Source organism: Lissotriton helveticus, chromosome 9, assembly GCF_964261635.1.
Source record: "Lissotriton helveticus chromosome 9, aLisHel1.1, whole genome shotgun sequence".
NCBI classification, from domain to species: Eukaryota; Metazoa; Chordata; class Amphibia; order Caudata; family Salamandridae; genus Lissotriton; species Lissotriton helveticus.
The window spans coordinates 564178967-564251055 of record NC_136070.1 but is presented as its reverse complement, the minus strand read 5'-3'; positions in this window follow the sequence as shown (position 1 = coordinate 564251055).

Here is a 72089-nt window from a genome sequence, read left to right as displayed (position 1 = left end):
ACCGATGCCCATGGTATGGACACACATGGGATGGAGCATGACATGTGTAGCCACGCAATCACGCACACAACCGTGAGCAGGCAGCTGCAGACAATGGTACAAGGTGCATCATCGGCTAAGATGCAAACATTGACCACGCCATGGCGGTGCACTGCATCCGCTGTTTACGTCTGGGCATACGCGGGCCGCCTTCGACATTCACATTGTCTGCACGTGCACAGACCGTCACGCCCACACACCGGCAAGTGCATGTGCAAGGTTCCGGGACGGATGGTCGATTTGCAACAATGTTGTATCACTGGCGCCTCCATGGCGGTGCACGTACACAGCGGGGGAGGTGCAGGCCTATACACCCTGTAGATGTACTCAATGGACATGCCAGTTCATGACCCCCCTTACAGTCACCTTGCATCATCCACCGTACACCGGCCGGAGCGGCCGGCCCATGAACAACCGCCGTGCCAGGCCCTGCCCAGGACCGCCGTGCCGGCCATGGCAACAACCGCCATTGCACGGCCCTTCCACTACCGCCGTGCCAGGCCCTGCCCAGGACCGCCGTGCCGGCCATGGCAACAACCGCCATTGCACGGCCCTTCCACTACCGCCGTGCCAGGCCCTGCCCAGGACCGCCGTGCCGGCCATGGCAACAACCGCCATTGCACGGACCGCCAGGGAACGCCGGTAGTGGAAGGGCCGTGCAATGGCGGTTGTTGCCATGGCCGGCACGGCGGTCCTGGGCAGGGCCTGGCACGGCGGTTGTTCATGGGCCGGCCGCTCCGGCCGGTGTACGGTGGATGATGCAAGGTGACTGTAAGGGGGGTCATGAACTGGCATGTCCATTGAGTACATCTACAGGGTGTATAGGCCTGCACCTCCCCCGCTGTGTACGTGCACCGCCATGGAGGCGCCAGTGATAGTACATTGTTGCAACTGAAGCATCCGTGCCTGAGGCTTGCACGTGCGGTTGCCGATGTGTGCCCGTGACGGTCCCTGCACATGCAGCCAATGGGAAGAGGGACGCTGGCCGCATACGGCCAATCGCAAGTAGCGGAAGCTGTGCACCGCAACAACAGGGCCAGTCATTGGCCCATTTCACGATCACGCTTCCAGGGCTGACCAATTGCTGGCGACGTATGCCACTGACACGTGCTGAGGGCCCTATATATGTGTGTTGGCCAAAATGAAACTTCCTACCCTGGGGACCATTGCTGCCTGTGACCATCACCTCGACCTGCTGCTGCTGCTGAGCTGACCACCGACTGCTGCCTGTGACCATCACCTCGACCTGCTGCTGCTGCTGAGCTGACCACCGACTGCTGCCTGTGACCATCACCTCGACCTGCTGCTGCTGCTGAGCTGACCACCGACTGCTGCTCTAGTGCCATACTCCGTGATCTTGCCATGTCGAGAGGCAAAGAGATCCGGTCTCGACCCTTCACCGCCGCGGAGCTTGATGTCCTCGTGGACGGTGTACTCCGCAACTATGGACGCCTCTACGGCGCACCGGGACGGGTGGTAAGTGCAGTGTGGGACATGTTGGTGTGCATGAGGGGGCCAAATGATCAGGCCTATTTCTATCTTAGCTGTGTAGTGTGGGCTAGACATATGTTCCTGATTGTGCATGGCTGCTGACAGTAACGTCTTGCCCCTATGTGTGTGACAGGCCACCTGTCCACTGACTTACACCCTTTTGTCTCCCATCATGGTAGGTCAAGCTGCACCTTCGCAAGGACCTGTGGAGGAGCATAGCACGGGAAGTACGGGCATTGGGGGTGTGCAACAGACGACATACACACTGCCACAAACGCTGGGACGACATTTCCAGGCTGAGCAAGAATGTAGCGGAAGTAACACTGGGCCTGATTCCAAGGACGCCCCGTCTGTCCCGACGCTCCATGACCCCTCTCATGCACCGTATCATTGCAGTGACGCATCCTGAACTGGCCGAACGTCTGAGTGCCGATCAACAGCAAACTAGCGGTGAGCATACTGTCTGTGTAGGAAACTTGTGAGTGCTATGCATGTATTGGTGCACAGACACACTATTGAGTTCCGTGTTGCGTATGTATGCCTGTGATGCCATTTTGGTCCCATTGGGTGGTACTCATTTGACATCCAGGTCCGCCATGTTGACACGCCACTTGCTTAGTAGTTGAGTGTAAAAGCACATCCCCTAGTGGTCCATGGCCCCATGGCAGAAAATGTGAGGATGACTGGTAGGGGTGGGCCATGTGCAGGATGAGGGCTCCTAAACCTTTGTCTGCTATGTGATTTGGCTATCCTGTTCCTTCTGTACGTGAGTGTGCCCATGACTCACACATCTTTTCTGTGCATTTCAGCTTTGACAGAGGACACTCAGCCACAGACGGTGGAGAGTAGCCGAGGAAATGAGTCCGGCTCAGACTTCGCACACACGCAGACTGACACGGAGGAGGCCAGCGCCGGAGAGGGGGACAGGACCGTCCCTGAGGACTCGCATGTGGAGACACCATCGTCCTCCTCGTCGGACACTCTTGGTGAGCCTGCACTGTTGTCACAGACTGGGAGTGGGCACTCATCACCTTCTGTCGTAAGACAGCACACAGGGCCCACACTTCCACCAACTGCACCATGTACTGTTCGTGGCCGGAGGAGTAGGGGGGAGCAGAGTGGCGTTCGGTGCAGGCACCGCTGCCCCTGCCACGGTGAGCCAAAATACACTGTGTGCTGAGGCCGTTGATCTGCTGCGACAGCTGTGTGTGGGGCCGACCAATATGACAAATGCTTTCCAGGACCATGATAGGAAGTTGGGGCAGGTGGTGGCATTCATGGAAGGGATGCATGGCGATCTTGCAGGTCTACACAGGACAGTGCAGTCATTGGCAAGCAGTGTGTCGTCTGCAATAGTACAGTCGAACGAACAGGGTGCTACTTCTGTTTCACCATCTACACCGCTGGATGTCTCAGGGGGTAGTGATTATTCTGAGCAGGACTCAAATACAGGTTATTGCACTAGAAGCAGCGTCAGACAGCACGTCAGGGCACGCAGGGCACAGACCCCATCCCCTAGATCAGCTAAATCTGTTCACGTAGACGACGTCAGATGCACTGGAGTACACACACAGGATCCACAAGTGTTGTTGGGGGACATGCCTTCCGGAGCTACACAGGCATTCAACACGAAAGGTACTCCCAAGGCAAGGGATACTCACATGTCCATGGACTGTTCCTTGGACAAGGCCAGTCAGAAGACAAAGGCACCTACTAGGAGCAGGGAGACTCCCAAGGGCAGGCCCACAGCAGAGGTAAGGGACACTCCCAAGGACAGTGAGGAGACTAAGGCACCTACTGAGAGCAGGGAGACTCCCAAGAGCAGGCCCACAGCAGAGGTAAGGGACACTCCCAAGGACAGTGAGAAGACTAAGGCACCTACTAAGAGCAGGGAGACTCCCAAGAGCAGGCCCACAGCAGAGGTAAGGGACACTCCCAAGGACAGTGAGAAGACTAAGGCACCTACTAAGAGCAGGGAGACTCCCAAGAGCAGGCCCACAGCAGAGGTAAGGGACACTCCCAAGGACAGTGAGAAGACTAAGGCACCTACTAAGAGCAGGGAGACTCCCAAGAGCAGGCCCACAGCAGAGGTAAGGGACACTCCCAAGGACAGTGAGAAGACTAAGGCACCTACTAAGAGCAGGGAGACTCCCAAGAGCAGGCCCACAGCAGAGGTAAGGGACACTCCCAAGGACAGTGAGAAGACTAAGGCACCTACTAAGAGCAGGGAGACTCCCAAGAGCAGGCCCACAGCAGTGGATAGGACCACTCCCAAGGGCAGGGACACACACAGAGAGCAGGTGTCTGCTGGAGACAGGTGCACCACAGACGACAAGTCTGCTGGCAGGAACAGGGCGGCGAGCAGGGCACAGGCTACATCCAGAGACAACACTCCACCTAAGGATAAGGCACATCCTACGGACAAGGCATCTAGCATGGACAATGGCGCTATCAAGGACAGGCATACTTCACCCCTGGCTGCACTGAGGCTGATGTTTTCTACTAAACGCCAAACTGATGTCTCCGCGGCGGAGTCCCCCCATACCTCCACTCCCATCCAGGCCAGTCAGAAGCAGAGGAGGGTGTCCCCTGTTGTTGCATCCCCCATTACACATCATTCCGAGTCCAGGCGGCAGGCACAGAGCAAACGACAAGCAGGCTCCAGCACGTCCCCCGAAACCAGATCCCCGGCAGCAGTTGCTCCACCTATGCTGGGTGGTGATTCTTTGGAGTCCCCACCACTTGGCAGTCCTGTCCTGTCCAGGGTGCACTCACACCTCCCTAAGAAACGCAGACACACACCATTGACACCTGCCAACCCCGATTTGGCTCTAGGTGAGCTATCCCCAGCTCCCAGGCCCACCCTGCCTCCTGGCCCATACAGCCCTGTGGCTCATCATTTCAGTTGTCCCAGTGGCGCTGGTGCAGTTGACTCTCATGTATCAGATGGTGGCACAGTGTCAGTTGTGCCCTCTCCTGTTGCAGATCCTGGCAGGGTATGTGGGTCTATGGCTCACGTGTCAGTTAGGAGATCTGTGGCTGTGTTGCACACTCCTGTTTCTGGTGCTGGCAGTCTGTCTGGGTCAGTGGCTCACGTGTCAGTGACTACATCTGTGGCTGTGTCTCACACTCCTGTTGCTGGTGCTGCCAGTGTGTCTGGGTCCGTGGCCCATGTGTGTGTCACTCGGGCTGTGGCTGTGTCTCACACTCCTGTTGCTGGTGCTGCCAGTGTGTCTGGGTCCGTGGCCCATGTGTGTGTCACTCGGGCTGTGGCTGTGTCTCACACTCCTGTTGCTGGTGCTGCCTGTGTGTCTGGGTCCGTGGCCCATGTGTGTGTCACTCGGGCTGTGGCTGTGTCTCACACTCCTGTTGCTGGTGCTGCCAGTGTGTCCGAGGCAGGTAGTTCACGCAGTCCCCCTGATTCTGTGATGTGAGGTGCTGTACACTTCACTCAAATGTTAGTTCACATGGTGTGTCCGTTGAGAACTGCGTGGCACTCTTGTGGTCCCTGTGATGGTTTGGTAGGGACACGTAGTTGTGCTGCCTCTGATGTACCTGCTCTGTACTGCACAATGCCCTGTTGATGCTCTGATACTGCATTCTGCCCTCTCGTTTACTGCCTATGATGTACCTGCTCTGTACTGCACAATGCCCTGTTGATGCTCTGATACTGCATTCTGCCCTCTCGTTTACTGCCTATGATGTACCTGCTCTGTACTGCACAATGCCCTGTTGATGCTCTGATACTGCATACTGCCCCTCTCACGTGCTGCCTCTGATGGGCCTGTTCTGTGCAATGGACTGTTGATGCACTTTGCCCCTCTCACGTGCTGCCTCTGATGGGCCTGTTCTGTGCAATGGACTGTTGATGCACTTTGCCCCTCTCACGTGCTGCCTCTGATGGGCCTGTTCTGTGCAATGGACTGTTGATGCACTTTGCCCCTCTCACGTGCTGCCTCTGATGGGCCTGTTCTGTGCAATGGACTGTTGATGCACTTTGCCCCTCTCACGTGCTGCCTCTGATGGACCTGCTCTGTGCAATGGACTGTTGATGCACTCAGCCCCTCTCCCGTGCTGCCTCTGATGGACCTGTTCTGTACTGCACAATGCCCTGTTGATGCTCTGATACTGCATGCTGCCCTCTCGTTACCTGCTCTGATGTACCTGTTCTGTACTGCACAATGCCCTGTTGATGCTCTGATACTGCATTCTGCCCTATCGTTTACTGCCTCTGATGTACCTGCTCTGTACTGCACAATGCCCTGTTGATGCTCTGATACTGCATTCTGCCCTCTCGTTTACTGCCTATGATGTACCTGCTCTGTACTCCACAATGCCCTGTTGATGCTCTGATACTGCATTCTGCCCTATCGTTTACTGCCTATGATGTACCTGCTCTGTACTGCACAATGCCCTGTTGATGCTCTGATACTGCATTCTGCCCTCTCGTTTACTGCCTATGATGTACCTGCTCTGTACTGCACAATGCCCTGTTGATGCTCTGATACTGCATACTGCCCCTCTCACGTGCTGCCTCTGATGGGCCTGTTCTGTGCAATGGACTGTTGATGCACTTTGCCCCTCTCACGTGCTGCCTCTGATGGGCCTGTTCTGTGCAATGGACTGTTGATGCACTTTGCCCCTCTCACGTGCTGCCTCTGATGGGCCTGTTCTGTGCAATGGACTGTTGATGCACTTTGCCCCTCTCACGTGCTGCCTCTGATGGGCCTGTTCTGTGCAATGGACTGTTGATGCACTTTGCCCCTCTCACGTGCTGCCTCTGATGGACCTGCTCTGTGCAATGGACTGTTGATGCACTTAGCCCCTCTCACGTGCTGCCTCTGATGGACCTGTTCTGTACTGCACAATGCCCTGTTGATGCTCTGATACTGCATGCTGCCCTCTCGTTACCTGCTCTGATGTACCTGTTCTGTACTGCACAATGCCCTGTTGATGCTCTGATACTGCATTCTGCCCTATCGTTTACTGCCTATGATGTACCTGCTCTGTACTGCACAATGCCCTGTTGATGCTCTGATACTGCATTCTGCCCTCTCGTTTACTGCCAATGATGTAGCTGCTGTGGTGCCCACTTTGCCCATGCTCACGCATACACTGTGATTTAACCCCTATTTTGTACAATAAAGGTAGTCTATCAGGTATCGTGGTCTGTCGTTGTCATTCCTGCTTGCGTACTACTAATGTGTATTTGTATTTGCTTCTCATCATGGTTTCGGTAACATGACACTCCCCCTCCCTACGTCACGTCCCTTACTGGTATTCCACTGCAGACAGCCAATGGTTTGTGCCTTACCTGCGTCGTCGTCCATGGTGGGCCATGACTAGGACGTGGTGGATCGCGAAGAGCATCGGGAAAGCGTGTAGCGCTGGGTCCATGGTGTTGGTCAGCTTGCGGTGGGTATCTCTGCTATGTCACCTGTCTTCGCAGTGGGGATTCCGCCGTGTTCAGACAGGTTGTTTTTCCGCTGCGGTTTTATGTGTATTTTCCGCCATCTTGATTTGGGGGACGGTCTTCGACGTCAGTACGTACGGCGGGGCCTCCGGATGTGTTCCGTCCGCCACGGTCTCGTGTGTAGTTCGGCGGCGGAGCGTGCTTTTCCGTCGCGGACGGAAATTTGACACGTTTTCCTATCCTGATATGGCGGACGGAGTATCCGCGGCAGGCGGACACGGAAAAGGCTTTTTCCGCCTACTCCAGGGCCGCGGTGGCTCTTCCGTCCGCCATCCTAATGAGCCCCTAAGTTTTCCTTTTGTTAATAAACGCTTGCAAACAGCTGGCGCATGCGCAGAGCGGGGGCAAGCAAGGGAAGGAGTGGACACAGGAGGGAGCCGGAGAGAGAGAAGAAAGGAACCTGGAAGTTATGTCACGTTGGCTGCTTATTATACGACAGTAAAGTTGCCCTACATTTATAGTGCAACTTAGTACTTTAAGGAAACAGTAAAGGTGAGGAGAAACAAGTGGAAGGAGAAAAGGAATTAGAGAGAGGGAACAGGAAAACCCGATGTAATATGTCAGCAGTTTGCATAGATAGTGCTTATGCCACATGCAGATAGGGTCAAAGCGCTGCATCTGAAGGGGAAAGGTACACAGAAGTGGCGAGGGGAGGATGTCACTTTATGTAATGTATTGGCTTGTATAGTGCTTATTGCGTTTAAGACGTTTAAAGCGCTGCAACACAATTGAAGAGGGAATGACAGGGCATGGGGGGGGAATACTTTAGGGAATTGGAGTGAGGGAAAGAGGGAACATGATGCTACGTCACACTGCTTGCTTGGATGATGTTTAACCCTAAACTGCTCCAGAGCTGCAAGGAGGGGACTCTAAAGAAAGGAAAGCAAAGAAGGAAAATATGTAAAGCGCTCTGATACCTGATTCCGTTCGGGTCTAGTTCGCGCTATATAAAACTCGGCAAAAAAAAAACCTCAGTTTACCGCCAAGGCAGATAGAGTCAAAGCGCTGCATCTGAAGGGGAAAGGTACACAGAAGTGGCGAGGGGAGGATGTCACTTTATGTAATGTATTGGCTTGTATAGTGCTTATTGCGTTTAAGACGTTTAAAGCGCTGCAACACAATTGAAGAGGGAATGACAGGGCATGGGGGGGGAATACTTTAGGGAATTGGAGTGAGGGAAAGAGGGAACATGATGCTACGTCACACTGCTTGCTTGGATGATGTTTAACCCTAAACTGGTCCAGAGCTGCAAGGAGGGGACTCTAAAGAAAGGAAAGCAAAGAAGGAAAATATGTAAAGCGCTCTGATACCTGATTCCGTTCGGGTCTAGTTCGCGCTATATAAAACTCGGCAAAAAAAAAACCTCAGTTTACCGCCAAGGCAGATAGAGTCAAAGCGCTGCATCTGAAGGGGAAAGGTACACAGAAGTGGCGAGGGGAGGATGTCACTTTATGTAATGTATTGGCTTGTATAGTGCTTATTGCGTTTAAGACGTTTAAAGCGCTGCAACACAATTGAAGAGGGAATGACAGGGCATGGGGGGGGAATACTTTAGGGAATTGGAGTGAGGGAAAGAGGGAACATGATGCTACGTCACACTGCTTGCTTGGATGATGTTTAACCCTAAACTGCTCCAGAGCTGCAAGGAGGGGACTCTAAAGAAAGGAAAGCAAAGAAGGAAAATATGTAAAGCGCTCTGATACCTGATTCCGTTCGGGTCTAGTTCGCGCTATATAAAACTCGGCAAAAAAAAAAACCTCAGTTTACCGCCGGCTTGGCTTGTAAAAAAAAAAAAAATGCGTGCGCCGGGAAAGGAAGGCAGAAGGCAGAGAAGGGGAGGGGGGAGGAGAGATGCGACACGGCGGGCAGGGGAGCGGCGAAAATGACTAATTAGGGGAGGAGAAGCCGAGAAGCCGCAGAGCGCACGCTGGGCAAAGCCCTTTGATGTGCTCTGCGGCAAATGGAGGGAGGCTGATGCGCGTTCATGTTTGAACACGTGGTTCACATGAACTGCATGAAAACGCCATGAAAACGCCAGCAAAAAGCTGGTGGTTTCATGATGTTTTTGCCGCTTGAATTCTCGCTCCGCTCGATAGGTCGCGAGACCTAAAAACTTCCACTTACCTTTCTGTATCCAGTGATTTTTTTAACATCTCCCTTCCAAGATTTCAGACCCGACTGAAAGCTAAGACACAGAAACAGCAACTATGGAGCTCTGTGCTTAACTCACCCATCTTCTGCTTCACACTCTCATTATTATAGGCTTTTACAATTTCTTAAGATAATTTAGTAGTTATATTTATTAGGCGTCTGATCTTCTTGGAACCCTATATATTTTAGCTTTACATTAAGTGAAAAGTCATGTGTTGGTGACAATAGCTTGGTGGTTTTCTCTTTATGGCGAAGGAGCCAGGAGAACTCCATGCTGTTGGTGTATGGTGGAGTGTGTAGGCATATAGAAAAACACGCAACCTGATTGTCTTTCGGTTCTTCATGTGAGGATAAGTGGTAGTATGATGGTTACAAGCAGTGTGTTATACTTTATTTTATTAAAGTGAGATGGTTTGCTCCTTGGCGTATGTTGACCAGAAGCACATTCTCTAGCTTTGGGCCAGAAGAGGGAAGCACTACCCACCTTTGGAACATGGTCTGGGAATGTGAAGTATGTTGTTGCTGACAAATTGAATGTGCTGTTTCATCCCTCACTTTGAGACCATTTTCCCAGATTTTGAGGAAAAGGGATTGCACATGTTGAGGTGACTTTACAGGTCTCACCTTTAGCTTCTGCTGATAAACATTCCTGTTGCATCCAATAAAGACGTATAGAGGGCTTTGAGTCTACCCCTTGCTCATGATTCAATTATGTTATTGTCCACACTGCTGCTGATTCAATGGCTATACTCCCTATGCTTGTGTTTGTCCCACCCAAAGAGATTTAGGGTCTCACTGGGTTTCGACTGGATGACTTGTATCATTTTACTGTTGATGTCAGATCTTCTGTTGCATTGCATGAGACATTCTCTCCCTCTCTCAGTTTCTTATGCTCGCCGACTCATTTCCCGCCAGCTCTCTCATTAAACATGATTTTTCTAACTCTTCAGAAAGGAAGAGAAACTCTGCTTACGGAGATTCCATTTGAGATCACACAAGGCTGTGCTCTGTCATTCTTTGCTCGGAGTCAAGATCCTCGGAATATTGAATATGGACAGTATTGTCAGATATTACCCGGGTTTCTGTGGGTTAATGCGGATTGAGAGTGGCGACACTATGGTTAAGCATCATAGAAGTGAGATTTGAAAAAGTTATAACTGGGGAATACCGTTCGGGTGACTCGTAATAAAGGCCAAGGTGGTTGGAGTAGAAAACCATTTAATATAACAATAACTTCCATTTTACCTCTTCAAGATCTTATTATAACTAAGCACCAGAATGCTAGAAGGTGGTGTTGGCCTTGCTGTAATTCAAACTTGTGAGCTGAAGATTATGGCAGATCTCATGTGTGAGCGTTCAAGTCACAGCACACTGTTAGCAGGATGCCAGCAGGGTGGATGTGAGGGGCATGGGGTGGAAAGTGAGCACAGGGGAAGATAAGCATGTACATAGTGTCCACAGTGGGTCATAGCGTTTCATTTCATTCCACGCTTCTCTTTAAATTAAGCTCCTAGTCTCTACAAAAGTCATAGATTTGCTTTATCTAAGCCACTAGCCCTATACAGCACCCCTGGGTGAGCCTTCTCTGCCTGCTGTCATTACCACTGGTGAGTCAAGTGTCATAATGAGTAACTTGACTATTTATATTTTTTTACGGACTTTTACATAGCACAAACTTGACCCGAAGGTATCGGGTATCAGCGCTTTACACGAGCAACAGTTGCATTACATGAAGACACATTCATTTTCGTTAGGCACGGGGAGATTAACAGCCTGATTCATCAAGCTGATTTGCACTTGCAAAGGGCCAGATTCTGAGAATCTGGCCCTTTGTGAGTGCGATTTTTGCATTTGGGATTCATCATCCCAAATGCAAAAATCGCTATTACCGAAATCGCATATTTGCGAGGAATTGGATTTAAGGAATCTCTAATAGAGATTCCTTAAATGCAATTCATCAACCAATTAGAAATTGCGAAATCGCAATATTTGGGTGCAATTTACCACCAAGTCTGACTTGGTGGTAAATTGCGAAAAACGAGTAAAAAGCACTTTAGTGCATTTGTTTCTTTTGCATGTTACACACACACATGTCCTTTGGACATGTGTGTGCGCAACACCTGTTCAAATGTGCATTTAAGGGGTGCTACAGGGTGTCCTTTGGACACCCCTGGCACCCTTCAAATCGCTATCTTATTTGCGATTAGCAAATTGCTAATCGCAAATAAGGAATACTCCCCATTCATTCCTATGGGCCTGTTGGCCCATAGGAATGAATGGGGAGTTTTTCCTTATTTGCGATTAGCAATTTGCTAATCGCAAATAAGGAATGTGTAGGAATCGCATTTTATTTTGCGATTCCTACATGAATACCGTTTTGCGAGTCTCTAATAGCGATTCCTTATGAATCTCTATTAGAGACTCGCAAAACGGTTCCTTGATGAATCAGGCTGTAAGTGATTTGCTCAGAATCACAGGATGTTGCGCGTCCTTGCCAAGATTCAAACCCGGTTCCCCATATTCGAGGTCAACCGCCCTAGCCATTAGGCAACACCTCTCCCCAAATTATTGAGTGGGAATGAAATAGAATCTTAGGCCTCACAATCTACTTGTGCATTTTAGTCTGTTATTTGGAAAAATAAGGAGTGCTTGGAAGCAGGGATCAAACCTGGGATCACTATCTGCTTCTCTACTTGACCAAATTGTGTGATCCTAGGCAATTGTTTCATTTCACTTTTCTTAGTTTTTCTTCGTTGTCACATATGAGAGCACCCTGAAATATGAGTTCAGGATGTGTGCTGTCCAAAACCGCTTGTGTTTGATTTAATAAACTAGTACATTCCATGCATAATAATAATGTAGGCCACATCAAGGTTGCACATGAGTACTGACTTGCCTCTTGGCTTTTTGTCAGGGTGGGAAAATCATGAATGTCTCCAGGTACATGTTTGAAAACTATCACTTTAAAGAAAATGCTGTAAGATGCATTGATACACGTCTTTTTTGAAGAACCTTTTTTTCATGTTTATATGTTTGTTACACAATGTCTTTAAAATGAAGGTGTTTCTAAAGATAAGTGGGGCAGGCCACCTTCTTTGCTTCTTTTCCTTTTAATCCAGTTAACGTGTAAAAAACTTCTTACCGGTTAAAGATTTTCTGTCTGTCACTGCTAGGTCAAATAAACAGCAGCCCATGGGGCTGCACGTAAAGGGCAGGAGGGTTCCTGCAGCCCCGGGCCTTCCTTTGAGTATCCCGGGTGTAAACAAGTCATCAAAAAGCCCCGCCCTTGTTTTTTCTTTTTTCGGCTACTGATTTCCGCAGATTCCACTCACCGGTACAATGGCCCCGACGGGATCGAAGCAGTTAATCGCTTTGTCCACAATGGTCAAAGCGTAACATAATCACACAAACGCTGATTGTCCAATCAGCATAAGTCAACTCCAAACTGAAAAGAAATCACTTAGCAAAGATATCTGTTCAATTGTTTTAATAATGTTCCTGTCTCTACATGGGCAGCGAAGTCTTGCCACAAAAAAACTTACAACAAAGGTATTCCGACTTGTAGGAAATTTTTTACTGCGAGAACGTTATTCGTTTGGAAAATTAAGTCAACTGTGTTTGTTGTAAATACTTAATTTTCAGGCTCTCATAGAGTTTGGCGTAAGTTCCGCGCAGAATATTGTTATACGGTGTTCTGGGTGCCTTAGTATCCCAAAAAATGTAAAAATTACTTAAGAGGAAGTCCTAAAAAATGTGGTAAAACATGCAAGTTAGCACCGGTTCAGTGGTAAATTGCATTGACATCTAATAGTAACCATGGTAACATGCCATTGGGGTTCGGGCCTGGCTACATAACAGCATTTTATGGTGGATTGGTAGTGATTTCTGACGAAATGCTAACTTGCAATATTGGTACAGGCATATTGTAATATATGGGAAAAAAGTACTGCATGCCTTACAGTATACGGATATTGCAAGTCACCGATGAGTTCTGTGACAGTATAGAAGACCCAGGCCGAAGGCCGAGTTCCTTTATAAGGCCATGGAACTCGGAGATGATTTACAATAACCTTTTATTATACAATAGAGGGTATTTTATTCCTCATAATACATGATCCCACTATTACTATTACCATTCACATAAACCACATAACTCCTTGATCTCTAATTATGAGCTGCAAGGTAGGGTGATCCTAATGTACAGTAAATGCAATGCAAATGTACCTTTTGCATGCAGTAAAATTGCCACAGTACCGTGCAGTTACAGGTAAAACCCCATGGAATGGGGAGTTATCATGTAGCGCTAACTTTAATGGCTGTGGAATTACACACAATCCCTATTCCGGGCAGTTTGCTACATGCATTTACCACTTTCTCCGAGCAGGTGATAAATATGTGCGGGCAGTGCATGGGGTGTGGCTGGGAGGGAAGGGAAAAAACATTTTTTTAGCAAGTGGAAGCATTGTATGCTTCTTTTTGGCAGAAAAAAAGTGGCATGGGACTTGGCTGTTTCTTCTGCCAAAATCTCAAGTTTTTTTTCTGAGTGGGGTTCTCACACACCCAGTAAATCTGGGTGCGGAAAAACAACCACTGATAATCAGGCAGAGCAAAATTAAAGCATGCAAGCATGCATTATTATCGTTCTTGTAAACAGGTTGTTGATGTTTTGCTATGTAATATGAAAGTGCTGATATTGCAACATAAACTAAGATTATGTCGTGTGACATTAAACACACTATAAATCAATTAATTTGTTGCAAATATATATTAAATTCATTCTGATGTAAATCAGACTTTCAAAAGATGGTGTAGCTCAGAATGTGTAGAAACATGCTGCGTGATTCTACCTCTCCTGTAATGACCCACAGAGTGCAAAAAATAAATATGTTGCTATCAATATTTTCTCTCTGATCACCACTTTCTTTTTTGAAAAACTTATCCTAAAAAGGAAAAGCCAGATCTCCTTTTTGATGTTTAAACAGTAAATTTAATTATGCTCTGTGACCAGTCTTTCCCCTTGGCTGCAGGTTCAGGTGGCAGGCATTATTACATCACAACTCAACTGTCATAACTTTTTACAGTTGAGAAACTATGCTATTAATTTTTTTCCAAGTGTCATATAGCATTACAGCCTGCTGCTAAGGTCTGTATTGGTTTTTAGAGGCGCTCAACGAGGGAGAGAGTCTTTGAAAACCAACATAGCCTGAAGTAGAAGGGCTATAACATGATAACAACATCCCGACTACTGAGGGTAGTATGTCTAAATAAGAAATGGGAGAAACAGAAAGACAAACATCAGAACATTGGAGTAGTGAGCCTATGGCAGACAATATTGGCAGGGACACTTTGTTTTCAGTGGATCTCTCAACATTCCAATGTTGTAATAAATGACCGTGTGCAAATACAAAAATACCACTATTTGACAGTGCAAAAATGTGTGTATTTCCTGAATGACAGGTTATAACATATAGGGTAACCAAACATCTTAGGCTATGCAGTAATATATACACTTTAAAATACTGTGATGTAGTAATTGTGAGTGGTAATTTTGATTCTGCTGAATCATCAATGTGTGCTAATCAAAGATTGAACATATATATAGTATTGCTTAACACATAATCTCCCAAAGATACTCTCCCAATAGAAAATATTTTGTCAAAGAACTCTGGAATCATAAGCACCTACTTCTAAAATCCCCTCACAATATATGCTAACCTGTTAATGACATATTCAGATACTCCCTACAGCTTCAGTGAGCTATCAGGATTTGTAAAGTACGACTATTCATCCAATACAGTATCCAGGCGCTTGCAAGCCTCAGAGGCTTATTCAGACAGCCAGGTCTTGAGAGCTATTCAGAATTCCGGAAGTGAGGTGATGGTCCGAATGTGCATGGGGAGGATGTTCCAGGTCTTTGCTGCCATGTTGTAGAAGGAGCATTCTCGATTTCTGCTTAGGTAGATGCGGGGAGTATGGGCAAGTGAAAGGGAGGCGGAGCGTAATCTTCTCGGTGGTTGGTGGAAGCTCAGATGGTGGTTAATTTAGGCGGGTCTTTGGTTGTGTAGAGCCTTGTGTGCATGGGTCACAGCTTGAATTGGCATCTCTTCTGTATGGGGGAGCCAGTGGAGTTTCCTGAGGTGGGGTGTGATATGGGTTTGTCAGGGAAGGCCATGGATGAGTCTGGCTGCGGTGTTCTGAATGATCTGAAGTCTGTAGAAGGTGTGCGGCGATTCCTACATTGCCGTAGTCCAGTCAGCTGATGAGGAGGGCTTGTGTCACCGTGTGTAGTGTAGGGGTAGCCACTTGAAGATCGTATGTCGCATGCACAGAGTAAGGAGGCAGGTGGACGATACGGCACTGATCTGTGATTTCATGGCAGCAGGAGTCGTTCCTTCTGTTGCTGCTGTTGCCAAAGGTCAGTGCTTCCATCTTGTCTGTGTTCAGTTTCAGGCAGTTGTTCTTCATCCAGTCCGTGACGTTTGTCATGCGTCTGTGGAAGTTGGATCAAGTGGTGGTGGTGATGTGGTCAGTGAGTGAGAGGATGGGTTGAGTGTCATCTGCATAGGATAGTATGTTGAGACTGTGGGATCTGACGATGTTGGCCAGCGGGGTCATATATGCTTTGAAGAGCGTGGGGCTGACGGATGAGCCCTTTGGGGCACCGCAGATGATCTGTTAGACTTGGCATCCTTGGCCTGGGTTCCCCTAACTTTTTGCCGCTACCTCTTGTATTTTTGATGCTGTGCTGGTTTTCGCCTTTGCTGGCTAGGATGCTTTGGGCACTTTGCCACTGATGATCAGTGTCAAAGTGCAAGTGTTCCCTGTGTAAATTCCCTGTGTAAATTGTTATCATAATTAGTTATCCATGATTGCCATATATGATTTACTGATAAGCCCCTAGTAAAGTACTGAGTGTGCCTAAGGCTTGCAAATCAAATGCTACTGGTAGTCCTGCAGCACTGATTGTGTCACGTACACAATAAGCCTTCCAAATGTAACGCAGACCTGCCACTGCAGTGTCTGCGTGCGCAGTTTTTAACTGCCATGTCGACTAGGCAAGTGCCCCCACTTGCCAGGCCCTAACCTTCCCTTTTCTTACACGTAAGCCACCCCTTAGGTAGGCCCAAGGTACCCCCATGGGCAGGGTGCAGTGTCTGTGACGGGTAGGGCCTGTACTGGTGTGTGTGACATGTCCTGATAATGAAACACTGTGTATTTCGTTTTTCATTATTGAAAGGCTATTGGTCCCATAGACTGACATGCAAGTTACTTTGTCACATCTTACAAGTAAACTTTCCATTGGGACAAGATAGGGAAATTGAGTTTAGGCTCTCTGAACTCAGAATTTAATAACACATCTATCTAGGGAGATGGTTTTTGAATAGTGTGTTTGAAAATGCCACTTTTAGAAAGTAGGCATTTTCTTATTTAACCATTCTGTGTGCCTCTGCTGGTTTGTGTATTGCCTGTCTAGTTTTGGACTGACAGGGCCTTGGGATGTGGATTTATTGTAGACAGCCACCAGTGTGGGGGGAGGGTTGAGGTGTGTTCTGCCTTTCCTGGGTGACTGAGAGCTGAGCTGAAAAGACCTTGGCTGCATTTAGAGTGGTCGAATGAGTTCCACTTACAGCTGAGTAGGCAGCGTTTCCTCTGCACACTGCTGTCTCCACCTCCTGTAGTAATGATGCACTAGAAAGGACTGATCTGGTTTGGACAGGGCTCAGAGACCCTTGCCACAAAGAGAACAAAGACAAAATGGGGTATAAGTAGTGGACCTTATACCCCAAAGAATTAGATTACATCTGGACTCAAGAGGAACCTTTTGCAAAGGAGAAGGGCTGGAGAGCTGTAAGGAGGAGTACTGCCCCTCTGCTGTGTGCTTTGCTGGGTTGGCCTGTAGTTGCTGTTTCTACCGAGGAAGAGGACATAGACTGGAACTTTGCTGAGAACCTGCTTGAAGAAGAATCTTAAAGTGCTTGTGTGAGCTGGCCTTCTGTTCTGAAGTGTCAGGGAACACCAACTTCACCACCAGCTCCCCTGAACCCCTCTGCTGGGAGTTCTGACCTGCCAGGAGGTGCCTGTTCCAGTTCTGGGCCTCTGGAGGTTGTTTTTGCTGTTGGGAGCTGGAAGAAACTTGAAGGAAAGCAAGAAAAACAACTCCAACGCTAACAGCGCCGCCACCAGTGACGCCGTGATCTGCACGAAATTCAGAGGCACTGTTCGTGAAGTGCACAACACACTGCCCCACCTGCACCGCAGCTCCGACGCCTGCCGATGCCTGCAGTTGTTGGCCTTCCCAAACCCAGTGCTCGCACCAGTGCTGTCACTGCCAGCGCCAGCATCCCATTATCACAAAGCCGATAACTGACAATGGTGACTTCACAAACTCTCCGACTTCACATCGCATCGCCTCACCGGAACTGGTGCCTCATCGCTGCCGTCTTCCACTGTTCTGGACTCAACACATCGCCTACTTGCGGCCACGATGCCTCTCCTCCCCCGTGACAACCAAAAAATCGGCCTCGAACTCTGCAATAACACCACACCTCCATGACCCCGTACACCGTCCATAGATTTTGTTCCCAAGTCTAGAGCTGTATGTCTGGCAGACACATCATTTAATGAAAGCATTTATTGTATATGAAGGATATATTAAAAAGCTTGTGTCTTTATTACCTTTTTGATTCCTGAGTGTTTTCCCTGAGTTCCTTGTTACTGTGTTCTATATTTTCAAAATGCCTCGGATGTTACGCACATAATTGAATTCCCTGCCCTAGGATTTGAATTAATCTTTGCTCAGGGGGCCCTTGTTTTTCTCATATCGTGTTACCCACAGCTTGTCTATGCAGGGTTTGCTGTTTACATTAAGTGAATTTCCTTATATCTTGTGAATCTGAGTATTCTTGTGTATTTTATCCCCAACCATTGGGTTTATTAACCAGTTTCTTTATCTTGTCCCAGGTGTTCATGGCCCATTTAAAGACCTTTGGGTTCACGGATGAAGAGTTCGCTCTTCTGGTAGGTACCACTACATCATTTAGTAATGGTGGTCCAAATAATCATAATAGTGATGATAGTAGGAAGCTATTAGAACTTAAGAAAAAACTTAAACGCATGGAGGCGCATGGTGAATTCATGCTAGCCTACTTAAAATCTGGAATTATCCCCATAGGATTACGGGTACGGAACATACCAGGTTTATTCGTAAACCATAGACCCTTCCTTGAAAGATGGAGTTTAATAGCAAACAGATGCTCCCGTGACTTAATGATTTTAATTGTAGAAACCACGAAAGAGCTAGCGGCTACTATTAAGTCTGAGGTAGACGAACTAGAAGAAAAAATCAAACAGATAAATGGAGTAGAAGAAGCTATTAAAAAAATAGAGGAGTGCAATAAGGAACTTGAATCCTTTAGCAACTATCTGAGCAAGCGTAAAAAGGACAAGCTGACCAAAGATAAACGTTTCTACTCTGTTGAGAATACGTATCCTTACTTAAAGCAGGATTTTTATAAATTGAACCACTATGTGGATGAAACTGGGATTGCACCCCAAAGAGTCAACAATTTTACGGACACTTCTGATTCTGAGGGGGAAGGCCCTAATAATTATTACGAATCTGAAGGTCCTTTCAATTCATACTCTGGACCTCGCCCACAACAACCTTTTTTATCCAACCGCGGGCCTCGCAGAGGATGCCCACGAGTGAGATTCCAGAGCCAGAACAGGGGGAATTTCCAATCCAATCATCATCAACCCCAGCACCAGGAACCCCAATTTATCAGAGAAACTCGGAATCGACAATATTGGAGACAGGGGATGTAATCCCCATATTCAATTTATCCTCTTCTGATTTAGGTACAAACAGTGAAACACTACTTTCCAAAGGATTGTCATATGTACCTCAATCACACATGAACGTGTTTGAATTACATCAAGTTATTATTTCTTTTTTTCGTAAGATTTGTTTAAAGAAATTTTACCAGTCAAACGAAGAGTCAGATTCTCAAAATATTACACCTAAACAGTTAGCACTTCCATCTACTTTCAGTGCATCTATAGATCAGGTCGGGCCTGAAGTGGCAGCGTTTGAATTAGTCGTCCTCCAAAAACTAGAAAGAAATCTTTGCTTTATACCTCAACCTCAATACAATCTTAACAAAAGTGAAGCACAGGCATTAAAAACACTATCTGATAACAGGAATCTTGTGATCAAAGGATGTGATAAGGGCGGTGGGATTGTTGTCATTGACGTTGATAAATATGAATCTAAAATGAACTCTATGTTGAACGACAGTTCAACTTACTCTAGAATCATGACTGACCCCTCTAAACTTACCCTGAAGAGAATTCGATACCTGACAAAAGAGGCTCTGATCAGTGGAGATATCTCTCAGAAAGAACATGAGTTTTTTAAATGCGAATAAAGGCAAGACTGCCTGTATCTACGGCTTGCCGAAGATACACAAAACTTTAGCTGATCCCCCCTATAGACCTATTGTATCTACTATCGGGAGCATCACTGAACCACTGTCGAAATTTGTCGACTTTCATTTAAGGCCACATATACCTAAAATTAGATCTTACATTAAAGATACATGTGAGATGATTAATAAAGTTGAAAACCTTCCGTTCAACCCTAATAGGGATATACTAGTGACGATGGACATTGAGTCCCTCTATAGTAATATCCCTCTAAAAGAAGCAATTTTGGCCACTGCCCAGTTCATTGATGAGCATAGGATAGCTTGCCCTAAATCATTTTTAATTGATTGTCTGTACATTGTTCTTACTGAGAATATTTTTTAATTTGGTGACACCCTTTATCGCCAAATAAAGGGAGTTAGTATGGGCGCGTCAGTCGCACCGTCCATAGCTAACATATGTATGTCTGTTTTTGAGAATAGGTTCATCTATAACGAGATTGCCCCCTTTTAAGAGTCCGTTTCCCACTGGTCCAGGTACATTGATGACATCTTTTTTGTCTGGACTGGTGGGGAAGACACATTAGGGGAGTTCTTGGAATGGATCAACATGGTGGACACCAATCTCAAATTCACTGCCCAGCATGATATCAACAAAGTGGAATTTCTTGATCTGTTCATAAAAAATCATAACAACAAGTTGGAGGTTGACCTTTTCGTGAAGCCGACAGCACGCAACACGCTACTCCATTTTAATAGCTTTCACCCGAGGAGTTGATGGAGCGGGATAGAAAATAGAAATCTGTTTAAACCCGTGAAGTCACACTTCCATAAATAAATTAATAATGCTAACAATTTGTGCTGTGTGTGCTAATTCAACCTAGTTTAAAATTACATTACATTACAAAAGACACGTGGGAAACTAATATGTGTGCTCATAAATGTGCATTATGTTGCATTCTTATGTATGTGGAAAATAATAAATTAATCTTGTCTATTGTCATGTCATAACTAATAGCAGCTGTTTTTAAAATAAAGGCATGTGCTTATTTTGCTTCCCTTGTCTATGTGATGTCATTTCTACTATTCTAGGTGCACATAAGGCTTTATGGATTTATGAAGACTGGTAAATATAAAATGCTGCTTTATTTGTGCTTTACTGCTAGGTAATTTAGACTAATGGGTTAATTATTAGCAATGATGGGAGGCAACAGAACAAACTGTATTTCTTTCATTAATTATTCTTTGTGTTTGTTTATATAACAGTTTTACAAGTGAAGCTTAGAGATGGCTGCAGAAAAATAGTACCCTTTTAAAAGTGACGCAGGGACGGTGGCGCAGAAAATTGACGCTTTCTGAAAGAGGCCTAATGATGAAAATGGCTCAAGTGAAAATAATTCTGAAAGGATGGAAAAGGCCTCTGAGCTTTTATTTTGAAAGGTTTTGGATTGAACTGCTAAAAAGATGACTTTTTGGAGAAATTTGCTAACGTTTGCTAACGTGCCACGGGAGTTCAGAGCTGACTAAGCTCAAGGTTAAAAAGGAAGCTGTCGCTACAAAATGTAGCAGCCTAAGGAAGAACTGCCAAGACTTCTAAATGAACAATGGACTAGTGAATTTGCCCGGGCATGTAAGAAGGAGGTGTCACAGTTTACTGTGGTACGAGGTGGCTCAGCCAATGGAGAACTAGAATTCGTCTGCTGGTATGTGAAAAATAGTTAGCTCAGCTAAAATTAGGGTATAAGAATAGGTTCAGAGAACACATAGTTGGCTTACGCTCGAGAATTCTGGAGGACGATGTTATGCTGATGGACTTTACACGTGAGGACAGGAGTTTTTATTAATTACTTTATTACTAGGTGATGAGGGTAGAGACAGAGATATAGTTAGGATTTTGGAAAATGCTTAATTTTACTTATTCTTGCTAATGAATAATAATTCTTGATTTATGCTCTTTTTATTAATACTGAATAAATCTTTCTTTATGACATTTTCTAATGCTTGTTTAATAAAATACCAAAACCTAAGTTTTTATAGATGTGTTAAAATAAACTTTCTAAAATGACAAGCTGGTCTTGATTATTGCAGATGGTTTAAACAACTATATTTAGATCTTATCGCCTCATGATTCAAGCGCTCTATTGTTGTTATGGGCCTAGTGTTGTAGTGTAAGTTTTGTGGTAGTAGATAGTGTCATTTGTGCAATATTTTGGTGAGAGCGCTGGATCAATTTCTGGTAGCAGAGGATGGTTTAAGTGTGTAAGTGAAAAATAAGTACTTTTAAAACACATGTGATTATATATTGGTATTGTTATAAATAAATATTTTGCGTTGCTACTGTTTTTGCAAATTGATAATTTTTCTTTACAGGTTAATTATAATTAGTGATACAGGTAAATTAGGAGAAATATTAAATTGACCAAATTATAAGGTTTTCTACACCTGATAGTGTTAAAATTAAATTAATTAATTAATTGATCAACAAACGCTGCAAGGCAAATTTAGAGAGTACAATTACCAAATTATTTTAAGAAAATGTCTTCCTTGTATAAGAAAATGAAAAAGGTTGTTGCCAAATGCGAGAGTAAATTAAAAATTCCCAAATTAGCGAAAATAAATAATAAAGGTGTCAGAGTAGAAAATATAGAGCAGTATAAAATTGATGTTGTAAATATGGATCAGAACAGAAATTCACGAAGACCCCCAGAACAGATTAATGCAACGCCAAAAGTGTCAGATCAGATTGATAAAGTGCCAGTTCAGAATTTTACTAAAATTAATGCAATTGGAAAACATGATGAAATGTCTGATACATCTGGAATTAATATTCCTGATTATGTAAATTCATCAAATGATTTGAAGGAGTCCATGAAAATTATGGAAACAGAGATAGTTCCTGTACTTAGGAAAGATGAAATTAATTCCGCAATTTTAAAAGTCCCATTAACTGAAAAGGTTTATTCTATTGTACTTGAGATTGAACTAGTAGGGATTACAACTCCGCAAGAAACAAAGATGACTTCAGTTCTGGTAAGTGAGAAGTCTGACATTGACCTAATTGAATTAACACAGCCTGATGAGTCAAAATTCTGGTCAATTAAAAGGGAAACTGAGATAAATGAGCTGAATGAACAGTTACAAATACAGCGACAGGTAATGACTCAAGAGATTGAGATGGCTTCATTGCCATTACAAATTTTTGTTAATGAACAGATAGACAATGCAGATACAGGATTAAATAAAGATCAAGAAAAGAGTCCAAAAAGAACAAATGCACTTCCAGAATATTGGTATGAAAATGATGTTCTTTTGAGTGAAGACATCAAAGTAAAGGACACAATTGATCAACAGATTGAAACATTGACTTCTGCAGGTTTACTTAACAGAAATGCAAATTTAATTAAAAGATTGATTGATGATATTCAATTGGCAGAAAGGTTTGCTGTCGTGATATGTGCAGCATACAAAATGAATGATGAACATGCTTTGAGTTCACTAATACTAACATCTGTAGTTGAAACATGGCAGGTAGTCAAAGACTTACGAGATGATGCAACTCATGAGGAGAAAAACACATGGTTGAGAAACACATGGTTAAGAGCAAATTTTAGACAGCGAGATGAGGATGAGATTTGGATATACAAAGATGACAGAGTAGTTTTGCTAAATAGCATGATTACTGATATGGACAGAATGTACCATAAAATTGCAAAATTTCTTTACCAGAGGTGTCTGATTTGTCAACAAGTGAACACAATTAAGAGAACAATTGTGAGATTGGGAACAGAATTACAGGAGAGTGGTTCATTGACCAAATTACAAATGGATTTTTGTGAGATAGCACTGCATGACAAACTGTGCTACATTTTTGTGATTTACTGTTTGATTACAAAATGGGTTGAAACATTTCAAATGCGACATAATGATGAAATTACTGTTGCAAAGTTATCAGATGGCAGAAAACATATCGAAAACAGATTGCTCCAATGTACAGATAGAACAGAAATTTCAGATGTTGAGGAGCAAGAGAACACTACTATAAAAGACAGAGATGCAGAAATGTGCCTAGCTGCAGGTACAAAGTGGACAGATGTTCTTCCACTTGTTTTGATGTTTCTGAGAAACACTACTGATAAAAAGACAGATTTAAGTCCACGTGAGATTATGATGGACAAGGTCATGAGACAGACATTTATACCAGAGAAAAGAATGATGCCTATCAATGATAGCATCAATTTGGAGAACTGCAGGAATTTATCAGATGAAATGATTTCTGTGTTTGATGAAGATGAAACTGAAGTACAAACAAGAGAAAAAGAGCAAGTACTTGATCAGTTACCAGGTAAAAGGATCAGGAAAAAGGTTCGTCTAAAAAGAAATTCTCTAGTGCCAAGGTGGCAGAAAAGGAGGTCAGTCAGTCTTGTCACAACAAATGCAGAGAAGTGCAAAAGACTGAAGAGGTGGATTGACACTGGCCATACTTTTCGTGTAACTACACCTGAAAATCCTGATGAGGATAGTGTCACAACTGCTGATTCAGATTCTGAAGAAGAGCCTGAAGAGAATCCAGATCTTGAAGATCGACAAGCTGGTCGACATCTGGAGAACATAAATAGAAAACAAGCCTTGATTGAAGAAGACTTGAAAGTTGTGACTAAAGACTCAGAAAATGATGGAAATCTGCCAGAAAAAGAAGCAGAAGAAGAATGTGATCAGATTGTGATTCAAGACCAGGAGAGTATTGAAAAGCAGAAGAGTAGCTCTGAAAGCAGGAACAGGAATTCTGAAACTGGGAAGTTGAAGGTAATTGAAAATGAAGAAGATGAATTGCCAAGTACCAGCTACAAAGATGACGTTCCTAACGGAGTGAAGCTGCCGAGTAAAGAAGTACCTGAGTCTGAAGTTGAAATTTCTGACACTGAAAATAATGAGAATGATGAAGATTCTCAAATAAGAAAATTCAGAAAAGGAGCTTGGAGAACAGAATGTAAAGTGACCAAGCAAAAGAAGAAATTACTAAGAAAAAGTGATGAATGGCCAGGAGAAAATGAAGGCCTAAAATTCAAATTGAGACACAGATCAAAGGAACAGATTGATGAGATATCAAGTGAAAAAGATTCTAAAAAGAAAAGTGAGGCAGGAAAGAAAATAGAAGTGATACCTGTAATGGAGGTAAATAGTCACAGTCAGGAAAAGATTGAAAAGAATAGTGACAATGATTGAAGTACATACCTGTTAAATTTTTTAGGTATTCTGTTTTTGGCATAAGGCTGAAGAAATCTTGTTAGGTGACACAAGGTCGAAGAAATACTGTTAGCTGAAAAATTAATTTGTGACATTAGGTCGAAGAAAAACTGTTAGTAGGTTTAAGGAGTATAAAAAAAAAAAAAAAAAAAAAATTGAAAAAGGGGGGTGTTAGAAATTTTTAGAAAATTTAGGTAAAATTTTTAAAATTTTTGTTTTATTTTTCTTTGCAAGCTTAATGAAAATATAATTCTGCTTTGGTTAATTTAGGTTGTTATTGTTCTTTGAGAAATTAATAAGGAGAAGTTTTAGGTTAATATGACAAGCAAGATACTGACATTTTATTAGTTATAGTTTTTGCATCACTTTTATTGAAGCTTAGTTGTATGATACACAAGAGAAAGAAATAGAACTAGAGGGGTTTCTTAAAACTCAATATGAGAGTTGTAGATAAACTGATGAGATAAGTCTTTAGAAATACTAACACAGGTGAAATTGAATCATGTTCATCTTAGATAAAATCTTTGCTAAAATTTTGGGTGCTGGTGTGGTGATTTGTTAATCACCAGATGAGGGAGTTGATGGAGCGGGATAGAAAATAGAAATCTGTTTAAACCCGTGAAGTCACACTTCCATAAATAAATTAATAATGCTAACAATTTGTGCTGTGTGTGCTAATTCAACCTAGTTTAAAATTACATTACATTACAAAAGACACGTGGGAAACTAATATGTGTGCTCATAAATGTGCATTATGTTGCATTCTTATGTATGTGGAAAATAATAAATTAATCTTGTCTATTGTCATGTCATAACTAATAGCAGCTGTTTTTAAAATAAAGGCATGTGCTTATTTTGCTTCCCTTGTCTATGTGATGTCATTTCTACTATTCTAGGTGCACATAAGGCTTTATGGATTTATGAAGACTGGTAAATATAAAATGCTGCTTTATTTGTGCTTTACTGCTAGGTAATTTAGACTAATGGGTTAATTATTAGCAATGATGGGAGGCAACAGAACAAACTGTATTTCTTTCATTAATTATTCTTTGTGTTTGTTTATATAACAGTTTTACAAGTGAAGCTTAGAGATGGCTGCAGAAAAATAGTACCCTTTTAAAAGTGACGCAGGGACGGTGGCGCAGAAAATTGACGCTTTCTGAAAGAGGCCTAATGATGAAAATGGCTCAAGTGAAAATAATTCTGAAAGGATGGAAAAGGCCTCTGAGCTTTTATTTTGAAAGGTTTTGGATTGAACTGCTAAAAAGATGACTTTTTGGAGAAATTTGCTAACGTTTGCTAACGTGCCACGGGAGTTCAGAGCTGACTAAGCTCAAGGTTAAAAAGGAAGCTGTCGCTACAAAATGTAGCAGCCTAAGGAAGAACTGCCAAGACTTCTAAATGAACAATGGACTAGTGAATTTGCCCGGGCATGTAAGAAGGAGGTGTCACAGTTTACTGTGGTACGAGGTGGCTCAGCCAATGGAGAACTAGAATTCGTCTGCTGGTATGTGAAAAATAGTTAGCTCAGCTAAAATTAGGGTATAAGAATAGGTTCAGAGAACACATAGTTGGCTTACGCTCGAGAATTCTGGAGGACGATGTTATGCTGATGGACTTTACACGTGAGGACAGGAGTTTTTATTAATTACTTTATTACTAGGTGATGAGGGTAGAGACAGAGATATAGTTAGGATTTTGGAAAATGCTTAATTTTACTTATTCTTGCTAATGAATAATAATTCTTGATTTATGCTCTTTTTATTAATACTGAATAAATCTTTCTTTATGACATTTTCTAATGCTTGTTTAATAAAATACCAAAACCTAAGTTTTTATAGATGTGTTAAAATAAACTTTCTAAAATGACAAGCTGGTCTTGATTATTGCAGATGGTTTAAACAACTATATTTAGATCTTATCGCCTCATGATTCAAGCGCTCTATTGTTGTTATGGGCCTAGTGTTGTAGTGTAAGTTTTGTGGTAGTAGATAGTGTCATTTGTGCAATATTTTGGTGAGAGCGCTGGATCAGAGTCAGCGTCAAAGCATTCCCTTCTCCCAATTCCTTAGAGTAAGAAGGAACTGCACAAATTTGATAGATTTTGATAAACAAGCTGCAGTAATGAGGAAAAAGTTCATGGATAGAGGTTTTCCGCACAGATTGGTAAGAGATTCCTACAAGAGGGCACGATTTTTCGATCGTGATGCCCTGTTAAGACCTAACATGACGAAAGATAATGACCGACTGGTCTGTATCACAAGACATTCTACTCTTGACAGTCAGGTGAAACAGATCATCAATGCCAATTGGCATATTCTTAATTGCAACCCCACCCAAACTAAGAAATTGGCGAAACCTTTGTTCGCCCATAAAAGGAACAAGAACATAAAGGATCTAGTTGTTCACTCTAGATTCAATAAAAAAACTAACCCTCTAAAATTGAGTCAACGATCCTTACTGAATAATTTGCCTACGAGGGGTACAGTCAAGTGCTCCTCCTGTAAATCTTGCAACAATATCATAGGAGGCGAATCTTTCAGCCATAATGGTATCAGTGTTAAAGCTTATGACTTACGGAACTGTAAAACAGCCAACACTGTTTACTTCATTTCATGCCCCTGTAATTTGGGGTATGTGGGGGAAACCTCGCACCCCATCCAAACTCGCCTGACAGAGCACAGGTCAGCCATAAGAACTGGCAAGACATCGGCACCTTTGGTGAAACATTTTGAGGAAAAGAATCATAAGCCAGATGATATGAAATGGCGTATCTTAGAAAAAATTAGGACACCAGATAGCCAAGGAGGATGTGCAATTCGTAAAAAAAGAGAGGTATATTGGATTTTCATGTTGGGCACATTTAAAAATGGGCTCAACTGTGAAATTCCTTGGGAGAACGCAATATTCTGAATGTTCATTAGTTGGCTCTATTTACCACTTCTTCTTGTTAATTGAACTCCTTTCTTAATAGATCCATTTTTGATTTGTATATATACCATCTTTTATGCTGATTGCTAGACTATATTTTGAATTGCTCTTGGATCAGTTATGCACTAACGATTTTTATATATACCATGTTCCACGCGGAATGTGATATTCTATTAGAACTACATTTGGATTAGGCTACATTTGGATTAGGTATGCGCCATCGATAGGCTTGTATATCTATATATGCTAGTTAGCTGTCCTCTCTCTATGTTTATACATAAGTTCTCTATCCTTGTTAGTCACGAGAGGAAAATAGTTAGTCCTTTTTTTAGTTTTAATTAAAATTTTTCTTTTATTCGGGTTACTGATAATCTCCTTTTGTTGTCATCTACATCAGAATAATCCGTTACCTCGAACTCTATAAATGACCATTTAGATCCGTTCGCAATTAATTTTAATTGTGTCTCGAATAATTCACTACGATTATAATCTCGGAGCCGAGTCACATGATCATTGTCACATGACCAGCCTCATGTTTATTTTAACCTTCATCCAGGGTCAACAAGTTGATACCTTGTATAACGGACAAGGGACGCCGATATCTCGATTCGCTGCGTCCCTTCTATCTGGCATATTCAGCCGTCTAATAATCGGTAAGTGACCTATATTCGCGTTTGTCGTATTATTTAGAGATTACCGTTTCTCTAATTTTCTAAAACGGGATCTATTTTAATACTGCCTTCCCGTCTCTTCGTTGTTTTTTTATATTGTATCTAGATCTGTCATTCACCGTATCCTGTATTGATATTATTGTTTATCAGTTTGGATAGAAGACGTTGTAATTCAAACATACACATCTCGTATGACTCGTCTGACTATAATTTAACAAGGTGAGCGGGCGCTATTATATATTAATTTGGCTTATGGGACAGACTTAGCTAGCTAATTTGCAGTCCTCTAAACGGGTTGTTATTTTAATACTACTTTCCCGTTTTTCCCTTTCGTACGATATCTAGATTCGCTTATTTCTGTACCCTGTACCGCTGTGACTATTTAGTATCCCGGATAGAAGTACTCATAATTCGACCGTACGCATCTCCGTACTGTTCATTCCAACAGGATCAACATGGCGAGTGAATGCATGGCTTTTTACATCGTGCTCTATCTTTATCATGCAGGAACTCAGAATTTCTTATCTGGAAGTTTGACATCTAACTGCAAAAAAAGGTTCCAAATTATACGATCGTCGTCCAAACCAAAGATACTATATATGAAATACACTTTAAGAGTGTTTTTCAGCTTATCTGCCCGACATACGGTGAGTTCTTCTGTGTGACCCACTGGGGATTTACTTTTAGGTGAAAGATGCCTTAGCATCGATCTAGGTCGTTATATTCTTGTCCTAACAGCCAGTTATGACCCTCTTTATAAGAGAAATCTAGCAAAGTAACTTAAAGGATTGCTATAACATCGGAATGTGAATAGTGTATTTGGTGTATATATTGACCCCATATATACAACACCAATTAATGGCTATGACTGAACACATGCAGGTTTTATTTTAGTCAAACCCTTTGATACAGAATTGTAAGGTCAAGTCCATGTTCTATTATATTTTAGATGACGACTAAATATACCCAAAGCATCTTAAGCATAGGACATGTTCATATATCATACGAATAAATTGAAAATGAACGTTTTATAATGGCTATTTTTAATATCAACCCTAACAGGTGATTGTCCATTGCTAGTTCTATTGGGAAATAGGACTCTACATTACAAAAATCGTTTGTACAACACTGCTTATATTGCCCGTTCCCAGTAAGTTATTTCCTCTTTAAATATGTTGACAATGCTTGCCTATTTGAAGCTTCTATTCGTTACTCTTTATTCATACCTCATATCTTAAACAGTATCTAAAAAGAGGTATTATTAGCTGTATCATACCATAGGGGACCCTCCATTATTATTGGGGATGTGCCCGTCATGCTGATAACATCTCCATAATAAATAGAATTTTTTAATTTTCAATTAGATACTCGCCATTACTACGTCTTTGAATGCACATGAATACTCAGATAATTTTTTAGTTTGTACTCTGAGGAATATACCAGATAGGAACTTGGGAACTTCATAGGGAAATACGAATGAATGATATGTAATAAAATGTTTATGATTAAATATATTGTTTGATAATGAATTTTGTTTTAATGAATTTAATACAGTGAACTGTTGATTTACTTGGGTTTTCTCATATGTTTCAGAAACGAATAAAATTTGTGGCTCCTGAAGAAGGCGTCCTGTGTACGCCGAAACGCGCGTCGAGTACATTAATGCCACCAATTGACTAATTTTTATTATATTAATTGTGCATTGTGGTTGTTTTTTTAAACAACGGTTTTAATTTTTATTTGAATTGATGTCTATAATGTGTCTTTTTTAATGAAAGAATGTATTGTATATGAAGGATATATTAAAAAGCTTGTGTCTTTATTACCTTTTTGATTCCTGAGTATTTTCCCTGAGTTCCTTGTTACTGTGTTCTATATTTTCAAAATGCCTAGGATGTTACGCACATAAATAAATGGCAGACCCATAATGACATTGATTCATATCTGAACCTTAATCCTGAAGACAAGTGGACAGACGCCAAAGCAATAGTCCAAGAAGTCGAGATTTCATCAGTTGCGGTTATCAACATGGCCATGGTCAGGTTTTTATCAGACAGCAAGGAAGAATAAAGAGCATCTCTTTCTGCCCAGACGTTTATGGGTATATTCTAATTGATGATGAGACCCTAGACAAGCTGCTTGATGGAGAGATCGTATTTGGGAAACATACAAATGGTAAGCTACAAGAGTGACCCCTACCTTAGCTTTCCATGGTACGAGGGTAAGATTTCAGTAGTTATGTCAAGGCACTCTCCCTAGTCAGCTCTAGTAACAATCCTATCACCAACCATATTCTCAGCAACAGTCCTTGTTGCAGAAGTCCCGACAAAGATAATCCTACAGCCTCCAACCCCAACAGGATGATTATTATTATTATTATTATTAATCGGGTTTTGTAAAGCGCAAACAACCCGGAGGCCTCGTAGCGCTAAGTACCGTCATACTGAAAAGGAAAGAGATCAAATGAACAGATGCGTTTTCAGAGCCTTCCGGAATTTTAGAAGGCTAGGTTCACTGCGAATGGAGGTGGGCAGGGAGTTCCATTCCTTCGCGGCATTCCAGGAGAAGGAGCGTCCGCCCCATCTTGTCCGTCTGACTTTACTAACCGTAGCCAGAAAAGCAGTGCTGGATCTTAGGGATCTGTGAGGAAGATAGGGTTTTGCCAAGGAACAGATCATAGTAGGGGCATTCTTCCACATAGCTTTGTGCATAAAGCAAAGAGATTTAAATAGCACTCTAGCCTTGACAGGGAGCCAGTGCAGTTTCCTCAGGGCGGTGGTGGCTGACTCTCGTTTGTTGAGGCCCAGCAGGAGGCGAGCTGCAGCATTCTGGATCACCTGTAATTTTTTGATTGTGAGTGCGGGGGCACCCAGATATAGCGAGTTCCCGTAATCCAGACGGGACAGGATAATGGCTTGAACCATTATTCTGCGGGCTTCAAAAGGAAGAAGAGGCAGCACTTTTCTCAACATGCGCATTAGCCCAAAGCATGTGGCAGAAAGAATGGTAGCCTGCTGCATAAAGCTAAGGTTGGAGTCCAGCCAAATGCCTAAGCTCTTTATGTGGCATTTCGGTTGGGGTGTGGGCCCCATGCAAGGTGGCCAATCTGACAGAGGGCTGGGAATGGTTGGGTTACCCAGCACCATGAGCTCAGTTTTCTCACCATTTAATTTCAAATGTGAGGTGGCCATCCATTGAGCTACCGCTACCAAACAGTTACTTAGGTTGGACGGGGAAGGGTCTGCTTGATTCATGGATACAACTAACTGTGTATCATCGGCGTAGGTTATTATATCTATGCCGAAAGAGAGCACTATGTCGGCTAGTGGCTGCATGTAAATATTAAAAAGGGTAGGGCTCAATGAAGAGCCCTGAGGTACGCCTTGATCCAGGGGCCAAACTTTGGAATGAGTAGTACCCTCAACTACCCTAAAAGATCGATTCTCCAGGAATGACTGGAGCCACTGCATGGCCTTCCCAGAAATTCCGATCTGATTGAGGCGGTGAAGAAGAATATTGGTGTTAACAGTATCGAAGGCGGCACTGAGGTCAAGCAACATAATTGCAGCAGTGCCGCCTTGATCCATTTGCTTCCTGGCTAGCTCAGTTACCGCCAGGAGGGCCGCCTCAGTTCCCAATTTTGGGCGAAAGCCCGCTTGGGAATCATGGAGAAGATGATGGTTCTCTAGAAATTGAGTAATGGATGAATTGACATGTTTTTCTAGGAGTTTGCTGATCCACGGAAGGAGGGAAATAGGCCGATAATTGGCCATATTCCCTGGATCTAGAGTGGATTTCTTCAGCAAAGCCCTAACCTGAGCACATTTCCATGCAGTAGGTACTGAACCTGTGGAAATAGATGAGTTTAATATATTGAGAATGACAGGTTTGATAATGTTCTCGATTTTTACTAACTGATAGGGAGGGGCAGGGTCTGTAGGAGATCCGGATTTTATTTTCATCATAATGGTTGCAAGTGAGTTCTCGTCCAGCAATGGAAACTCATCTAGTTTTGGAGTCATGATGTTAGATAAGCTGGTTCCAGTATCTTGGGATAAATTAGGTGAGCTAAATGCAGAGGCAATTTTTTGTATTTTGCTGTGGAAGTATTCGGCTTGGCTTTCACAGCGGGCCTGAGCTGTGCTCGGATCAGCAAGAACCAAGGGGATATCAACCAGGAATTTTGCTATTTGGAAGATTTCTCTAGAAGAGTTGGATGCAGTTAGAATTTTTTCCTCGAAGTATAAGGTTTTGGTTCGTCTGATTTCTAATTTATATTTTTTAATGGCTTCAAGGTGTGTGGTTTTGTCTTCCTTACTACGGGAAATCCTCCAATTTCTTTCGGATCTTCTGCATACCCTTTTTAGTTCCTTAAGTTCAGAAGTGTACCAAGGTGAATCCTTGGACTTAGTTTTTTCCTTAAGAACTTTGATTGGCGCGATAGAGTCCAAAGCTGTGCACAGCCATTTGATGTAGTTCTCGTATTGTACTGCAGGGTCTGTTGCCCTTTGGGGGGGAGCAGCCGAGAGTAAATTGGCCCATTGGACTGGGGAGACTTTGGACCAGTCTCTTCCAAGAAGGGTTGTACGAGGAGAGGACTGAGTTGGCGTAGCTGTAGTCCACTGAATAGGTATTAGACAGTGGTCTGTCCAGGTAAGAGGTAGTGGGGTCCCTACTTCTAGTCTGTTATCATTGCTAAAAACACCGTCAAGAAGGTGGCCCTTTTCGTGCGTAGGCACAAAGCCTTTCTGTGTAATCTGGAGGGCTGCCATACTGTCCAGAAGTGCTTTAGCCATGGGGTTGCAAGGATCATCTAAATGAATATTTATATCTCCTAGTACCGAGAAATTAGATCTACTAACCACGGAGTTAGCTATTTTTAACTGGAGTGATTCAATGAAATCCCCTATTTGATTGGGGGGGCGATAGATAAGTACACCAGAGAATGAATCTGTGGGTGAAAGTTCAAGGGTGAATAGCATGCTCTCGCAGTTGGAGATATCGGCCGATGAGGTTCTACAGAGGTATTGATTTTTGTGAAGGATGCCTAGGCCTCCTCCTCTACCTTCTGATCTGTCCAATCTCTGTAAGGTATATCCCATTGACAGAATAGAGGTGATATCCATATCAGTAGCGTCTCTTAACCAGGTCTCCGTCAGAAAAATTGCATCTGGTTCATTTTCCTCCAGCAGGAGTGACATTTGTGTGGCATGTTTAGTCAGTGACCGGCAGTTTAGAAGAAACATTTTATAGATTTTGCTAGAAGGGGAGTTATCTAAGTAGCTGGTCAGTGAAAAATTACAGTGTAGACATATCCCGGGTGAGGAGTCCGGGAGGATAGAGTGCTGACAGATGTGATTGGTCGGAGGCATTAAGTTTTTTAACGTGATAGCGTCATACCTCATCGATCTGCCCCGCTCTGTATCACCTCGCACAGGGGGTATGGCCCCTGGTCCCGTCCGGTCGCCGACGGGCGCAGACGGGCTTGCCTTTGGCGCGCCTTCGGCGCGCCGCCGGCGCGCCCGCTGCGCCCGCCCGCTGCGCGGACGGGGGATTTTGACGTTTATATCCAGTGTGAGGGGCGTGAAGAGGGTGGGATCGCCGATCAACTAGACCGCGATCCTACCCCTACCCAAGATGGCGCCCAAAATGCTTTCAGCGCCGAGCGCCCGAACTAGCGAGGCTTCCCAGCTGAGGAGGGGGTGTGAGGCCGCCCTGGGCAATATAATGCTTGCACCAAGGTAAGGCCAACAGGACCTCTAAAATCGGCCTGGTTAAAATATTTACAGTTTTTTAAAAAATAAAGCTTGGATCAATCAGTCCTGTTCGTTTCCGAATTGAAAGGAGCAAGAGTGCTCAAGGGCCCCCGGCTTCCGCCTCAGGGGAGAAAAGGAGTATAACAATACCCCGAGTGAAAGAAAAGGGACTCCTTTTATATCCTGGGAGGGCGGGATCGCCGATCAACTAGACCGCGATCCTACCCCTACCCAAGATGGCGCCCAAAATGCTTTCAGCGCCGAGCGCCCGAACTAGCGAGGCTTCCCAGCTGAGGAGGGGGTGTGAGGCCGCCCTGGGCAATATAATGCTTGCACCAAGGTAAGGCCAACAGGACCTCTAAAATCGGCCTGGTTAAAATATTTACAGTTTTTAAAAAAATAAAGCTTGGATCAATCAGTCCTGTTCGTTTCCGAATTGAAAGGAGCAAGAGTGCTCAAGGGCCCCCGGCTTCCGCCTCAGGGGAGAAAAGGAGTATAACAATACCCCGAGTGAAAGAAAAGGGACTCCTTTTATATCCTGGGAGGGCGGGATCGCCGATCAACTAGACCGCGATCCTACCCCTACCCAAGATGGCGCCCAAAATGCTTTCAGCGCCGAGCGCCCGAACTAGCGAGGCTTCCCAGCTGAGGAGGGGGTGTGAGGCCGCCCTGGGCAATATAATGCTTGCACCAAGGTAAGGCCAACAGGACCTCTAAAATCGGCCTGGTTAAAATATTTACAGTTTTTAAAAAATAAAGCTTGGATCAATCAGTCCTGTTCGTTTCCGAATTGAAAGGAGCAAGAGTGCTCAAGGGCCCCCGGCTTCCGCCTCAGGGGAGAAAAGGAGTATAACAATACCCCGAGTGAAAGAAAAGGGACTCCTTTTATATCCTGGGAGGGCGGGATCGCCGATCAACTAGACCGCGAGTGTCACAACAGCCAAAACTCAAGAACCAGCTCAGAAGGCCTGATGTTCCACTGATGGCAGCAATTTCCACCCCTCAGTGACCAACAAGTGGAACTATTTTGAGCTGTATTGGAGATTGAGAGAGCATCACTACATTAATCAAGGTTATTACAGTCAGTTTGCATCAATCATATGATATAGTTCTTCAGAAGATGCTCTGCTGATCCTTTAAAAACAAAACACATCAACAACTCAGGGAGTGGCAACACTAAGTCCTTTCTATGCTGCTCACGGGTGAAAAGAACAATGGGTTCTACAACAGGTTTTTCCTGTTATAAAAGAAAAACAGGGGCTTGAAACACACGCAGGATCTCAGACAACACAACAAGATTCTGAAGAGGCAATCTTTCTGGATGGGACAATTGCTAGACGAGATCACTCTCCTGAAGGAGGGATCAATTCCTCATGTGTTAGACTTTCAAGTGCCAGAATTTCGCATACCCATCTTAACCTAGCACCAATGATATCTTTGACTGTCTTTGGTCAGACAGCATTATCGATTTGAGCCCAGAATCTTTGCGAGTTGTCTTACTTGTGGAGCGGTGCATTTCAGAAGACAAGTTCATTAAGTATTCCTTCTCCTAGATGACTGATTATTAAAGGGGAGAACAGCCCTGCTGCCATTATGCCAACATCTGAGGCACACCCTTGACAAGCACAAATATGTCAGGTCCCCTATTAAATGCCTGCTGCCTCTGTGAGCAGTCCTAAACACAACTCAGTCAAAAGCTCTCATCTCAGGATTGAGTCAGAAAACTGCTCTACAGGGCCATACACTTTTGCAGACATCAAAGAAGTGCGAGTCGCCTCTGCTAGTCCATGCTGGGGATCATGTCCTCCTCTGTTCCACTAGTACCATTCTAACACTTTAACAAACCCCTGTTCAACAGGAAGTAAATGGTCAATGGCTAGAGATAACATAGGATAACATAGTCATGGACGACGTGGCATCATAACACCTCCCTGTGGACCTTCCAGTAAGGAGACCCGCCCCAGAGATCCTCCTGATGACGATGCTTCCTGGGAGGGTTGGGTTGCCCACCTAATGCTCTTGCGTTCCTAGGGTCTGGGTGATGAAAAAAGACAAGCGCTGGCACAAACAGAAGAGACCTGGGAAATTTGCCTGAGGCACTAGTCCTTTTTGTCCCCATTCAAGGAGCAGAAGGGCTAGTGAAGACAAACCACACAACATGATAGTTTTATGCAATTGAACAAGAAGGAATGAAATCCCTCTCTTGTCCAAAGAGGCACAGACATTTCTCACGAATAGGCGATTTGCCTTGGGGTACCAGAATATTAAGCCAAAAACCGGGACATTTCACAAAAATAGAAGGACTCCAATTTTGCACCAACCGAGTGCCCAGAATGACAGCGCTCCTCCTCAGCAGGGAAATTCAGAAGAGGCACTAAGAACATAAATAAAATGTAATTTTTAAACCCAATAGCATACCGGTTAATTAAATTGCTTTCTTATAACAGCTGCTAACTATCCCTGCTTTGGGAAACATAAAAACGCACCCACCACCATTTTCAGGCGACCCTCTCTAAAAACCAGGACATGAGCTAAATTTCCCGAAATCTGCCGGGACAACTGGTGAAAATCCGGGACACCTGGTCACCCTAGATTTGTCACAACATCCCCTTGTCAGCTGTGCAGTGCTCTGTACAGTGGTAACCAAAACTCGGCAGATGCTCTAACTAGACTCAAAAGCCACTTTCACGAGTGGGAATTCGATCCCACTCAGATGCAAATGGTTTTTCAATCCTTCTCTACTAGATCTGCTTGCTACTGTTTTTTAGCAGTCAAAAAATAAAAATAGGGATAATTATTATTAAGAAAGGAAGCAAATAGATATCGATAAATACCAACAGAAATATCAAATTAAGAAACAGCATATAGCCGGGATCGTTTATTATGTTCCAGGTTTAAGCGCAATGGAACATCTTTTGAGTGTTCGTTATAAGAAATAAAGACAGAGTGCAGGTTGGGACTAGCAGACCACTGGTCTGGTTGGCTGGTCAGCAGGAATGCATTTAGATATTTAATTGAATGCTTGTAAAATGCCTGGTTTAATGGATAACCAACAAGGCAGCGTTTTGAGATAGAACTGTGGTTGCCTAGCGATCACCAGCCTAGATATTTTCGCTGAAGGGATGGGGGGATGGGGAGGCAGTGCTTAATTTGTGCATGTGATTGGAGGCGGTGGGCCCAAGTCACTCATTTCTGTAGACTGGGACATATGTTTTCATTGTCAAACTTTGACCGAGAGGAGGGAAAACAAAGACAAATGAAGGAGAAAGCAGGAGGAAAAAAGGAAGGTAGCAAAACAGAGACAAAGGGGGGAAGCAGGGATGAAAAAGAACATATTCGGAAACCTCGCCATTCCACAGTGCTCACTCATGAGAGAAACCTTTGGCTTCTGTATTTATTTCTCTACAGATTAGGAAGCAAGCAAGGCTCACAGCCAATGGGAACTCAGTCAGAGCTGGATGAATACCCAACACTGACCCCAAAGTAGAAAAGGCCTGTTTGTGTGAACCAATAATCCACAATTTAATGAGGCGGATTCAGTGGTGCCCATTGCCTTAGGGCGGAAGAAAGTGCAGGCAGTGAGAAGGAGAGGCAAAAAGAACCATAGGCAACAGTAAACTATACTGTTTCCCATGCCATAATCTGTCCCTTCTATCTCTCCCCCCCCTACCAAAAACCTGTCGGTTCCTGCCTCCCGACCTTTCCTTGCCCCCTTGTTTCCTGACCCTTCAGACATATATCCTCATTTCCAGGAGCGTGTTTGAATGGGAATATTTATTTGAATTGCCAGAGGTTCAAGTTTTCGCTTTTTACATGTTTTTGTTGCATGAACCCACCAGGCTGTATCACATGGAGTAATGCTGCCTCTGCCATTTTTCACACTGTATTATTTATTTATTTATTTATTTAATTTCTTGTATAGCGCAGGAATAGACCCCTTCCGGGGTATCTCCGCGCTTTGCTCGTTAGATGTAGTCTTGAAGAGGTTGTAACAGATGAGCTGTGATCTGGTAAGCAGAACGATCCAATTATTCTTCTAGGAACAGTATAGTTTTTAACTTTTTCCTGAAGGCGAGAGGGTTAGAAATTTGCCTTATGCTGAAGGGCAGATTATTCCAGAGGGTAGGCCCTACCAGAGAAAAGGCACGGCCACCCTGTCTGGTCTTTTTTACAAGAGGGGTTTTTATCAGCAGTTGGTTGCTTGAACGTAGGGATCTATCTGGTTTGTAAGGGTGTAGTTTTTGACTCAGATATTTGGGGCCGTTCCCAAACAGGCACTTGTGGACGGTGCAGCAGATTTTAAATTTGACACGCTGCCGTATTGGGAGCCAGTGAAGTTCTCTTAGTAAAGGCTTGGAGGGGGTTCTTGGAGGGGCATTCAAAATCAATCTTGCCGCCGTATTCTGTACCACCTGTAAATGGTTTATGGCATCCTCGTTAGCTTGTATCAGGAGCCCGTTACAGTAGTCAAGGCGACTTATTACCATGGTCTGAACAAGGGTCTTTCTGTAGTTGTCTGGGAGATAGGGGAAGACTCGTCTCAGTGGTCCAATGGTGTGAAAACATGCCCCAGCGATCGCGTTCACATGTTCTTTTAAAGTCAGATTTTGATCTAACTTCACCCCCAAATTCTTTACTGTCAATTTAGGGGAAGGTACAGGACCTAGGTCCAGGGGCCACGAATCAGGGGACCATAGTATAGATGCTTTTCCAAAAAGCATTACTTCCGTCTTCCCAACGTTACATTGGAGACGGTTGGAAGCCATCCAATTGGAGATAGCCCTCATTCCTTCGGCGAAATTTTCCCTGACATTAGCGCTGAGAGAGTGGAAAGGGTAGAGGAGTTGGGCGTCGTCAGCGTAAGACACCGGCGTGAATCCATATTTCCTCACAGTCTCAGCAAGGGGGGCCACATACACATTAAACAATGTGGGGCTTAGGCATGAGCCCTGTGGCACCCCCTTCGTGAGCACCCTAGAGGAGGAACGATAGGGTCCCAAGCTGACGGATTGTGAGCGCCCGGACAAGAAACTCTCCAACCAAGAAAGGGCCTGTCCTCCAATGCCCACTCCCTTTAGACGGCTCATGAGAATCTTATGAGACACAGTATCAAAAGCGGCCGACAGGTCTAACAGGTCTATTAGTGTAAGTGAAATACAATACTCCATGTAAAGAGGATGATCATGAGATATAAAGTGATTATACCTGGCAGAATTACCTCAAAATGATTCCTCCACCCTAGAGCCCGTGGTAAACACCCACTTTCTACTCTGACATGAACAGAAGTCCAACTAAAGAAACAAATACGAGAACAATGTATCACAATTTTGAAAGTCAAATCTGGAACATCAATTTAACTAATAAATTATACACACCCTATTAATTTGATGGGAGCATGTGCTTAAAATACACACGCTTTACCATGGCACACACCTGCGCTCCCAATCTTGACCCTGAATAGCTTGCTTTCAGACCCACTATCAGATCATTCAGAGACCCCCAATACTCCATTTCCTGTTAAAATAATTTTACTTTATCGCATCGGTCCAAGTCATTGGCACTGCCATAAGGTGAAGCCGCACTCCGAGTTGCAACAATTGCTTTGCTTGCATCAGGTGTACCCTGTAGCAGCACAGTGCAACAACGCATGCTGAAACCTGAATTCCGTTGCTGCGGAGTGACAACGGCCTCATCTGTGAGTATTAGAGAAGAGCTCCTTATCACTCGGCATCAAGACGAAGTCTATGTAGTTAATTTGTTGGACCTCTCAATGATGGTCAACACCATTGATCATAGTCCCCAGCTGGACGGCCTGTCCTCAATTGCTGGCTTGCAAATGACTGCCTGGATCAGTTCCTCACTGTCCACCTACATCAAGCAGGTTACTTTGTGTGCCTTCCTGTCAACACACACTTTAATTAGCTCAGCTGTGTTGTCCTATAAGGATTGACTCCATCCACTACCCTTTTCAAAATCTACCTGGGCTGCCTCCCACCAGCCAACATCCAGGACCCAACTAAGGAAGTCTTCAATTGTATGTAGACGAGACTCCGATCATTCTCAAGTCGAATTAAGGATCTGAGTGGCTACTTTAAAGATGGCCAAATTTGGAGGCAGTGCAGTGGGCTGGGGAGTGCTCATCTCTTTCCTTCTCCGAGCCAGACTCATTGGTGCCTCCAGCTACTCATGGCAAGTTTGAGATCTGGGGCTATTTTTTATGGTGGCCATACCTTTACTTTGCAAGTCCATGCCACCTTTAAATATGCATTATAATAGCCGAATTATTGAACTATTAAATCACCCTTTACAATGATTTGCCAAACACTGATATTTGCTCAGAGATGCCGGGATCACATCACCCAAACCTTGAAGGTTCCTATTGGCTTCTGACCAATGACAGAAACAAATGTGAGATACTGCGCCTGTACAGAAGGCTCTATTCGGTTATGCCTCGGTGTATCTCATCAAGATCATTCAGCTTCACCATCACCCTGTTATTTAAGTAAAGCCACTTATAACCTGATCACTGTCTGTCCACCAAAATCACAAAACCTGGTGAAAGAGCCCTACCTATGCAATGTTGGTCCCTCTGGAATACCACAAGGGTAGATTCCATATAAAATAAATTAATTTGCTGTGGTACAAATTAAAGCTGCACCTCTTTCTCACAGTGTATAAACAGGTTTGTAAGTGCTCTACTTTTAAATCTTCACCAATAGAAATGTATGTCCTGTTTGCTACCTTCTGCTAACAACCAGATGCCTAACGTTGGCTTGCGTAGAACAGCATTTTTACTATTTCACTGAGACCCTACATTATCTCTTCTAATAGGATTTAAGTGAACAATAATTTTTGATTAATTGCTTGATTAAGTGCCTTTTCCACTACAATCCACTTTTTTGGGGGATGGGGACTCTTCACCTACTTACTGTTATATCCCAACCTGTCATTATCTCCCTTTCGTAGAGGTATGAGGCAGTTGAATATAATCGGTAGCGCTACCAAAAAGTAAAATAAATAAATAAAGTGAAAATTTGCACAATCATTCGCCCTTTATTATTTCCACTTTGTTTTCCCCAGTCCCTGGGGTGATGTAGGTGGTTGCTGAACCTATATGTGGTTAACAAGAAGGTTGACTTGATTTGAGTTCCCTTATAAAGGCTTGAGTCCATTGATCACATCTTCATCCTCCCCCTTTGACTAGCAAGATTGGAATAAGTTCTACCGAGGGTCGCCCTACGCTGACAGGCCAATTGAGGACGACTGCAAGAGACCAGGCTTGCTGGTGGTGGTGACAACCTACACTACGACCTCCATTTTCTCCAATAATTACATAGAGATGTCACCGTGGAACCCTCTACCTAGCTCATAAACTACTTCCATACATAGATGGTGGATACACAACTTTTTTTGTAAGTCTTACACCCCCCCGCCCCCAACTGAAGACCACTACTGAATGGTCCGAGTCAGCCAAGAACCACAAAGAAGGATCCTGGTCCTTGCCTTTTCACTACTCCTTCATTTTAATGGCTGTCCTAACACTAAGCATAAAGGCACCTAGACTGGTTTCATCCAGGTTGTCAGCTGGGTGTTAAGGAGCTCTACGAATGGGACAAAAGTTGGAGACCATGAATGGATGGAATCTGGTGCGAGGTAACCCTGGTCCTCTCTGTTGTGTGGAGAGACTACATAATTCCCTTGCCAGTTCTTTGTTTGATAAGAAACGTAATTGGTCACTGAAATGCATACTCTACGAGGGGACATGATTCAGTGGTTGTATGTCAATACAACGCAGACTTTTACCCCGCATGCCATTACAACGCGCGGATTACAACAAAAGTCGTTATAACGACTTTCGCTGGAGGGCGATGGATAGTGGAATAGTTTAATTTTCTATTCCAACTCCAGCCCACGTTGACAGTAGGGAAGGTGTTGGATAGAAAATTAAACTATTCCCTATCCAACAGCGCCCTCCAGTGAAAGTCGTTGTAACGACTTTCGTTGTAACCCCTGCATTGTAATGGCAGTGCGGGGTAATCCCCGCGTTGTTATAGCTGTTCTCCGATTCAGCAGCTCTTAGGCATTGGTATGCACACACCCCGCAGGGGCTGCCTCCACCAGCGTCAGAGGTGCCCTATGGTGCCTAGTATATATTTTCCACCTTTGGACTGAGTTTCCTCACTGATCAGTTCTGATGCTGTTGACTGTCATGAGTGCATCCATGTGATTATGTGCTTTGTGCCTATGTCAATTATATATTACATTCCTGTTGATAGTTTTCTGGCAGCAGGTTGGACCCAGTAATTCTTCTCAGTGTTTCTGAGCTGCCCACAAAGTTGCTCTGTCCTGATATGATCCTAAACTCCGACTGGATGGTGCAAGACATACTCCCTTTGTAAGGAAAACACAGGCAGGATGACCTGAGAGGCAATTCAAGGCGTGTGTACCCTACACGTAGAGGGTCATTCAACTAGTGGTGCCATGTAGGTTTACAGAGCAAGGTCCACTTGTCTTGCAATAATCTGTGGGTACTGTGGTTCAGCCCCTAAATTGTTGCTGCCCCATATACCCTGCCTATGGCTCCCCAAGATGCTATGGGCTCCAGTTTGTGGATGGAACAGTTGTGCTGTGGCCAGGTAGCGAAGCAGGCAGAGGCGAGAAGTGAACTCCTTGCAAGGGAGGGTGAGTCAGGTTATTACCAGTCTAAGGCATCTCTCTCTTTGACAGGGAACTGGCAGGTCCTCTCTTGCTATTAGTGCTGCTGGTATTATCCAGTGGGAGTATTAGCAAAGGTAGCAGTCATCTATAGGCATTTTAAATCGCGGGCTAAAACACAGCAGCTTATTCCCTAAAAAGCACAATACAAAATGACAGCAGGTGTTTGTTACCAGCAAGTCTGGCTGTTCCAAGATGGCGGATGTTAACCCAGTACAAGATGGCGGCCACGGTTAGACATTTTTTTTTTACCTGCAATTACTTCTGGATTAGCAGTGGCTTGTCAAACCTGACTCCCCCTTTACCGCATCGGAATTTACTTTTTCTCCTCAAGTCTCAGTTTGGCTAGACATTCTCCTGAGAAATGGATGCCCTCTTGGCTTCCTGAAGTGTGCCTAGTCCAGGTCTCCTAATGTCGTCCCGATACTGTTATGATTTTTATTATTAACCAAATAAATGTTATTCTCTCATTAATTTCTCCTGATTCTATGTGTCTCATCAACCAGTCATCCTGTTAAGTGTTTTTTATTTGCCTTGAACTATAATTGAATGATGTCACTGCTAGGCTGTCAGTGATAAGTAGTTTGTCTCACTGCTCATGGAATCCAGTTTACCTTTTCATTGAAATTGCTCTAACTCACATTTGTAGTTAGTCCAGTAGCCACCACCTCCTTTACACTATCTTATTCCTGGTTAGTCACTTCAAGATATTTTCAGTGTTGCACTTTTCTTGGATGGGGAGGATTGTGCCACATGCCGGAGATACCAGTACTGTGCAGGATGTAATGCACCCACCATTACAGTGAAGCACCCCTGCACACCTACCCGCTCCTGGTGGGGTCCAGCATGATACCTTAACGGCATGTGAGCTGTGGTCAGGTGTTGCCCACATTCCACACATAGACAGACCCAAGGCTGGCTTCAGGTCCTAAACTATATTTTGTGATATTGTGTTTGTTAAGGTTTCACTGAGACAGAAACGCATTAGAGAGGCCTTGTTCTGGTAATGGTGATAACAAGGTTCGACTGGCCTATTGGGTAATCAGGCACTGCCCGAAGGGCTGGGTTGAAAGGGCAGTGTGTGGCCCGTATTTTTGGCTGCTGTTGAGCCTGGTTTATGATCTCCTGGGCCAGTTTTTACTGTTGATTTCCATGATATTAGAACAAAAACATTGAGTGCAGCAAGCTCAAATCCATAGAGTCTTCCATACCTTGCAAAATACTTGTACTGCATGTCTTCACAAGGACCAAATAGCCGCAATTTGCAAACATGGGCCACTTTTTTAGCTTTCTAATTCACTAATAGGGGCCGCTTTGATTTTGGTGCCCGGCCTATTTTCCTCCCCTGTCCGGCGCTGGATGGTAATTGCGGCTTATACTTGCTCTGGTGCGAAAGCTTGATGAGAATCATTGTATTTTCATTTCTGTCAATGACATCACTGGTTGGACGAGTTCCATAATACCGGTTCTGCTGGTAAGCAGTGCTCTGCTAGTAATAATTTGTGCTGAGTGGAAAAACCCCACACCCATTTCTGCCTTTGTTGAACACATAAACCTTAACCAAACCACAGTAATCTTGTTGAGCCTGAATTCTGGTGTAATCCACTTTTTCTTCTTCATGCCCAAAATATTTTGATAAAAAAAAGGCAAATATAGTTTGGTATTATTTGACTAGCACTTAACTCAAAAGGCCACTTTTAAATTTAAACTGAGTAGAATCCTCTAAGAAGGCTCAACGTTTTTGGAACATTTTAAGTCCGCATTTTACTATTCTTATCTTGATCCCAAGAATCAATGTAAGACTTTGTCAGGCTTACGAAGCTCAATGCCATACAGTGTTAGATGATAATGAACACTGTGGAGTGTTTCAAAAGATTATTGTCAATTGAGGTGCTGCTGATTTTGAGCAATATGGACGCCTACGTGGATATTTATATCATACTATGATATTTTATATCATACTATGATGCTTTATATGAAACTGAATTATCTATCCTGTGTTGTTCAGTTTCATAAAAGGAAACCAAGGAATTATTAAGACACAAAATTGGGATGGACTATTAGCCAAGACCAAAATTTAGGAGAGGAAATGGCTTGTTCTTGGGCCTGAAATGATAGTAGGTAGCTTTTGAGGATAAGATAAAATGAACTAAAAACTAGGGGCCTTCTTATAGCCTTAGAGCCCGACGTAGCTGGCTCTACTGGCCATTTGTTCAGGGCACTGCACTGATTGACGCGGTTCACAGAAGAGCTCTGAGGTGGCGGGATGCTAAAAGACGCGTTATGTGATTGGTCAAAACTATAGGACCCGGCAAAAAATCACAGCTAGCTTCAGTGTGATTCGTTAACGAGAGATACTTTCACCAATAGTAGTCCTCTGCTGAACGTGCACGGATTGAATCTGTGACAGGATGTATGACATTACAACGCATGCTTTTACCACGCATGCTTTTACATCGCAGTTTTTACAACGCATACCATTACAACGCATAGCGCTTTGGGGTGCTGGATAGTGAATAGTTTAATTTACTATTCCAACACCAGTCCCCGTGGATAGTAGGGAAGGTGTTGGATAGTAAATTAAATCTATTCCCTATCCTAGAGCGCCCCCCAGCGCAATGCGTTGTAATGGTTTGCGTTGTAAAATTTGCGATGTAAAAGCAGTGCGTGGTAAAAGTTGCGTTGTAAAGGATGTTTCCCCTGTGACACGATTGGACAGACGGGAACGGTTGCGCTAAAGAGACAGTTGTGTTTGGAAGAGTCAGTGAGGAAAACGCCTTAGCAATGTGACGTCAATTAGAAACAGAGGCAGAATCCGGTGCCTTTGGTAGTCAGGGGCTCTATTAACTGTTTTGGGAGAATGTTATTTTGCCACGTTGTTTGAAGTAAACATTTCCCCCAGTAGCAAAAGAATTAAACGCTGGATGGCGATTTCCGAAAGTAACATGACTGCCCGAAAGAAGATAGTTTGGATAGAAACTAGAAGGGGAAATTTATATAGAACCTTATAGAAAATCGTCTGCATGAATTTTCAACATGGCCTTTCTCTTTATTTACTTGAATTATCAGCTAGGGATCAAAAAGCAACAGTAGAACACATTTTAAAGAGCTTTCTTATTATATTTACTATTTAAAGTATGTATTGAAAGTACAAAAATACCAACTTCAAATGATTTTCTTAATTTTTGGAGCAGTTGGGACAGTAAAATACTGGTTGTGCCAGTAAAAAAACAGCCAGTTGCCACTTATTCACAATAGCAATTCAAAGTAATTGCATCATGTTCAGTTTAGTTCAAAAACACGTTACTCTTGCAACTCAGGAGGGTTCCATTTCCTTGTCTCATATTATACGAGCTCTGACTTGCTAGGTTTCAAAGACCTAAAGTCTCACTTGATGTGATTGAGGATCACACATTGGGAGGTAATGCTGAGCTTTTACTCACATCAGTCTAAATGTCACACATGGTGAGAATGGCTAGAACATGAACTCTAAACGTGACTCTATACAGATCTCTGGTGTGCAAAGTCAGAACCAGGAAGCTGTGCTCCTTTTCCTGATTGCTTCATGAAACACATGAGGAGCCCTCCTGCAGATTTCTTCACTGGATTGAAGGGTCACTTTGACGCATTAGGATCCTGCTCCACCACTTTTGTAAGATAGGCAGGTTTTCTCTCGGCAACCACAGACATTTGTTTGTCAGCAATTGGATTATGTGGCTAAACAATGTATACTGGAGGCGTGTTTGCAGAACAAGCCTCTCATTTCGCCCAGGGTGCCCCACCACTGAATTGGGCACAGCTGCTGCATTGGGGAGGCGCTGACACCGCGATATAAAGCACCGCCTTGCCGCACGCAACGCGGGACGCCTGTAATCAGACCCCCCAGGATATAGCGGCTTTTGTAAAAATGCCGCGCGATTTCTACAAAAAAGTGCCGATTTTGCGGGCACTTTTGTAAAAATCGCGGAATTTTTACAAAAGTGCCGATTTCGCGGCAAACCGCTAAATCGCGATATCCTGGAGGGTCTGATTAAGGGCCCGCTCCAGAGTTAAAGGTCTGAGCCAAAGTCGAGAACCTTTAGGGAGCAGGCCTTTTAATGGCCGGTAGAGCCCGCTACGGAGGGCTCTAAACCTATTAGAACATTACGCCCCTAGAAGGCAGAATGTTCTAAAAAGGAAAACAAAGGCCTCATGGAGTCCGAAGGGTTTGAAATCCTCTCAGGCTCCGTGAGGCCTTTGTTCACAGCGCCAGCTATGAGCAAATATTAGGAATGTTGATGCTACGAGCCATTAGAAGCCCGTGCCTCCATTGTCTTCGATGGAGTGCTCAACTTTCCAATGTTCTCATTAGCAGTAGAGGGTCTATAACTGGACCTTAAGGAGGAATAGGGCAAAGGAGCGCAGAGTAAAAGGCTTGATCTTGGTGGGCCAAGGGGGTCGACCAACAGGCAGGCAAGCTCTGTACAACATGTTAGCGGCTGACGTTAGGAGGCCCATGGACAGGAAGACTTAAGGAGGGAGGGGCAGAAGGGATAAGGAATTAGCTAGAGGGGAGTCTACACGCCAGAGTTTCTGGCTCTTGGTTCTCTCAAGCACCAACATGGAGGATGCCACAGAAAGACAGCCATAACTTTCTACACTTAACATGTACGCCCAGGCTGGACTGCGGGAGAGGAGGTGGGTTAAGAAGGGGTAGGAGAGGTACACACTAATTAGAAGGACCGGCTTTAGGGCAGTGCGACCGGTGCGGACACACTCTGTGCTGACCTGTGGAGAGGGCGCTGTGACCTCAAGGGGGCGCTGTGTTTGGCAATATCTTATGACTGGAGAGATAAGGGGCACTTTTGCAGATGGTAGCGAGAGAATCCGTGGAGGCGGTCCTGGGGCACCAAAAGTGATTGTTGCACGGGGCGCCACCAGCACCAAAGCCGACTAATCAGAGTAGGAGGGTCTGGAGGAAACCCCTAACCAAGCGACCATGATTGACACTTAAGTCAGTCAGATCGAAACATAAAATGAGTTGGGAGGTAGGATCTGGGCGAGGTTACAGCAAAACATCTGTAAGGAATTACAAGAGACACGGGAAACCAGAAACAAACAGTACAAACAACCCTCATATATGCCTGGGGCAGCACCAGAGCCTAACGTGGAAATAATGCATTAGAAATTGTAATTTCACAGTTGAACAAACATTCTGCACTCCAGCAGGGTTTGTGTTTGGTGCCTTGCGCACTGCTGCAGGTGAACTTATGGGGGGGGGGGGGGGGGGGGGGATATTTACTCTCGCGTATAGTCATGTAGTTAATTCTCATGTTCAAACTTCTATTTTCTTTTTCATAGACTTCTTGGCAAATACTACCACAAAAAATGCCCATGCAAAAGTGCATACGTATCACGGGCTAAGAATAATAGGAACAATTCGGCTCAATAGATTGACAAACGGTGCACAGCTTAAAAACGAATCCTATTTGGCTAGGATAGTTTGAACATTTTAAAAAGAAAGTTTGAAAAGAAACATTGTGCAAAGAACAAAAGAGAAGGGAATTTAATACAAGAACCAGAAAATATTTTTTCCTCAGGAGTAATGAGCAGCATTATAAGGAAGATGCCTTAAAAAAAACATGGAAGCCACAAAACACACGTTGTCAGTGATTCTATATTAACCAGGTGCAATAAATATGAATGAAAACATTCATTAGAGAAGAACTAATGTTTGCCGTGGGCTCTGTGTGGGGTTGGAGGTGAGGGTGGGTTGTAGCGGGGAGTAGGCAAGGAAAGGGGAAACATTTTCCTAGCAAGGGAAAACATTGTTGTGTTAAAAAATGTGAATGAGACTACGTTGCTACTGTAGCCAAACGCTCATATTATTTTTCGGCCGGTTTTGTGGAAATAATTCTGCCAGGTTCTTCCACACCCTGAAAAACTGGGTGTGGAAAAACGTAGCGACTAATTATCAGGTGGAACTAAATTAACGCATGAAGGTATGCTTTAAATTTGTTCTGGCTGACTTGTAATAAGTCGAGTAAACAAATATGTTTTTGGTGGTTCAAGAATAACAATATCAGTATTTGAACCTAGAATGTGGCTCCGTCCACCAGCCCCATTATTCATTATATGTATCAGACATGTCAATTTATGTAACTGTGGGAAAATAAGTACACAAGCTGCCAGTCGTCAAAGTCGCGTCCACCTTCCCGCCCTGTCAGCAGGCCCTGGATGAAGGGCACGTGGTGCATTCCAAGCAGCCTGGGGATGACACAAGGCCAACATCCGGCTCACACACACATTTGTGGGGTAACCAACTCCCGTGGACCACGTGGTTTGGAAAAAGTGGAACCTGACCTTCTTCACTCTATTCCTGTGGAAAAGTATCCCCGCTACCTGGTTGGGTAATATGTTGGCTGAGAAAGTCTAATGCTTATTACACGTCAACTTTTGGAAGAACATAATTATTATGTTGCTTCTCCTAGATACCTTTGTTTTACAGTATGTTTTAGGAACAAAGGCCAGGATGATTCTCAATTAGGTGCGTTGACAACGGCTCGTTGATAACTTTTTCCTCTGGCTTTTCAACCCGCCTCAGTAATTGTCTGGGAAGTGGGAATTACCACTCTGAACCAAGTTCCCATGGTGTATTTTCGTCCACTTTCACACCCAGAAATTTTTTCGGCTAAAAGTGTACCTTCTTGGAAGCAGGACTGCTGTCCTCGTGCGGGCTGCCATTGGTTCAGCAACACTGGCAGCATATATTAAAATCACAATTGCAGGACAGGCCTTTTTTCGCTTTCCCCTGCATTGGAAAGTGGCTAAATGGCCACTCCCCTAAAGTCCTGCCCAAGTTACGCAGCGGGTTCTTTTGCTATATTCCGCGGTTATGACTAGTAAATGTGTATAATAGGTGGATAGTAGTGTGAGCCAGTGAAGTGTGTAAATTGTATGAGTAAGTCAATAGAATCCATTTTGGATTGCCACTGACTGAATGCTGCACAAGATGTAGGTTGTAGATAGCCAGTCACACTGGAATTGTGTTCTGCCAGCATAGTCACATCAGGGCCACATGAACCCCCGCCCCACATGCCCAAACCCGCAAATAACACAAAGACACAAGTGTTTGGTTTGGGAAAAATTGCTGCAGGTTTATTACATACAACATATGTAATGACGGTGGGTAGACTTACGGGCGATCCTAGGGCAGGCCGCATTCTCGCAACCTGCCCGCCTGTTGAGCCAAACAACACAGTGGCGAACCACCCAACTGTTGCACAATTACCATAATTATACTGACACGCCCATTTGCGGGGCGTGACTAGGCAAACCCCCGGTTGCACAGGCCCACAACCGCCCGAAGGACTACTGGGGCGCCGACACGAATTCCTGCACCTCCCATGAGGTTACAGGTTAGGCTCTGAGGTAATGCTCTGGCACCCCTATGTGCCCGCTGACGTCCAGCGTTTGCACCTCTCTTCTTCCGGATCGCCCAGTAACTCCGAACTCCGCCTGCAACGAATAAAGAAACACATTAAAAGCTCCCCCCGGAGCCCCCTCAAACAGACACTCTGGGTTCGAGGAAGGGCGGGAAAAGAGTGTCCCAACATGGAACTGCGACGTCCGGGGCGGCAAAGAGGCCTCCCCAGCGGGGCAGAGGTCTGAAGTACTCCAGACGGCTCCTCCCAGCCGCCCCGGACGTGCATCACTTACCAGTCTCCACCAACCAGGGTAGACTGCCTCGGGTGAGGAAACTACTGCGTCATGCGGGGGCGGGACAGCCCTCCGTGACTAGGAGCCCGCCCTCCTAATGGCGACTGCGTGGCCTCGGGCAGGCGCATAGTCACATCAGGGCCACATGAACCCCCGCCCCACATGCCCAAACCCGCAAATAACACAAAGACACAAGTGTTTGGTTTGGGAAAAATTGCTGCAGGTTTATTACATACAACATATGTAATGACGGTGGGTAGACTTACGGGCGATCCTAGGGCAGGCCGCATTCTCGCAACCTGCCCGCCTGTTGAGCCAAACAACACAGTGGCGAACCACCCAACTGTTGCACAATTACCATAATTATACTGACACGCACATTTGCGGGGCGTGACTAGGCAAACCCCCGGTTGCACAGGCCCACAACCGCCCGAAGGACTACTGGGGCGCCGACACGAATTCCTGCACCTCCCATGAGGTTACAGGTTAGGCTCTGAGGTAATGCTCTGGCACCCCTATGTGCCCGCTGACGTCCAGCGTTTGCACCTCTCTTCTTCCGGATCGCCCAGTAACTCCGCCACAGCCCGTGCGGTGGTTCCCGCTGCCGCACGGGCCCCCCCACCACTGCTACTGCTCTTTACCTGCAACCCTCACCTAGACTTGCTTCCTTCAGATAGAGGAGGAACAGGGCAGCGCCCATAGGCGTGGGAAGACACCCTCCGCCTCCATAAACCAGGGGACCCTATCCACCTTGCAGAGACCAAGGCCCTTGATATGACCTTACAAGCCAGCAGGAAAGAAAGGCCCCTTCAGCCACTAATCTGCAGGTCCCCCCGGGACCAGTCACCAACTCAGAGAGACTAAAGGGATAGGAGGGGCACCAACTACTGAAGGCCCTTCGTATCATGAAATAGGCTGTCCAACACATGCCGCTGGGACGCCAACCTATCCCTCCCACTGAGCGTCAGAAAACTGCGCCAAGGTGAAGACACCGCTACAGCTGGAACGCCGTCTTCTACACAATTTAGCAGAAAGCGTGCTTACTGAAACGCCGTCTTCAGCACCATCTAGCAGAAAGTGTGCTTACATGCAGCTTGTGCTGCTAACCTCAATAGAGAACCGGGGAAATTGGAGGGCACAAGACATACTATAGAACTTGGGCGAGACCCAGGTAAGAAAAATACAGGGTCCACAGGCAAATACAGCCGGCATCCCCTGCCCTCTTGGGTTTTAGGCTGGGAGCGGCTTAAGCCATGATACCATTAAATTAGCTAGTCTGAAAGCCGACTTACGACCACCTCCCGGGGAAAGCTGCGACTGCAACAGAGAGCCCCCTAAGCTCTTGACCTGCGCAGGGACAAGCCTGGAGGAATACAAGCCACTCTGACACAAATAGGCGTAACCACCCGGTTACAAACCTTCTACCGCAATAGTGAAGACCATCCCAGGCAAGAGACCAGGAGATGGGGAGGGCCCCCCCTGCAGAGATCCCTCCCTAATAAACAAGCGCTGTCACAAAATTTCCAATCAAAATATATTGGTATAACAAGTGACGTGGACTTACAAGTGAAAACAGAAAGCCACGGGGACAGTCGGAAACACATTCCCCCCCTAGTAGTACATGCCCCCCCCAGTCCAGCCTGTCGGATGCAAGTCTATCCTACCACGGGGATAGCTTGTCCATAAGGTAACTAGGACCCCTCCCAAAGGGATAGAGAACTGACACCGGGGGGGGGGGCACTGGGTAAGATACCAGATAGAATATTCTCTAAAAGTCTTCTAGGCGCCCACCTCCAAGGATTATTGGCAGTTCGGGCTCGGGCTGAGGTAGCCACAGATGTTCTAGCTATACCTGAATTGAGTGTTACACTGAAGGCTACAGACCGCGGGTGGGCTGCCAGCGGGTACCTGAGCCTAGGATGAAAGATAGACGGCAGGACCAAAGGAAGGGGAGAAAAGACTATTGACATATGACCTCCCCTACTCATGATAGAGCAACACATGTGCCGGTATCAGGGGTGTACAGGTAGGATTTCTCAGTTTAAAGTGGTTGCCATATTGCAGTGCTCTCTATGTACCTGTGTTTGGTACTCTTCGTCGCAAGCCACGCCACTTCTCTTTTAACGCGCTGTATGCTAATTCTCACGTGTTTATCCTTGCATTTGTACCAGTGCAATCATTGCCTGCGTAACGTTTGTTCTTGTGCCTAGGGGTCTGGTATGGAATGCGTGCTATACCTGAAGAACCCCACTCAGGGTGGCATGTTTGCCGACCACGTAAGGCACAAACGCCTGTGCTGCACCCCCTTCGCCCGCCCAAAATACTAGGGGGGTACTATCAACTCCCGGGGTTCTAAGCATATGATTATCCTAGTTAGTAATTCAACACTCAGATTCACTTTCAGGTTCTGCTCAGAAGTAGCCTAAGAGTAGCCACGCCACTAAAATCGTCTGGCAAAGAGAACATGTCTAACAGGGACGATTTTGATGGGGGAAGGTTTATTTTGAATGAAATTTCGAAGGGGGGGAGGCTTAATGTGGATCCATTCAGCATCCTCTAGTATAACCGTGGTTAGCCTGGTGATTGTTACAGCGGATTTGATATGTGTGAGGTCAGAAAATTCATACCCACCCATAATGTGCTAAGTACAGTCTGGGTAGCTGCGGATACACTGTTTGTAGGCTTGTATATACATACCTCATTCACACACATACAAATAATTATTGTAACTGTAAAACAATTAAACCCCTATTATCTCAAATAATATCTAGCCTCCTGTTTAACTTACTGGAGTAATTGCGGGGACCTATACCTAGCTGACAAAGTTTGAGACTATGTAAGTGTGGCATATCCAGTCTTTGTGCGTGTGACATATGAATGTGTTATGTCTAGCACTTCGCCGCATGTTAGAAAAACCAAGGTCTGAAAAGAGCGGCCGATGTGCCTATTTAATAGGATGATGACCTCTTTAGTGAAGAATATGGGTCCCAGGATGGTGATAGAATGATAAACTTGCATCCATGCCAAACTACAGCAATAAGGAGGATACAGGGTCCATGGTGCCACTGCACCCGCTGCCGCCACGCTCCTGTTTATGCCTGTCTCAGTGAGGGAGTTTCTACATATTAGAAACAGGTGTAGGGGCTTATCCTCAAATTCTAGTCCAGCATCCAACTATAATGTTATTAGACCAGGTCTAACACCTGCTATGCTGATGACATACTCCCACCCACACCATTGTAGATAGATACCTGCAATGCTGATTTATAACTTGATAAGGGAGTACCAGGGCTACATTAGAGTAGAGTTATAAGCTATAGTATAAAGCTATAAAAGGAAAAACCCGATACAAGTACGATATGACGTCCAGTGTCACTACCACTTCCAGAATTTACACGAGGCAAAATCAGTTATTAAACCTCCACTACTAGTACGAATGAGCAGGTCATACTTGGATCTCTTCGGCAACTCATGCTAAAACCCAAAATGAAAGATCTGATAAAAGAAAAAGATGGACAGAAAGCGGGCGGGGCATCATGCCCTTATCGTGCCTGCATCATGCCTCGAAAGACAGCGCATGTGCTGCCTAGGAAAGACCTAACGACTATACACTGCTATGTATAAAACTAAGTATAACCAACTGTTATGATCTGCAGGAAACATAGCCTCAGATTTGCTAATCTCAAGAAGGAAATGTTTCAGTAATATGCGAAATAAAGACTATATTGGACAGTGATGTAGCATACCGAATAACAAAGTTTTTGGTAGACACACACCAAATGCAAGCAAACAATGCTGCTTTGAGTAACTCACTGGTTGGATTCAAGTACTGAACAGGGTAGGTGCAACTACCGTAAGATCTTAATGTCGAACCGGTCACCTATCCACTAAAGTTCCCTTCTATCAATAATTGGGTCGCGCGATATATCCAATTTAGACCTCTGCAAGAACTAGAAGTTGCCTGTTAGGGTATCATTTTGGACTCTACTGGTACTGCGAACTCTGGTACCAGGGGGTCTTATGCCGGGAGCAGCAATACCAGGGGGCGGTTAGCTCACATCACAGAATATTCCCTGGGCAGCTCTTGCTAGCAAAACCTGGCATCCTTGAGTTCTCATAATCTAAATTAAATAAGACAATCAGGAACAAGGTGTGGTAATGAAATGCATCCATAGCAGTAGACCGTATATTTTTGAGTGTTTATGGAAAGCACAAACTCCAGACTCTGAACATACCACAATGGTTGGAATTGGCATTACTAAAAATAGTGCATTCCTAACCAAACAAACCCTTTTTTGGAACATTAGGATAATGAGACTGGTAAACATAAGGCTCCAATCCTATAACTTGCAGTTCGCAGGCAAGTCTGTGATGACAGTTAATAGCTCACAGTACTACATTAGGATTGAAACTTATAAACTGAAGTAACAAAGTATCTGTTACAAAAGCGGAAACCCACTGAGCTTAACCAAATAGCAAGAAAAGAAATTATTTTCCGGTATCTAATGGCACAAGCGAGGCGCGGCATAGGCAACGCGGCGCAATACCTAGTTCCAGTTTGTATTACATGGCGCGTACATTTTGGCACGGAAGAAATGCATAGCGTACAATTCACAGGAAGTTCGGGAGCATCGCCGAGGCTCAAACCCGGGACCCATAAATCCCCTCTCGGGCACAGGATGGAAGCATCCCCGAGCTGAGTCAGACCCACGCCGCGGCACAAACCCGGGTCCCTAAAGTCCCCTCGCGGGCACAGGGTAGAAGCATCCCCGAGCTGTAACCGACCCGGGCCGCGACCCCCCCTCACCCCGCAAAGATCTAAACTGTAGCTCCCGCAAACTGGCTGCCGACCAGGACAAAGCCGGCGAAAGACACCATGCTGCAGAAGGCATTCTTTCTATCCATGAAATTATAATCTGGCCTTAAAGCATCGCCGCAGGCACACGGTTAATGCAGAATAAATGCACCAAGCTGAGCTTATGCCAAAGTAGTTACATGAATGTGTCAAAAGATCCCACATAATATGCGGCAGGCAGCATCTCACATGCAGGATATACTGTACAACGCAGGCCGCAGGAAAGATCCCCGGGTCCCGACGTACACGAGGTACTCCACGTAGAGCACCACAACCCCAACGCGCCACACGCGAACCCCTAATAAGCCTGACTCAGCCAAATGGTGTCAACGGGCGAAAAACCCCTACCGCCGTCGGAAGTATGCAAGTCGCCGCAACAGTGCCACAAAAGCTATCTGACCGTGTAGCAGGGGAAAAGAAGGGACGAGCAAACACAAGCGGGTGGCACTGGGATAACCCCGGCATGCCGCGACTAAAGGCCCCCCGCCCGAAAGGAATCGAAGCCTAACCCCACATGACAAAATTGGCCGGGGGGGGGGGGGAGGGGGAGGTGCAGTCCAGCTTTGTTTTGCTTTGCTTTTAGGCCAAGCCCCCCCTTGTGACACAGCCACTGGGTCTCGCCGATTGAGTATACCCCACGCCACGTACCTGCCACTGCAAGTGTAGGGCAAATGCGCCGAGGAAAGTCGCGGAAAGTCGCAGGGGGAGAGGTAAGGATCCTGGCCCCAAAGTGTGCCCTGGGTATGCCCAACGCCGCGGGATAGGGACGGCAAAGGAGGTTCGCCCCATAGGAGAACACCCGCACAGGACGGGGAAGAGTGGCGCTCAGTATTGAGCGAAACAGTATCCGAACCAGATAGCCATCTCGTAACATGGTGAGCCACCGCTGAAGGAACGCATTCTGGGCAATGAGGGCGGATTCTTGATCGATCAAGTAAGCCGTGGATCGGCCTGACGAACACGTTCTGCTTACAGGTGAGGCACATCACGAGGAAAGGGAGGCGACCCTACAAGTAACGGACCAACAAAACTCACCACTCGCCGACAACATCAAATAAACGCGTTGCATCAGTGATTGCGCTAGCATTCAAGCAATCAATGCCAGAATTCGGGCCCAAAATTTGCCGGAAAGCGCCATCGTAAGCCTGCGCTCGTACGATGCAAACCATCACGGCATACAGGGGCCAGAGATAGGCGTCATGACGATAATACAACCATACAGCTTAAAACATGCACGCGTGTTTGTCTTCCGCTCCCCCCTGCAGCCTCCCTAAAACAAGGAATGAATCAGCCCGAGGCCTTGCAAAATGTTGTTTCCTATACAGTCCTCCTCAAGCTCTTAACATAACTTCTACCCCGGACGAAGAAATATATCCTCATAGCACGGCCCTATTGGCGCGAAACCGGGTCTCCCAGCCGGAAATCGACTGCTCCAACAACTGGGCCTCGCGCTATATCTCCCAAAGTCTGAATACTTTCTCCAATCGGGACTCGGGTTACATTTCCCATAGCAGATTTATATAATGAATTGCCCCGATCACACAAAGTAGAAGTCACCCCGAGGCTAGAACCCCGGTCTCTAGAGCCAAACCTCTAATCCAGCCGTCGGACCACATCCGCTCACTTATTTTCAGTAGCAATGACGCGACAAGGAAGAATAACAGCACACCGAATGTATGCACCGAATAATCGGACGTTGGGACGACAAGTACCCGTGGAGGGAGATGCAACAATGACACTGAGGAGAACAATCAGCTGCTCCCGCTAGGCACAAACTCACCACAATAACTCAGGCAAGCACCGCGTACAAGTCCCAGGCACTTGACCTAATGTGCCACCGGAGGTTACCCGGCGAGTGGGGGGGGGCGGGGGAGGACGGACGAGGAGGAGGGAGCCGACCAGTGACCCCGCATACCCCCAAACAAATAAAATGACCAACCATGCCTCTCCGTGGGATTGCGACCCACATACCCGTCCCCACTCACCACAAGCAACGCAAGAGTCGAACGCCGAAGAAACCATGACTCGACGCAAGACCGGACCTCTGGACGTGACCAGAGGCGAAGAAAAGAGTGTCCCAACATGGAACTGCGACGTCCGGGGCGGCAAAGAGGCCTCCCCAGCGGGGCAGAGGTCTGAAGTACTCCAGACGGCTCCTCCCAGCCGCCCCGGACGTGCATCACTTACCAGTCTCCACCAACCAGGGGAGACTGCCTCGGGTGAGGAAACTACTGCGTCATGCGGGGGCGGGACAGCCCTCCGTGACTAGGAGCCCGCCCTCCTAATGGCCACTGCGTGGCCTCGGGCAGGCGCATTCTTGAGGCTTTTATGAAGCAATTGATTCTAAAGTGTGGGAGGAGGGAGACAAAGCTCCCTATAGAAGAAGGGCAGACGTGACTATTTTGTGGGGGTCGGGACTTATATCCCTCCCCGCAGCCATCTCTTTAATCTGAATGCACAGTGGTCTCTTTTGTCGGGCAAGGTAAACCTTTAAGGACAGGGATTGACTTTTTCCCCTCAAAGTTTCGGTTCCCAAAACACTGAATGCTTTGACACGTTAGGCCTTCTCTCCTCTTTGAGCTAGAATTCTAGATGCTCTTCTGGTCCTCTCCAAGAAGAACCTGTGACCACAATCTCACGTTCAACCGACAAACCTACCGTGCACCCAAGGACCATGTCCCCAAGAAGCAGAGTTGTAACACAGGCCCCCGCAGCCCCTGCGGTGCGGGGGGCCCCAAGCTCCAGGGGGCCCCCTCGGCACTGCACTCTGGCCAGAGAGCTCCTGATTGAGCCTGGAGGGGGCCCCTCTTTGTACCAAGCAGGGAGACCCCCTCAACTTTCATTACGCCAGTGCCAAGAAGAATCAACCACCATTGTCCACTGTAAACTCTGCAGCTTGTGCTAGTGATGGAAGGCATCCCTTGCAACTTTTGACCTCCCAGGATCTTGTGGTGGAGACCCTGGAGCTTGGGGACTTAGGGCTATCTGCATTTGGACAGTGGGTTTTAGTTAGAGGTGAACTGCACCCACTTCCTTGGCATGGCCATGGCATCTGCAAGCTCATAGTCTGCATCAAGAAAGAGGCGGACCGGATGCACTGCGCAACCAAAACAGGGACCTTGTGACTGATGTCTGGCTGCAACACGCTGGCAAATCTACCGGCACTGATACTGCTCAAAGGCCCGAAGATGCTACTGAGACATTGAACAATATTATCATGCTTGGTGCAGCATCCATACAGGCGGTGAACACTACAATGTTTGTGTATTGAGCTTTGTGTATTCTGAAGGTAAATACTGTTCTATTTAGATTATGCGCTTGGTGAAACCAGGCACACAGATTGACTCTTACCACTGCACTGTTCATACTGCATGTTAGCTCAAGGGTGGCCAAAAGGTCTAGATCCATAGCAGATTTTCAAGATTTGAAAATAAAATGAATTTACGTACAAATCACCTAAACAGAACTCATTTGCATAGTGGGCGACTCTCCTGAAACTAAGTGGGGAACCAATGTCTTCTAAGGACTCATAGGTAAGCAGGAGAGAGTAGTACATTTGAGGAATTCCTGTGAAATTCTGGCTTTTGTGACCTCGTATAATATGACAGTACTTTTACTATGAGACTACATCTGCTAATCGTATACTATAGGAAGTAGTTAAACACTCCACTTAGCCTTCACAGTCGCTTTCTTTGTCCATATACTATACACGAAATGATGCATATTAGGATACGATTGTTGGGTGAAATTTCTCGCGCTGCTTGCAAAGTTGTGCTCTTTCAGCTAGATTCATCATAGTCCCGTTTTGCGAGTCAGTAATAGCGATTCATATGGAATCGCTATTAAGGACTTGCAAAACGGGATTTATGTAGGAATTGCAAAAGATATTGCGAATCCTACATCTTCCTTATTTGCGATTAGCAAATTGCTAATCGCAAATAAGGAATAACTCCCCATTCATTCCTATGGGCCCACAGGGAGTTATTCCTTATTTGCGATTAGCAATTTACTAATCGCAAATAAGGATGCGATTTCAAGGGTGCCAGGGGTGTCCAAAGGACACCCTGTAGCACCCCTGAAATAAATATTTACACAGGTGTTGCGCACACACATGTCCAAAGGACATGTGTGTGTGTAACATGCAAATGAGAAAAATGCACTAAAGTGCTTTATTCTATTTTTTCGCTATTTACCACGAAGTCAGACTTTGTGGTAAATAGCGGCCAAATATTGCGAATTCGCAATTTAAAATTGGTTAATGAATTACATTTAAGGAATCTCAAATTGAGATTCCTTAAATGCAATTCCTCGCACAATAGCGAATTCTATAATAGCGATTATTGCATTTGGGATGATGAATCCCAAATGCAATAATTGCGCTCGCAAAGGGCCAGATTCTCAGAATCTGGCCCTTTGCGAGCCGATTTTCTTTTCATGAATCTGGCCGTTTGTCTTTTTAAAAAAAAATGTTTTACTGACTCTCTGTTTGCCCCAATGGACCACTAATCGGTGAGCCTACTCGAGGTGTCGCATATTTTGACTTTGTTTTAACTACCAGAGCAGGAGACGCACATAGTTAATTTGAGCCGGTTTTTGGGGACCAGCACTTACATTTCCTGATCAGACTTTGACCCAGAGCAAGAGGGAGAAAAACACAAACAGAGGAAAGGAATAAGAAGAGAAGGATTGAAAAACAGCATACAGGGGTCAGAAAGAGCCTGCAAAAGTGAGGTAAAGGGATGGTGAATGTCTGGGGGTGGAACACAGGGGCACAAGGTGAAATCAAGACTTGGTATTCGGCATTCCTCTTCTGAAAAAATCTTTGGGCACCAGCAATCAATATTTTACTAATTAAGCAGGGCAGCTGAACAACAAGTAGAGGGTGAGGCTGACAGCACTGGGAGATTGACTATGAAGAGCAGTGGCATAGACAGTGGCGCCTCTAGAAACTATTTTTAGGGGATACAAATAAAACCAGTTGGGACACCTATAAGGTCAAACTTTTCTTTCTTTCTTTCTTTCTTTCTTTCTTTCTTTCTTTCTTTCTTTCTTTCTTTCTTTCTTTTTCATTTCTCTTTTCTGCCATTCCTCATTCAATTCATCTCAATATATTTTTTTAATTGTTAGCACAGTCTCCCTTTCTTTACATCACAAATTTTCTGTTTCTTCCCCCTCCTTTCAATATCTTAGTTGTCCTTTTGTAGTTTTATCTTCCCCTCTTCCTTTGCCTCATCCTCCTTTCCTTTCCGTCGTCTATTCATTATTTGCATTTCCCTGTCATAATTCTTTTGTTCATCTCCTGCCTCTGAGCCTTGCCCAGCCAGTTTCTTTGCCACAATTTATAAAGCTGACGGAGTATTCAAATATTTTCAACATTTGAAAAATAATGCAAAACATGCTTTTCTGTAAGGAAAAAGAGGAGCTGACAGGGCACAGATCCTTTGCTATGGCAGAGGAGCGTCGCCCCACTGCTCAAAAGAGAAAATTAAAAATAAAATGATAATAAAACACTCTTATTATCATTTTATTTTTCATTGACTCTGCCGAGTTTGCGGAGTCTGCCGAGTATAGAGTGGGGCGGGGCCAAGTCGCAGCATCACCAGCAGGAGAAGTAGTGGGTACTGAAAGTGCACAAGTTGGTTTGGCTGGCTGTCCACGGCTGGCCAAACCGACATGCGCACTTGGATATTTCCAGGCAATTATTTGGAGATGTCTGCAGGGCTCAGGAGCACAGGCTCCCAGCCCCAAGTGGAGCGTCAAACCGGTCTGCTTCACCCAATCCCAGTGCTTCCATCATGCTGGGAGTAATCGCTTGAGAGAATCGCCTGAATTGTGCGGTGAGCTGTGAGAATGTGCTCATGGGAATTGCAGGTCTGGGAGCAGAGGAGCAGCAAGGCGTGGGAGCAGAAGTTAAGTGTATTCTTTTCCCTCGCACTGCCCCCGCACTGGCCCTCCACATAGAATGGGCAGCAGACATGATTGAGCACAGACAGCAGAAGAACAAACTACAGTTACACATAAAAAAGGCAGAGCATGCCCAGGAGAGCACGATTCTCTCACAAACCGAACAGATAGTCCACGAGAAGCAGCGAAAGGATAGGTGGGTAAAGCTTCCATAAATTCATGCATGATACTGTTATCCGGAGCTGGCTTTTATGCAACAGCACTTTACAGTCTTTTACGCAGATTGTGACAAAAACAAAACTGCAATTTTTAGGATGCACAGAGGAACACCTCAAATCCACCCTCCTCCTGGACCCCCCACCACCACGACCAACGCCAACTCCGCAGCCAAAGAACTCCATCGATGGATCTCCAGATGCGCTGACAAGATCGCCCCCATCCGCCACCCTGCCAAACAACGCCCCCCGACATCACCTGGTTCACCACCGAACTCCAAGTCGCCAGGCGTACACAGAGACGCCTCGAGAAACTATGGTGAAGCCGAAAACCACAGAAGACCTAAACAACCACAGGAGCGCCCTGAAGGACTACCACCAGCTCATAAGGGACACCAAACAGACCTTCATCAAGAACAGAATTGACACCAATGCAACAAACAACAAAGAACTCTTTAATGTCATACAGCAATTTATCAAACCTCTCTACGACCACTTCAGCGACCAGACACCGTTCACCACCCCATCCACTTCCGCTGACAACCAGCCGACCAACACCACCTGGACCCCCGCCACGGTGGAACTCATCACCACGACCATGATGAAAACCCGGTCTGGAGCCCCCACGGACCTCTGCCCAGCTCACATCTACCAGAAGGCCACCACCGCCATCGCCCCCAAACTAGGACAGACCATCAACGCCTCCCTCCAATCCGGCACCTTTCTCTGACGTCTGGAAGCAGGCAGAAGTCAAGCCCCTCCTTAAGAAGCCCACGGCCGACCCTGCAGACCTAAAGTACTACAGGCCCATCTCTCTGCTCCCGTTCACCGCCAAAATCGCTGAAATAGTCGTAAATGCCCAGCTGACCGCATTCATTGACTGGGTGTGGAGTGCAAAAAAACAATGGATTTAAGCCCAGATCTCTGTACTGGGGTGAATGTATGACATTGTACTGCATTCTGTCCATCAATTGTTGTTTTTGCCTTTGTCACCCCAAGTGGGATGGGTATGCTCAGACGTGAGTCCCATGCTCTCCACACCACTGGAGTCAAGCTATCCAGGCTGATGAAGGCTGATAGCCAGAAACCGGTCCTTGGATGCTTGATTCCGATCCGGGAAAGACATGGCTTGGCAGTTCGGGCTGGCCTGTTCCCATGAGGCACAGGGTCAAGGCTGATTTGCATATGGCCATGTCTGACCTGGGGTGGTGTGGAGTGCAAAAAAACAATGGATTTAAGCCCAGATCTCTGTACTGGGGTGAATGTATGACATTGTTCTGCATTCTGTCCTTCAATTTTTGTTTTTGCCTTTGTCACCCCAAGTGGGATGGGTATGCTCAGACGTGAGTCCCATGCTCTCCACACCACTGGAGTCAAGCTATCCAGGCTGATGAAGGCTGATAGCCAGAAACCGGTCCTTGGATGCTTGATTCCGGTCCGGGAAAGACATGGCTTGGCAGTTCGGGCTGGACTGTTCCCATGAGGCACAGGGTCAAGGCTGATTTGCATATGGCCATGTCTGACCTGGGGTGGTGTGGAGTGCAAAAAACAATGGATTTAAGCCCAGATCTCTGTACTGGGGTGAATGTATGACATTGTTCTGCATTCTGTCCATCAATTGTTGTTTTTGCCTTTGTCACCCCAAGTGGGATGGGTATGCTCAGACGTGAGTCCCATGCTCTCCACACCACTGGAGTCAAGCTATCCAGGCTGATGAAGGCTGATAGCCAGAAACCGGTCCTTGGATGCTTGATTCCGATCCGGGAAATACATGGCTTGGCAGTTTGGGCTGGACTTTTCCCATGAGGCACAGGGTCAAGGCTGATTTGCATATGGCCATGTCTGACCTGGGGTAGTGTGGAGTGCAAAAAAACAATGGATTTAAGCCCAGATCTCTGTACTGGGGTGAATGTATGACATTGTTCTGCATTCTGTCCATCAATTGTTGTTTTTGCCTTTGTCACCCCAAGTGGGATGGGTATGCTCAGACGTGAGTCCCATGCTCTCCACACCACTGGAGTCAAGCTATCCAGGCTGATGAAGGCTGATAGCCAGAAACCGGTCCTTGGATGCTTGATTCCGGTCCGGGAAAGACATGGCTTGGCAGTTCGGGCTGGACTGTTCCCATGAGGCACAGGGTCAAGGCTGATTTGCATATGGCCATGTCTGACCTGGGGTGGTGTGGAGTGCAAAAAACAATGGATTTAAGCCCAGATCTCTGTACTGGGGTGAATGTATGACATTGTTCTGCATTCTGTCCATCAATTGTTGTTTTTGCCTTTGTCACCCCAAGTGGGATGGGTATGCTCAGACGTGAGACCCATGCTCTCCACACCACTGGAGTCAAGCTATCCAGGCTGATGAAGGCTGATAGCCAGAAACCGGTCCTTGGATGCTTGATTCTGGTCCAGGAAAGACATGGCTTGGCAGTTCGGGCTGGACTGTTCCCATGAGGCACAGGGTCGAGGCTGATTTGCATATGGCCATGTCTGACCTGGGGTGGTGTGGAGTGCAAAAAACAATGGATTTAAGCCCAGATCTCTGTACTGGGGTGAATGTATGACATTGTTCTGCATTCTGTCCATCAATTGTTGTTTTTGCCTTTGTCACCCCAAGTGGGATGGGTATGCTCAGACGTGAGTCCCATGCTCTCCACACCACTGGAGTCAAGCTATCCAGGCTGATGAAGGCTGATAGCCAGAAACCGGTCCTTGGATGCTTGATTCCGGTCCGGGAAAGACATGGCTTGGCAGTTCGGGCTGGACTGTTCCCATGAGGCACAGGGTCAAGGCTGATTTGCATATGGCCATGTCTGACCTGGGGTGGTGTGGAGTGCAAAAAACAATGGATTTAAGCCCAGATCTCTGTACTGGGGTGAATGTATGACATTGTTCTGCATTCTGTCCATCAATTGTTGTTTTTGCCTTTGTCACCCCAAGTGGGATGGGTATGCTCAGACGTGAGACCCATGCTCTCCACACCACTGGAGTCAAGCTATCCAGGCTGATGAAGGCTGATAGCCAGAAACCGGTCCTTGGATGCTTGATTCTGGTCCAGGAAAGACATGGCTTGGCAGTTCGGGCTGGACTGTTCCCATGAGGCACAGGGTCAAGGCTGATTTGCATATGGCCATGTCTGACCTGGGGTGGTGTGGAGTGCAAAAAACAATGGATTTAAGCCCAGATCTCTGTACTGGGGTGAATGTATGACATTGTTCTGCATTCTGTCCATCAATTGTTGTTTTTGCCTTTGTCACCCCAAGTGGGATGGGTATGCTCAGACGTGAGTCCCATGCTCTCCACACCACTGGAGTCAAGCTATCCAGGCTGATGAAGGCTGATAGCCAGAAACCGGTCCTTGGATGCTTGATTCCGGTCCGGGAAAGACATGGCTTGGCAGTTCGGGCTGGACTGTTCCCATGAGGCACAGGGTCAAGGCTGATTTGCATATGGCCATGTCTGACCTGGGGTGGTGTGGAATGCAAAAAAACAATGGATTTAAGCCCAGATCTCTGTACTGGGTGAATGTATGACATTGTTCTGCATTCTGTCCATCAATTGTTGTTTTTGCCTTTGTCACCCCAAGTGGGATGGGTATGCTCAGACGTGAGTCCCATGCTCTCCACACCACTGGAGTCAAGCTATCCAGGCTGATAGCCAGAAACCGGTCCTTGGATGCTTGATTCCGGTCCGGGAAAGACATGACTTGGCAGTTCGGGCTGGACTGTTCCCATGAGGCACTGGGTCAAGGCTGATTTGCAAATGGCCATGTCTGACCTGGGGTGGTGTGGAGTGCAAAAAAACAATGGATTTAAGCCCAGATCTCTGTACTGGGGTGAATGTATGACATTGTTCTGCATTCTGTCCATCAATTGTTGTTTTTGCCTTTGTCACCCCAAGTGGGATGGGTATGCTCAGACGTGAGTCCCATGCTCTCCACACCACTGGAGTCAAGCTATCCAGGCTGATGAAGGCTGATAGCCAGAAACCGGTCCTTGGATGCTTGATTCCGATCCGGGAAAGACATGGCTTGGCAGTTCGGGCTGGACTGTTCCCATGAGGCACAGGGTCAAGGCTGATTTGCATATGGCCATGTCTGACCTCGGGTAGTGTGGAGTGCAAAGAAACAATGGATTTAAGCCCAGATCTCTGTACTGGGGTGAATGTATGACATTGTTCTGCATTCTGTCCATCAATTGTTGTTTTTGCCTTTGTCACCCCAAGTGGGATGGGTATGCTCAGACGTGAGTCCCATGCTCTCCACACCACTGGAGTCAAGTTATCCAGGCTGATGAAGGCTGATAGCCAGAAACCGGTCCTTGGATGCTTGATTCCGGTCCGGGAAAGACATGGCTTGGCAGTTCGGGCTGGACTGTTCCCATGAGGCACAGGGTCAAGGCTGATTTGCATATGGCCATGTCTGACCTGGGGTGGTGTGGAGTGCAAAAAAAAAATGGATTTAAGCCCAGATCTCTGTACTGGGGTGAATGTATGACATTGTTCTGCATTCTGTCCATCAATTGTTGTTTTTGCCTTTGTCACCCCAAGTGGGATGGGTATGCTCAGACGTGAGTCCCATGCTCTCCACACCACTGGAGTCACGCTATCCAGGCTGATGAAGGCTGATAGCCAGAAACCGGTCCTTGGATGCTTGATTCCGATCCGGGAAAGACATGGCTTGGCAGTTCGGGCTGGACTGTTCCCATGAGGCACAGGGTCAAGGCTGATTTGCATATGGCCATGTCTGACCTGGGGTAGTGTGGAGTGCAAAAAAACAATGGATTTAAGCCCAGATCTCTGTACTGGGGTGAATGTATGACATTGTTCTGCATTCTGTCCATCAATTGTTGTTTTTGCCTTTGTCACCCCAAGTGGGATGGGTATGCTCAGACGTGAGTCCCATGCTCTCCACACCACTGGAGTCAAGCTATCCAGGCTGATGAAGGCTGATAGCCAGAAACCGGTCCTTGGATGCTTGATTCCGGTCCGGGAAAGACATGGCTTGGCAGTTCGGGCTGGACTGTTCCCATGAGGCACAGGGTCAAAGCTGATTTGCATATGGCCATGTCTGACCTGGGGTGGTGTGGAGTGCAAAAAACAATGGATGTAAGCCCAGATCTCTGTACTGGGGTGAATGTATGACATTGTTCTGCATTCTGTCCATCAATTGTTGTTTTTGCCTTTGTCACCCCAAGTGGGATGGGTATGCTCAGACGTGAGTCCCATGCTCTCCACACCACTGGAGTCACGCTATCCAGGCTGATGAAGGCTGATAGCCAGAAACCGGTCCTTGGATGCTTGATTCCGATCCGGGAAAGACATGGCTTGGCAGTTCGGGCTGGACTGTTCCCATGAGGCACAGGGTCAAGGCTGATTTGCATATGGCCATGTCTGACCTGGGGTAGTGTGGAGTGCAAAAAAACAATGGATTTAAGCCCAGATCTCTGTACTGGGGTGAATGTATGACATTGTTCTGCATTCTGTCCATCAATTGTTGTTTTTGCCTTTGTCACCCCAAGTGGGATGGGTATGCTCAGACGTGAGTCCCATGCTCTCCACACCACTGGAGTCAAGCTATCCAGGCTGATGAAGGCTGATAGCCAGAAACCGGTCCTTGGATGCTTGATTCCGGTCCGGGAAAGACATGGCTTGGCAGTTCGGGCTGGACTGTTCCCATGAGGCACAGGGTCAAAGCTGATTTGCATATGGCCATGTCTGACCTGGGGTGGTGTGGAGTGCAAAAAACAATGGATGTAAGCCCAGATCTCTGTACTGGGGTGAATGTATGACATTGTTCTGCATTCTGTCCATCAATTGTTGTTTTTGCCTTTGTCACCCCAAGTGGGATGGGTATGCTCAGACGTGAGTCCCATGCTCTCCACACCACTGGAGTCAAGCTATCCAGGCTGATGAAGGCTGATAGCCAGAAACCGGTCCTTGGATGCTTGATTCCGGGCCGGGAAAGACATGGCTTGGCAGTTTGGGCTGGACTGTTCCCATGAGGCACAGGGTCAAGGCTGATATGCATATGGCCATGTCTGACCTGGGGTGGTGTGGAATGCAAAAAACAATGGATTTAAGCCCAGATCTCTGTACTGGGGTGAATGTATGACATTGTTCTGCATTCTGTCCATCAATTGTTGTTTTTTGCCTTTGTCACCCCAAGTGGGATGGGTATGCTCAGACGTGAGTCCCATGCTCTCCACACCACTGGAGTCAATCTATCCAGGCTGATGAAGGCTGATAGCCAGAAACCGGTCCTTGGATGCTTGATTCCGATCCGGGAAAGACATGGCTTGGCAGTTCGGGCTGGACTGTTCCCATGAGGCACAGGGTCAAGGCTGATTTGCATATGGCCATGTCTGACCTGGGGTAGTGTGGAGTGCAAAAAAACAATGGATTTAAGCCCAGATCTCTGTACTGGGGTGAATGTATGACATTGTTCTGCATTCTGTCCATCAATTGTTGTTTTTGCCTTTGTCATCCCAAGTGGGATGGGTATGCTCAGACGTGAGACCCATGCTCTCCACACCACTGGAGTCAAGCTATCCAGGCGGATGAAGGCTGATAGCCAGAAACCGGTCCTTGGATGCTTGATTCTCGTCCAGGAAAGACATGGCTTGGCAGTTCGGGCTGGACTGTTCCCATGAGGCACAGGGTCAAGGCTGATTTGCATATGGCCATGTCTGACCTGGGGTGGTGTGGAGTGCAAAAAACAATTGATTAAAGCCCAGATCTCTGTACTGGGGTGAATGTATGACATTGTTCTGCATTCTGTCCATCAATTGTTGTTTTTGCCTTTGTCACCCCAAGTGGGATGGGTATGCTCAGACGTGAGTCCCATGCTCTCCACACCACTGGAGTCAAGCTATCCAGGCTGATGAAGGCTGATAGCCAGAAACCGGTCCTTGGATGCTTGATTCCGATCCGGGAAAGACATGGCTTGGCAGTTCGGGCTGGACTGTTCCCATGAGGCACAGGGTCAAGGCTGATTTGCATATGGCCATGTCTGACCTGGGGTAGTGTGGAGTGCAAAAAAACAATGGATTTAAGCCCAGATCTCTGTACTGGGGTGAATGTATGACATTGTTCTGCATTCTGTCCATCAATTGTTGTTTTTGCCTTTGTCACCCCAAGTGGGATGGGTATGCTCAGACGTGAGTCCCATGCTCTCCACACCACTGGAGTCAAGCTATCCAGGCTGATGAAGGCTGATAGCCAGAAACCGGTCCTTGGATGCTTGATTCCGGTCCGGGAAAGACATGGCTTGGCAGTTCGGGCTGGACTGTTCCCATGAGGCACAGGGTCAAGGCTGATTTGCATATGGCCATGTCTGACCTGGGGTGGTGTGGAATGCAAAAAAACAATGCATTTAAGCCCAGATCTCTGTACTGGGTGAATGTATGACATTGTTCTGCATTCTGTCCATCAATTGTTGTTTTTGCCTTTGTCACCCCAAGTGGGATGGGTATGCTCAGACGTGAGTCCCATGCTCTCCACACCACTGGAGTCAAGCTATCCAGGCTGATAGCCAGAAACCGGTCCTTGGATGCTTGATTCCGGTCCGGGAAAGACATGGCTTGGCAGTTCGGGCTGGACTGTTCCCATGAGGCACTGGGTCAAGGCTGATTTGCATATGGCCATGTCTGACCTGGGGTGGTGTGGAGTGCAAAAAAACAATGGATTTAAGCCCAGATCTCTGTACTGGGGTGAATGTATGACATTGTTCTGCATTCTGTCCATCAATTGTTGTTTTTGCCTTTGTCACCCCAAGTGGGATGGGTATGCTCAGACGTGAGTCCCATGCTCTCCACACCACTGGAGTCAAGCTATCCAGGCTGATGAAGGCTGATAGCCAGAAACCGGTCCTTGGATGCTTGATTCCGGTCCAGGAAAGACATGGCTTGGCAGTTCGGGCTGGACTGTTCCCATGAGGCAAAGGGTCAAGGCTGATTTGCATATGGCCATGTCTGACATGGGGTGGTGGAGTGCAAAAAAAATTTATTTAAGCCCAGATCTCTGTACTGGGGTGAATGTATGACATTGTTCTGCATTCTGTCCATCAATTGTTGTTTTTGCCTTTGTCACCCCAAGTGGGATGGGTATGCTCAGACGTGAGTCCCATGCTCTCCACACCACTGGAGTCAAGCTATCCAGGCTGATGAAGGCTGATAGCCAGAAACCGGTCCTTGGATGCTTGATTCTGATCCGGGAAAGACATGGCTTGGCAGTTCGCGCTGGACTGTTCCCATGAGGCACAGGGTCAAGGCTGATTTGCATATGGCCATGTCTGACCTGGGGTAGTGTGGAGTGCAAAAAAGCAATGGATTTAGGCCCAGATCTCTGTACTGGGGTGAATGTATGACATTGTTCTGCATTCTGTCCATCAATTGTTGTTTTTGCCTTTGTCACCCCAAGTGGGATGGGTATGCTCAGACGTGAGTCCCATGCTCTCCACACCACTGGAGTCAAGCTGTCCAGGCTGATGAAGGCTGATAGCCAGAAACCGGTCCTTGGATGCTTGATTCCGGTCCGGGAAAGACATGGCTTGGCAGTTCGGGCTGGACTGTTCCCATGAGGCACAGGGTCAAGGCTGATTTGCATATGGCCATGTCTGACCTGGGGTGGTATGGAGTGCAAAAAAACAATGGATTTAAGCCCAGATCTCTGTACTGGGGTGAATGTATGACATTGTTCTGCATTCTGTCCATCAATTGTTGTTTTTGCCTTTGTCACCCCAAGTGGGATGGGTATGCTCAGACGTGAGTCCCATGCTCTCCACACCACTGGAGTCAAGCTATCCAGGCTGATGACGGCTGATAGCCAGAAACCGGTCCTTGGATGCTTGATTACGGTCCGGGAAAGACATGGCTTGGCAGTTCGGGCTGGACTGTTCCCATGAGGCACAGGGTCAAGGCTGATTTGCATATGGCCATGTCTGACCTGGGGTAGTGTGGAGTGCAAAAAAACAATGGATTTAAGCCCAGATCTCTGTACTGGGGTGAATGTATGACATTGTTCTGCATTCTGTCCATCAATTGTTGTTTTTGCCTTTGTCACCCCAAGTGGGATGGGTATGCTCAGACGTGAGTCCCATGCTCTCCACACCACTGGAGTCAAGCTATCCAGGCTGATGAAGGCTGATAGCCAGAAACCGGTCCTTGGATGCTTGATTCCGGTCCGGGAAAGACATGGCTTGGCAGTTCGGGCTGGACTGTTCCCATGAGGCACAGGGTCAAGGCTGATTTGCATATGGCCATGTCTGACCTGGGGTGGTGTGGAGTGCAAAAAACAATGGATGTAAGCCCAGATCTCTGTACTGGGGTGAATGTATGACATTGTTCTGCATTCTGTCCATCAATTGTTGTTTTTGCCTTTGTCACCCCAAGTGGGATGGGTATGCTCAGACGTGAGTCCCATGCTCTCCACACCACTGGAGTCAAGCTATCCAGGCTGATGAAGGCTGATAGCCAGAAACCGGTCCTTGGATGCTTGATTCCGGTCCGGGAAAGACATGGCTTGGCAGTTTGGGCTGGACTGTTCCCATGAGGCACAGGGTCAAGGCTGATTTGCATATGGCCATGTCTGACCTGGGGTAGTGTGGAGTGCAAAAAAACAATGGATTTAAGCCCAGATCTCTGTACTGGGGTGAATGTATGACATTGTTCTGCATTCTGTCCATCAATTGTTGTTTTTGCCTTTGTCATCCCAAGTGGGATGGGTATGCTCAGACGTGAGACCCATGCTCTCCACACCACTGGAGTCAAGCTATCCAGGCTGATGAAGGCTGATAGCCAGAAACCGGTCCTTGGATGCTTGATTCTGATCCGGGAAAGACATGGCTTGGCAGTTTGCGCTGGACTGTTCCCATGAGGCACAGGGTCAAGGCTGATTTGCATATGGCCATGTCTGACCTGGGGTAGTGTGGAGTGCAAAAAAGCAATGGATTTAGGCCCAGATCTCTGTACTGGGGTGAATGTATGACATTGTTCTGCATTCTGTCCATCAATTGTTGTTTTTGCCTTTGTCACCCCAAGTGGGATGGGTATGCTCAGACGTGAGTCCCATGCTCTCCACACCACTGGAGTCAAGCTGTCCAGGCTGATGAAGGCTGATAGCCAGAAACCGGTCCTTGGATGCTTGATTCCGGTCCGGGAAAGACATGGCTTGGCAGTTCGGGCTGGACTGTTCCCATGAGGCACAGGGTCAAGGCTGATTTGCATATGGCCATGTCTGACCTGGGGTGGTATGGAGTGCAAAAAAACAATGGATTTAAGCCCAGATCTCTGTACTGGGGTGAATGTATGACATTGTTCTGCATTCTGTCCATCAATTGTTGTTTTTGCCTTTGTCACCCCAAGTGGGATGGGTATGCTCAGACGTGAGTCCCATGCTCTCCACACCACTGGAGTCAAGCTATCCAGGCTGATGACGGCTGATAGCCAGAAACCGGTCCTTGGATGCTTGATTACGGTCCGGGAAAGACATGGCTTGGCAGTTCGGGCTGGACTGTTCCCATGAGG